The sequence below is a fragment of the Cryptomeria japonica genome, chromosome 1 (assembly GCF_030272615.1).
Source record: "Cryptomeria japonica chromosome 1, Sugi_1.0, whole genome shotgun sequence".
NCBI lineage: Eukaryota > Viridiplantae > Streptophyta > Pinopsida > Cupressales > Cupressaceae > Cryptomeria > Cryptomeria japonica.
This window is the reverse complement of record NC_081405.1, coordinates 623,144,315-623,216,403: the sequence shown is the minus strand read 5'-3', so window position 1 is coordinate 623,216,403 and position 72,089 is coordinate 623,144,315.

Here is a 72,089-nt window from a genome sequence, read left to right as displayed (position 1 = left end):
ATTAAAACTATGTAATCACTTTCAGAAAGCAATGAATAAAGTTATGTTATTTTGATTTGTTAAGAGTTGTTTTCGGGAAGACTGGTATCACTCATCCAAGGGGGCCCACTTGGTGAGTGATCCTATGTGTTCCTTAAAATTAGTTTTCTTTCCTTAGGTGCAATAGAAGTTCTTGCGTCAACTGTTCCTGCAACCACTGGAAATAGATCCATTGACTGTTCCTGTAGCCAAGCCAAAACATAGTAACTTATGTTAATTAGCACTAAATTTATCCAGTATTGCTTTTATGAGTTTATGCAGAAGTCTTCATGTAGCCTTTTCATAGTTTCCAATCTTGTTTATCTTTTCTGCATAATGTTAGTTGTTGTAGTAATGCAGACTAGCTGTTGTAGGAACTTAGTGCATATATAGTGCAAACCTATTTCAAGTATTACGTCCCTGGGTTGACAATCAAATGAACACTAGCTATGGAAATAGTGACTTTACCAAATGAATGTCTAAACTTCGGATTGAGACTTCAATTAGAGTTATTAATCTTATTATTGGGGTGAACATTTTTGGCTCCATTTTCGAGGATGGTGTCAAACTAAGAACTTGTTATGGTTATTATCTTTTCAGTTTTCAATTAATTATTTTTTTTTGGTATACCTGATTGTTCAAAAAATTTCATGAATCTACATGCATAGGTGAAGAAGAGATGTTCTAGGTAGATTTATGCCCAGTCATCCTAATCATGCAGAAAATAATTCCTCAGTTATAAATCCTTTTGTTGAACTTTACCAAACCCTAGAGAATTTGAATCACCCTGAATCTGAATTCCTAGAAGGTAGTCTTCATTTCCTCTTTGGACCTCAAGAAGAATAATTTCATATAGTAACAAGCCCCACAAGTCTAATGCAAGGAAACCCACCTCCTGGTGGAAATAATCTACCACCACAACTAGACCGAACATTTGAGTTCCCCATATCTAATCAAGATGATAATGCTAATCTCAAGAACATTCAAGCTTCTTCCCTCCCTAAATTCTATGGATTGGTGACAAAAGACCCAGACACATTTATGTTTGAGTTTGATGTTCTCTGTTGGAGTTTTGACTATACTATAGATGCCCATAGACTAAAAAATTTTCCTTCCACCTTGAAGGAGTCATTCTTGAGATGGTTTATGAGCTTGAGAAGTAGCACAATCAATACATGGGATGAGATGAAATAGTTGTTTCTTGCAAAATAAAAAGATTATTGTAGAGGCATTGATCATCATGGGGATGGTATCTTTAGAATGACACAGAAAGAAGATGAGAGTCTTGAAGATTATCTAGAGAGGTTTCTATTTAGTGTCAAAAAGTCCAAACATAGTACTCTCAATGAAGATTCCCTCAAGTTGATATTTTTGAGGGGAATCAGTGATGAATGCACCGATTCTTTGGATCTTATGGGAGGAGGTGACATTACACAGTCCACTTGGGTTGAAATAGGACAAATTTGTAAGAAGTATTCTAGATCTTCTTCTAAGAAGAATAGGCATTTCAAGCCCTGAGCACCATCATCAGCATCTGGTACTGGAGTTTCTATATTGGAACTTAGCCACTTATTGAAGGAATTTAAGAGGACATTATAAATAATATGGCTACCCGGTTGGATACACTTGCAACTAAGAAGAAACATGAAGAATCTGATTCATTTCTTGCAGAATTTTGCCCTCATTGTAGATAGTGAAAGAAGGATTGCCGATGCAAAATGGTTGCAAATGTGGAAGTTCCTGACTTCAAGCCAGTACAAGGTGAGGATGAGAAAGTCTTCTATGTTTCTCAAAGAAGGCCAAATTTCTAAAGACAAGGTATGCCTCCGGATCCACTTTCTTTTTCTGGTTATAGTGGAAATTCTTATGTGCCAAATAATCAATGGCAACCACCTTATACTCAAAATCTTGGTAATTATCAAAACAGGTATGGTTCTTAAGCCCAATGGCGGCATTTTGGTAATCAAATACCATAGTGGAAGCAGCCACAAGGGAATTAGTATCCACCTCAAAGCCAACAAAGTCAATTTCAAGGGAATTGACAACCTACTTCTCAATGGAGGGGGAGTCAGCCATGGAATGCCGAATCTTCTCATTATCAACAGCCTATTCAGTAGCCACAACCTCCTGCACTAATGCCTCCTCCTGCAACCACTATTGTCCCACCTAATCCAACGTAGTTGCCTACTCAACCACTGCCAAATCCTAATATTAAGCCTCAGAAACAACAACAAGCTTATTCAACAGATCTTAATCAATACCCAGTCTATTCTCTATCTCTAAGTGATATTCACCTCCGATCTAGGACAAAACTACCTAATCCATCTCCTCCAGTTATCACTGAGGTACAAGAAGAACAAGAAATCTCTGATCCAATAGATGCAATACCTTACAAGTAGATATTACTACCATTTCCCTATAGATTGCAAGAAAAAGAAGTTCCCACAGAACAAGAGTACGACTTTGATATTATAGATCAACTGAAGCATATTTGTGTTAAAATTCCATTGTTGCAAGCAATAAAAGATGTTCCCATATATGGTAAAGCATTGGGAGAAGCATGTCTTAAAAAACCTGGCAGGAAGAAGAAGGATCCACAAAAAATGCATGATATGGGTCAACTGGCAGATATTGTGTTAGGTAAGCTCGCAATTCCAAAATATTCTGATCCAAGTAGTCCTTTGGTAAGTATAGTCATTAATGGCAACCAGATAAGAAATATTTTAATTGATTTATGGGAAGCCATTAATGTGATGATAGGAGAAGTAATGAAACAACTTGAAACCAATGGTCTAAGGCCTACACCCACAGTTCTATAGCTTGCTAATAGCTATACAGTGAGACTAGATGGTATGATTGAAGATGTAGTGGTTATTTTGGATTCATGGAAATACCCTGCAAACTTTATGATTCTATCTCCAAAGGAAACATTGGGAGGATATCCGGTGATTTTGGGAAGACCTTGGCTTGCCACAGCTGATGCATATATTGGGTGTAGATCAAGGGATATGACTATTTCAGATGGGAACTCTACAAAAACATTAGCCTTGTATTCTCATGCACAACCCTATCTTGATCAACAACAAGCCATTTGGCCTATTTTGGGAGAAGAATCTGAGGGAGTTGACTCTATTAATCACCTTATGATGATTAGTCAAGGTCCATTCATGCAATTATATGATAAAGAATCAATTCTTTATCAAATTATGATAAATGAGTTAATAGAAGAACAAAAATTGCAGGAGTTGGTTCTGAATATTGCAGGTTTGGACTTTCCTACAGCCACTGATATATTGCATACTTTGTTGCCATAGGAAGTATCTTCTTCTCATTTTTTTGATATGAACCAAATTGATCTTACTATCAAGATAGAATTTGACTTGAATAAATGTTTAAATATCAGTAGAGATCTTTCAGATACTCAAAAAGTGGCCCTTATGGACTTGCTGAAATATCATAAAAATGCTTTTGCATGGGATTACAAGGATATACATGGGATAGATCCAACAGTTTGCACCCACTGTATCTATATAAAAGAAGAGTGTTGCCCACTTAGACAACCTCAAAGAAGAATCAATCCTACCTTAAAAGAGATAGTTAAAGAAGAATTGTAGAAGTTGTTAAAGGTCGGGTTTATTTATCCTATCTCTGATAGCCAATGGGTATCACCTTTGGTCATAGTCTCTAAGAAAGGAGTAAAATGGAGGGTATGTGTTGACTATAGAGCCCTGAATTTAGCAACAAGAAAATATCATTTTCCATTACCATTTGTGGATCAGGTATTGGATTCCTTGGCTGGTAAAAGATACTTTTCATTCCTTGATGGATTCAGTGGTTACAATCAGATTCAGATAGCCCGAGAGGATCAAGAGAAGACAACATTTACTTGTCCTTGGGGAACATATGCATATTTTGTTCTTCTTTTTGGGTTGTGTAATGCTCCAACCACTTTTCAAAGAGCAGTGATTAGTATCTTTTCTGATATATCTCAAGACATCATGGAAATATATATGGATGACTTCACAACTTATGGTTCTGAATTTGAACAAGCATTAGGGAACCTAAAAAACATTTTGCAGCGATGTGAGGACTATAGTTTGTCATTAAATAGTGAGAAATGATTCATTATGATGTAGGAAGGAATAGTCCTTGGTCATCATATCTCTGTAAAAGGAATACAGGTGGATCCAACAAAGATTGAAGTCATTCAGCATATCAATGCCCCTATGAAGCAAAAATATGTAAGAAGTTTCCTTGGTCATGTTGAATAGTACAGAAGCTTTATCAAAGATTTTAGAAAACTTGCAAGTCCCTTATATTCACTACCTACCAAGGATATGGAATTTAAATGGACCTCTGCATGCAATGAAGCTTTCTTAAAGATTAAGCGTACCTTGACTCAAGCACCATTTCTTAAAGGTCCAAATTGGTCTTTACCATTTCAAATTCATACAAATGCATCTGATTATGCAATAGGGGCAGTGTTAGGATAGAAGATTGACAAATTCTAAAATGCAATATATTATATTAGCAAAAACTTATAGGGACCTGAGTTGAATTGTACAGTTAGTAAAAAGGAAATGTTAGCTGTTATATATGCACTGAACAAATTCATGCACTATATCATAGGATATCCCATATTTGTGCATACAGATCATATTGCGATCAGATATCTCATGAATAAGCCTTCAATTACTGGTAGATTGTCTTGCTGGTTATTGTTGATGCACACATTTGATATCATAGTTGTTGATAAACCGGGGAAGTGTAATGTGGTTGCAAACTATCTTTGAAGAATTCAGTTACAAGAAGATTCTACAGTGATAGATGATTCTTTTCCAAATGAACATTTATTTCTTATCCAAGCTCATACTCCCTGGTATGCTGATATTATCAACTATTTAGCTGCTGCTAAAATGCCAATCCATTTCTCTCCTAAAAAAAGAAGATTGTTAGTTGAAAAAGTTTTAAGCTCTCATGGATTGCTGATTGTTTGTTTTATATTGGGCCTGACCAAGTCATGAGAAGATGTGTGAGAGAAGATGAAACATATGATATCATGCATGCATGTCATGATGAGCCATGTGGAGGACATTTTTCTGTCAAAAGAACAACAATCGAAGTACTAAATACATGATACTATTGGCCTACATTACACAAGGATGCATCACAATATACAAGGAAATGTGACATATGCCAGTGTATGGGAAGACCTACAAAATCTGATGAGATGCCATTATATCAATAAATATCAGTAGCACCATTTGATAAATGGGGTTTAGATTTTGTTGGCCCAATTGATCCACCTTCTAATGGCAAATCCTACATTTTGGTATTTACAGATTATGTAACAAAATGGGTGGAAGCTCATGCCATGACACATGCAAGAGATAATAAGGTGTTTGAATCTCTTTATGAAGAGATATTTACAAGATATGGAGTACCAAGAGAGATTGTCTCAAACCAAGGACCTCAATTTACTTCAACATTGATAGCATCTTTGGTCAATGAATACAATATAAGGCACAAAAAATCTACTCCATATCATCCACAAGCTAATGGACAGGTAGAAGTTACAAATAGGGAGCTTGAGGCTATTCTTACCAAAATAGTATCTGTTCATAAAAAAGATTGGTATCATAAGCTTTCAGAAGCAATTTGGGCATACAGAACAACTTGGAAAACACCAATTGGTTTTACAGATTTTGAGATGGTTTATGGAAAAGCAACAATGATGCATATTGAATTTGAGCATAAAACTCTGAGGATAGCTTAGCAGTTAAATATGACATTATTTGAAGCACAAAAAGAACATATTCAATAATGGAATACTCTAGATGAATGGAGGAAAATGGTTGTCCAACAGACAAAACTGATTCAAAATCAGAGAGCAAAGTGGCATGATAAGTATATCAAAGAGGAGAAGTTCAAAGCAGGTGACTGGGCACTACTGTATGATTCTAGATATAAAGATGCTATGGGGAAGCTGCAAACCAGGTGGTTAGGTCCATATGAGATAGAAGAAGTTTTCAATAATGGAGTTGTTTGTTTGACCACAATTGACCATGTTTGGTTTAAGCTTTTGGTGAATGGTCACCAACTACGTCTGTATCATAAGCTAACCACTAAAGAGGATTTCCTGCAGCAATTTGACCAAAATGATGAAACAAAGGTTCCTGCAGCAACTAACAAGGTTCTTGCAGCAACTGATAAGGATCCTACAGCAACTGATTAGCTTCCTACTGCAATTGGGAAAAGTAATAAAGGTAAGGTTCCTACAGCCACAATAGTGAACATGCTTGCCACTTCATAATTCTTCTCACAACATTTCACAATAAATATTTCTATATCTCATAGGAATATTCTTCACCATAAATAAAATTTCATCCCACTTTCTTGTCTTTCATTTCACTTCATTTTGCCATCAATTTCTTATGACTGGAGGTATGTGCATATTGTGTTTTATTTTAATTATGCATTTATTATTTCATTATGATTAAGCCTTTCTAAATCCACATACACTCCCTGATATCTCATTAGCTTGTGTGGACACGTGATAGGTTAAGTTGGGGGGGTTCTTTATGGTTCAGTTTCCAAAGTTAGTGATTATCCGTCCTTTTTGGTACTTAGAATTGATTGTTTGCCATCATTGTTTAAGAAGTTATTATTTCACACAAGGAAATAATAAATTTTGTCACCAAAATTGAGATATGTATGGAATTTTCAATTTAGCAAGTCTATCAGATATTTTGTTCCTCCATTTCTCAATTGCAGAGTGTTCAATACTAGCAGACTAGCAGACCATGAGCCAACAATTCATGAAGTATTGTTGTAGGATTCTCTTTGTGAGCATTATTTTAGACACCATGGCTGGATTGATTACTTTTTGAAAATCTAAGACTTTAGTGAAGAAAGAGCTGCAAAATTTATGCATTCCTTCAATGAAAGAGAAGCTACGGTTAAAGGCTTAAGGGTTATTGCTACGGAGCATTGAATAGCAGAAGTAACAGGGTTTTTCGTGGGAAGGGGAACTATTTCTAGTATCAAAAGATGCAAGGAGTGCCAGAGTAGAGTTCACGATTCCCACGAATGGACCTCTAACGGTGGACAAGCAAGAAACTAGAAGAGTTTCCCTACCAGCAGAATGGCCTCAGATAGCTTTGTATGTCATGAAATACATTACTTGTGAAAGGAGATATTCAAATCTATATTCACCACACTTAAAATTACTTAGTCATTTATGGCATGGCCAAAGGGTGAATGTCCCTAATTTTCTATACCACCTCATTTCTATAGGTGCCAAGGAGACGCAAAAAAATGGAAATCATTCCGTTAGCCATCATGGTTTGGTGAAATCGCTTGTAGAACATTCTCTTAGAGACATTTCAAAAATAGAATGGGGAGTATTTGAGGATATACTACAGTTTAGGGTTGAAATGCCCCTCTTGAAGATGCTCCTATTGTAGAGGATCCGCCAATTGAAGAAGAAAATGTTGCAGAACCCTCTTCCCCGGTAGTCGCTGTAGAGGATGATTTGCTTATTGCTGAAGGAGCTATAGTTAATGTGGAAGAAGAGATGGGTGAAGAAAATGTGGAGCAACCCTCTACTTCTTTTCAAAGAGAGTCACCAATTGCTAAGAGAAAAGGGAAGGAACCTATGGCCCATCTGCATGTAACTCAAATTTCTCCTGCAACCAAGACACGTTAGACAAAAAGAAAAACTCCTATAGAAACTAAAACCATTCTTGCAGCCACTCCAAAAGTTTATGTGAGAAGAACACGGAGTAGGACACAAAAAGCTCATCCAGCAGGTGATCTGTTAGAGGTTATTGCAGTAGAAACATCAGAAGAAGGAAGCCCTATAGATATTGAAATACAAGAAGCAAGAAGCCTTGTGGATGATGAAATCCAGGAAGAAGTTGATGAAGATAGACTATCCAATCTTGCTTTTGTGGCACAGCAGCTTGAGGAGGTTATTGAATAAATTCCACAACAACTTGAGGAAAATGTTGGAGATATTTCACAGCAGCCTAAAGAAATAATTGTAGAGATTCCAAAGTAGTTTGAAGAGACTCTTGGAGACACTTCACATCAATTTGAGGAAAATGTTGGAGAGATGCCAGCATAGATTGAGGAATTTATTGAAGAAATCCCATGGCCTAAGGTAACACTTGTTAGACGTCCTTCATCCCTAAGAAGTTTATCTATTTCTTTAACATTTTATAGACAATGGGGAATATAGAGGGCTATATTTCAAGTGATTATTGATAAACAACAAAAAGAAATAGAAAAGAGGGATAACAAAATTGAGGAATTAGAGGCTAAGGTGGAAACAATTGCTAGTATGGTCCCCAAATTGATGCAATGCAGGGCACCTCCAAGGGTTTATTTTGTGCATTTTGAAGGAATGGTATTTGAATTTCAAATTGAACTATATTATTAGGGACCTTAGCCCCTCTTTAGAAACCCTTGAAGAATTCTTTTATGCTTACTAGACCTCTCCACTAGCCGTGAAGAATTTCCTATGTTAATTTTATTTACATAACTATGTTGTACCCTCAGACAGTGAGTGTAACCCTTTATTATATATTGGGGATATCCATATCAAAGCTTTAATGTCATGGATCCAAAATGAGATCAGCATGGGGGTACAAGCCAGAGCATATAAAGATTTAGAGTTTGACTGTCCATTGCCATTAAGGAAAGAATCAAAAGAACCAAGAGTTCTTTATTATGAATGTCAAAAATTACTGGTAAGGGATGATGTTAGGAAACTAGTTCTTCCAATGAGAGAAGAGATATACCATGCATATGAGCATTTAGTTTAGACTGACAGTGCAACTACAATAGATGGGTCAAATCAGCACTGGAATAACTTAGCAAATAAATTGAAGCAAGGGGAACCTTATTCACTGCAAAATTTTCAAGCAGTTATGCAAAGATCCCCTGATAGATACAATTAGGTAGAGAGAAGACCAACAACTAGCTACCACTGATCTTTTAGCCTCCTATTCTCATGTGGCCACTATTGGGATGCCAGCCTATGGATCAGCCCTATGATGCAGTCACAAAAGAATCAGCCAGATGGTCCGAGCTAGAAAAAATGAAGGGATTTTATTGGAATTTGGCTTCAGGAGGAACATTTCAAGGAACCATTGGTGATCTGAGAGTTATTGCAAGAGTCAGAAAGTTTCCTTTTGTTGTAGGATCAACAAGCTCTTAAAGTTGGGGGACATAATAAGTTGAGACTTTCTCATATTTTTATCCTCAGAACTCTTGAGTTTTTGACATCTTTTGGTTTGCATAGTAGTAGTGATGTATTAGAAATTGACTATATGTATTCCATATGTTAAGCCTAAACTTAATAAATCATGTTTAATCTTTGCCAGTCTATTCCTACAACCATGCCATTTATTCCTATAGCCATGTGATTTGTTCATGTTGCCATGTAGATTATTTAGGGCAATATCATATGTTAATTAATAGATGTGTTAATTAAATAAAATGTGTATGTATGTCCTTGCATGTTATTTATGTTGTAGTGCAGGTAATAAATGATGTTGCGGTGGATATTCTCCTATTGCACCTGATGAGGTGAATGATACATAAGAGATAACTGAAGATCAAACCATAGAAGAGTTGAGCAAGCGTAAGAGATGGTATAAGTCAAGCAATCAAGTGATACTACCAATGTCTAACTTAAGTGGGCATTGAAGTTTTAAATACTGCCATAGTATGTTACAACTGTAGTTTGGTTTAGATCCACGTTTCCTGCAGCATAGCTCCAGTTATCTCTTCTATCGGTCAATCATCCACCTCTTCTTTTGGGCATGATTTGTGTTGTCTATTGTAGTTAATTTCTTTCTAATAAGAAGCTATTCTTCTTCTCAAAGTCAGCTAGATGGAAGGGAGAAGAATAGAGCAGATGATTTTTGATAATCATTCTTGAGTTTCTTTTCATATTAAAACTATGTAATCACTTTCAGAAAGCAATGAATAAAGCTATGTTATTATGATCTGTTGAGAGTTGTTTTCGGGAAGAGTGGTATCACTCATCTAAGGGGGCCCACTTGGTGAGTGATCCTATGTGATCCTTAAAATTAGTTTTCTTTCCTTAGCTGCAGTAGAAGTTCTTGTGTCAACTATTCTTGCAGCCACTAGAAACAGATCCACTGACTGTTTCTACAGCCAAGCTAGAACATAGTAACTTCTATTTATCAGCATTGAATTTATCTAGTATTGCTTCTATGAGTTTATGCAAAAGTCTTCATGTAGCCTTTTCATAGTTTCCAATCTTGTTTATCTTTTCCGCATAATGTTAGTTGCAGTTACGTAGTAATGTAGAATAGTTGTTGCAGGAACTTAGTGCATATATAGTGCACACCCATTTCAAGTATTCCATACCTGGGCTGACAATCAAATGAACACTAGCTATGGAAATAGTGACTTCACCAAATGAATGTGCAAACTTTGGATTAAACTTCAATTAGAGTTATTATTCTTATTGTTGGGGTGAACACAATTCATGATGAAACATGCAAACAATAATATGTTGGCCCAAACAACCAAGAACACCTCCAATAATGCATAAAACAGCACATAAACCTCCAAGAACATCGGTCAATCCCAGAACAACATCTCTTAATTATCCTCAAGTTACATAAATCATCTAAAACCCAACTCATCTTTGCTTTACTCACTGTAAGACCAATTGGTAAGAACACACCAATACCAGAATCAATATCTCACTAGAATCAAATTCAAATGTTATGAATCATGAATATGTTAAAGACAATGCTATCAAGGTGATAAATCCAAATCGACAATTCAAAATCCAAAAACATGAAGAAATGCAAGGATCTCCAAGAAAATCCATTATTAACTGCTCCAATTGGTTGAACCACTCTGGTGCCTCAACTGGATGAACTACTTCGGTGCTCCTGCATCAGACTCTCAGGGTTAATTGAAAAGTGATTCTGATCACTTGATCTGGTTTGATGATATGTCAGTAGGTACTTACAATTTCCTTAGGGGTTTGGAGGTCTGACTATAGGTTTTGATCGCATCTCCTTAGAGAATCTACCGAACCACCCTGCAGCCTACCTCGGTTTGGCAATTTTTTCAAGTCTCTACCTACCAACTGCCTCAAGCTCAAGATTCTAGGTTTGGCAATCTTCTTGGAAGCCTTGTACTACCTCAATGCTCGATGATTTGAACAAGTTTTCAAGCCTTGTACATTAATTTCAACTTAGAGTTATGGTTTGTAAAGTTAAAAAGAGCAAATTTTGAATCATTTCTCACATTACAAGCAAAGAGTTGAAGCTACAGAGTGAGGTGAGCCTAATTTCAAGGTGATCAGAAGGCTTGAGGTGATCCGAAAAGAAGTTCTTGTGCATATGACAAAAGAAAAATGTATTTACCAAAGCGTGCTGATCCTTTGAACCCTAAATTTATTGAAATGGTTTCTTCTTCTATTGATACACCCTTGGTAGTAGAAATTTCTGAGTGAGCAAGGCCACAATTTAAGAGACGTCTATTAAATCTATTGAGGATGATCCTAATGGTGCTTTTTCATTTGTGCCATACAAATTTCTACATGTTGATGATGTCAGGGCATACATTCATTGCATAATTGAGGAAAATGGAAGTAAGGATATCCTAACATTGTATACTGAGTACATAATGGATCAAGTTGGAAACCCCAAACCGGAATATGCACAGTTGCAAAGGAAGGGTTTTACTCAGTTCGTTCACATTCTGATGTTTGATGAAGATGAATGGGTAAAATATATTTTGAATTATGTCCATGATGAATTCATATGGCTTGATAGACCTTATAAGACAACCAAGCAGGTCATTAATGCAGTCACATGTCTGCACCAAATTGATGGAAAACCTAATTTGAGGAAGGTAAAAAACCCAATCATCACAAAACTAAGCGATGCTTAATTTGATAGAAGGTCAATGACAATTGATGATATCTTAGAGCATGATGTTAAATTTTCAACAATGATTATTCGGTAAAAATTTTATCAGTGTAGTAGGTTGAATTCGGTCTCCGGTATTGTAATATATACAACCTATTAGATGGTGAAAGAGGATATGCAGTATGACTTGTTCATAGTTCTTCTTGAAGAGATTCTATGCAATTTGAAGAAAATAAAATCAGACAAGAAGCATGTTTTCAAATTTTGTTATTTATTGTTTGCCTAGAACTATACTTAATGAATGAAATCCCCCAGATAGGCAGGGTCGAATGGGCATTTGACTTACCAGTAGCCACTCAGATCAAACAAGGTTTATAAATATTGGGAAATATAGAGAATTGAACAGCAGCCTTATGGAGTTTCTTTAAAACTTTCCAAGGCAGAATGAAGAATAGGGAAAGGATCCCTAAGGAAGTAGTGGAAAAATTTGCAGATACTATTTGTTTCATGGTCTACAAGGACCAATACCATGTGGAGGAAGTAGAGCCAAGGACAATATGGATAATGCCAATGGGATAAAAGGTTGATTCTCAAACTCTTGAAGGTTATGCTTAACATCTTTGGAGGAAATCAATTGACACTCGAGAACCAAAATGTGCCACATTCAAAGAAAAAGATATGGAATTGCATAAGAAGTTCAATCAACTCAAAAGGAAGAAAAAGGTAACAAAATTGGTCTGGGTTGTGGCTAAACATATAGGCTTTACTACAGAATCTATCAAGAAAACCAAAGAGAAGAAGGCTCAAATGGAAGAAGAGGAGAAATCAAAGAAGCCTAACACTAAACTACATCCCTCCAAGACAAATCCTAAGGAGACTAAGTCTTCTCCTACTCTAGTGAATCCATCTCCATAATCAACAACTCTAAGTTCATCTGACAAAGGAGTATTGAAGCAGAAGATAAAATTGTGGATATGACTTTCAGCTATAGAGGACTGACGTGAAGATGACACGAAGAGGAAATAGGAATGGTGGAGTGCATGGGAATGCAGACCATGTTGTGATGAAAATTTTGTGAGGAATTGTAGCTCAGTTGGAAGCCTTTGAGACAACCCAGAGAAGAGGTCAACATGTTGAAGATGTGAGTGAAGATGAAGGAGAAGAAGCCCCAATGGAATAAGTGAACCCATCGATGATTGATCCTAGTGAAGAAAGGTTTTTGAGGGTTTTGATTAGGGTGAATACCAAACCTCATTTTAGCCCACCAGAATATGATGGAAAGTTGGTTTTCGATAAATTAATGGATTGGATCTCAAGGATAGAGAAATATTTTGATTTTGAAAACACCATAGAAGAAAGGAAGGTGAAATATGCTTGTACCTAGTTGAAGGGTTATGCATCTCTTTAATGGGAGTATTTGAAGGTTGATAGATAGAGAAGAGGTAAAGAGAATATAAAAATATGGGAGTGGATTGTTGCTAAGTTGAAACTAAAATTTATGCCAGCTAATTATCAAGTGAATTTGTTCCAGAAGTTGTAGAATTTGAGACAGAAGGAATCTAGTGTGAAGGAGTACACCAAAGTATTTTACAAGTTGAATATTAGATCTGGACATGTTGATGATGAAGTTGAGCAAGTTGCAAGATATTTGAATGGATTTTAGGTGTTTATACAAGATGAACTCTCTTTGATCATATTACAAAGTGTCAAAGAAGCCTACTAGTATGCCCTAAAAGCAGAAGAGAAGTTGACAAAAAGACATGAGCAGAGGCAGAGAGGTAGAGGTGGAAGGTTTTTTGGAGGAAAGGGATATATCGAAGATAGAGAAACTTGTACGGATCATATTAAGGACAAGAAAGTGAGAAAAGAAGGTAATTCATACCGAGAAGATGATATAAATTTCTACTGGAGGAGAGAACCAAATGGCTACTAAAATCAGAGTTTTGGATGAGATGATAGAAGACAAGAGAGTGTTTAAAGGAATTTAATATAAGTGTGGAGGAGAAGGACATCATGCTTTCGAGTTTAAGAAGACAAAGAATACTAGAAGAATAGTAGTGATGGAAGAAAACCCCACCGGATCAGATAATAAACTAGAAGATGGAGAATTGTTGATGATGAGAAGAGCTTTGTGTCATACTAGGAGAGATGAAGAGCCCTTGCAGAGGAAGAATTTGTTCAAGACCAAATGTAAGGTATGCAATAAGTGTTGTAAAGTTGTCATTGATAGTGGTAGTTCAGATAATCTTGTTTCATAAGAGATGCTAAATAAGTTGAATTTGGAAATATTGAAACACCCTAAGCCTTATTAGATAGAATGGATTCAGGATGATCATTTATTGTTAGTAAGTTAGAAATGTTTGGTGAAATTGAAAATTGGGAATTATCATGATGAAGTCTTGTGTGATATTATGCCTATGGATATTTGTCACCTTTTGTTAGGTAGACCTTGGTAGTTTGATAGACAAGCAATATATGGTGGGAGGAAGAATACACACACTATTATGGCCAATGGGATGAAGAAAACCCTGTTTCCCTTGGAGGAGCCTTTTAAGAGTGAAGTTTGTATGAAAAATAGAATATATTTGGTGGATGGAAGGAAATTGCTGGATGGAATGAGACATGAGAATGTGTGTTTTTCCTTAGTTCCTAAGAAGATTCAGAACCCAGAGCATGAAGAAGAACAACTAGAAGATATAAAATATTTGTTGATAGAGTATGAAGACATAATTTCATATAATATGCCTGATGGATTACCACCTATGAGAAGTGTCAATTATTGCATGGACCCAATTCCCTGAGATAGTTTTCCTAACAAAGTTGCACACCAGATGATACTAGCAGAGAATGGAGAGTTGAATAGACAAGTGTAGGAGTTGTAAAAGAAATGTTTGATTAGAGAAAGTCTGAGTCATTGTGGAGCACCAGAAGTACTAGCACCTAAGAAGAATGGAGGATGGAGAACGTGTACTGATTCCAGAGCAATAAACAAGATCATTGTGAAATACCAATCTCCATTGCCTAGGATGAAAGACATAATTGACTGTTTAAGTGAAGCCAAATACTTTACAAAGATAGAATTGAAGAGTGGATATCATTAGATCAGGATCAGAGAAGGAGATGAGTGGAAGACAACATTCAAGACAAATGAAGGATTGTATGAATGGTTGGTGATGCATTTTGGGTAAACTAATGCACTGAGTACTTTCATGAGGCTGATGAATGAGGTATTGATGAAATTATTGGTTAAGTTTTTTATTGTATATTTAGATGACATTATGATTTTTATTATGAGAAAAGAGGATCATTTGTTGCATTTGAGACAAGTTTTGTAGAGGTTGAGAGAAGAAAAGTTTTTGATAAATCTTAAGAAATGTACTTTCATGAAGGATGAGTTAGTCTATTTAGGATTTGTGATATTTGAGTATAGTTTAAAGATATGTCCTGAGAAAGTAAAAGCAATTTTTGAATGGCCTACACCAAAAACCATTGGAGAGGTAACATCATTTCACAGATTGGCTAGTTTCTACTGAAAGTTCATCAAAACTTTTAGTTTAGTTTGTAACCCTATGAATGAGACAATGAGGGGAGATAGGAAGGAGTTCAATTGGACCACTGGAGCAAACAAAAGTTTTGAACTATTGAAGTAGAAAGTGACTTAGCAACCTATGTTAGCTTTACCATATTTCAATAAATTATTTCAAGTAGATTGTGATGCAAGTGGAACAACAATAGGAGTAGTCTTGAGTTAGGAAGGGAGAGCAGTAGCTTATTTCAATGAGAAATTCAATGATGCCCGAAGGAGATATTACCTATTGCCTAAGGAGTTTGTGTTGTATATAGATCATCAAGCTTTGTAGAATTTGAACAGTCAGAGTAAGTTGAATCAGAGACATATAAGATGGGTAGAATTTTTTCAGAGTTACACCTTTGTGTTGAAGCATAGAAGTGGAAAATCTAACAAATTTGTTGATGCATTAAGTAGAAGTAAGAATTTGCTAACAGAGATGAGAGTGATAGTATTAGGATTTGAGGAGTTGAAGACCTTGTATGATGATGACCCAAATTTCACAGAACCATGAAGAGAATGTAGAGAATTGGTTACAGTAGACAAAAGTAAGTGGTTGGATTACTTCATTCAAGATGGGATGTTATTCACGGGAGTTCAGTTTTGCATACCTAAGAGTTATATGAGGGATAATTTGATAAAGGAGGAACATATTGGAGGATTAGATCGATAATTTGGTGTTGATAAAATAGTAGCAGTGGTAAGTGAGCATTAATTTTGGCCACAGATTTATAAGGATGTTAGGAAATATGTGCACAGTTCTAGATTTTGTCAAGTTGCAAAGGGTAGTAGTCAGAATGTGGGATTGTATAAACCTTTGATAGTACCAGAGAGACCTTGGGAAGATATAAGCATGGATTTCATACTAGGATTTCCTAAAACATAGAGAGAGAATGGTTCTATATTTGTGGTAGTGGATAGATTCTCGAAGATGGATCATTTCATATCTTGTAAGAAAACATCAAATTTAGTACATATAGCAGACTTATGTTTTAGGGAAGTGGTGAGATTGCATGGATTACTTAAGATCATAGTTTCAGAAACAGACACTAAGTTTGTTGGTTATTTTTGCAGAACATTTTGGAAGAAGATGAAGATAGATTTGAAGTTCAGTTCTACTTTTCACCCACAAAATGATGGATAGACAAAAGTAGTTAACCAGAGCTTGGGAAATCTATTAAGATGCTTAGTTGGAGACAAAAATGGAAGTTGGGATTTGATTCCTGCACAAGAAGAGTTTCCCTACAATAATTTAGTAAACAAGAGTACTAGAAGGACATGTTTTGATATTGTTACCAGAGCACACCCTAGAGGTATATCAGAATTAAGAGATATTAGCAGTGAAGACTGGAGAAGTGCAGAAGCAAAAGAATTTGCAAAATATATGAAGGACTTACATATTCAAGTTAAGCAACATTTAGAGGACCCGAAAACAAAGTATAAGGAGAAATTAGATGAGAAGAGGAGACATAAGGAATTTGAAGCTGGTGATGAAGTGATGGTGTATCTAAAAAGATAAATATTCTCGGTTGGAACTTATAACAAATTGTAGACGAGGAAGTTTGGACCTTGCAAGATTTTGAGAAAGTTCAGTTTTGGAAATGCATATGAAGTGGAGTTACCAGATAGTCTAATTATTTTGCTTGTATTTAAAATTGTAGATCTTCATCAGTATCAAAAACTAGAATTCATTCAGGACAGTACTGTAGACTTGGAGAAACAATTGCCCCAGAAGGAACTGGATCAGATTGAAGATATTTTGGACCGTAGGATTGGGTGTAGTTCCCAGAGCAATCCGTATAAGGATTATCTTGTGAAGTGGAAGGGAAGACTAGTTGAAGATTCATCTTGTATTTCTCAGGTAGAGGTAGACCACCTTGGTTATCTTCTAACACTAGCAAAGTGAGAGACTCACTTTTTCAACAACCCTAGATATTTGACGCAGGAGCATCCTCGGTTCACGACAATTTTGCATCAACCAAAAATATTTATTTTCTGTTTTGCATTTGGATTTTGCTCACTAGATCTCAAGGAGTTGTATTTTTCTTGTGGACTTGATCATCTACCTTATTCCCAAACCATGGAGCATTTGGATCAATTTTTGGCAAGTTATCACTACCAGTTTCTAAGACACTTTTCTGGTACCGGTTGTCTACATGTAATCTATCGGGATCTACCAAACCCCTTCCATAGCTTGTAGAGCCCTAAGAATTTATTCTAATGTTCCTTGGCATGTGGTCAACCTTCCCTTTGATCTACACTTCATCCTTTTGATTTTCCAGAGGAATTTCTTTGGCAGAGGTTGACTTTATTATTTTTACATGTTAGGTCTTGTTATTCAAAATTTGATCCATTTTGGGCTGATCCGATGTCTTTGGATCATATAAATCACTATAATTATGATTTAGAATAAGGAAGTTAAGATATAGAACATAGAAGATAGATTTGAATATTTAAGGTCTCGGTTGTGACATGTTCTGTAATTAAGTATGTTTTAGTAGGTCAGTGAGCTAGTTTTTGTAACCCGATTGCTACCAGTTGATTGTAAATAGATTTCACTATATAATTAATTCACTTCTGCATTGCCTCCATCATATCCTTGTGTTTTTTTTGTGTTTACTCTTTCAAATCATCCTAGATAGATCTCTTTGAGGTATCTCCTAACCAATGACTACACTAGTGCGTATGCAAACTTTCTTGAAGATGAATGAAGATGATAGGGTCATATTGAACAAAAGGACTGTATACGATCTTTGAGGTATTGAGTGAAGGAGGAAACATATATGTCATTCCTCATATTGCTGAAATGCACATCAGATATAGATAAGAAAATTAGTGTTTTCTAGGGCAAGATTCATGGTATATCGCAGTCGTTTGACTCCAATGTATCCCTTACTAGTATTATAGAAGGTCAAGTGATAGCTCTAAGCCCTTACCAGTACCATATAAGGTCAAGTGATGGTTCTAATTGATCAAATCTCAAGCCTAAATTCAAAAAAGGATAGACAACTGAGGCGGATTGGTGAACTTCAGAAGCTTATTGCCCCCCAAATGGACACCATGCTGAGAAACAAAGTAGATTGCATGAAGTCAATGGCATAACTAGTTTCATCAGAATTGAATGATGTGGAGATATATGCCTATGTTTTAAGTGCTTTCATCACAATTTTGGACAACTTTAAGAATGGGTGGGATACCCACCTAGGTTTTTTGAAGACTCTTTTTCTATATATCTTCAAATATGTATAGAATATCCAGTATATACCCTTGCATATAATTTTTTGACCACCATCCAAACTTTGACATTGCTATCAAAGGGCTAGTGTAGAGTGAAAAATGTATAGAGAATGATACAAGTTTTAGGTTGATACAAGTTTTTTATTTTTTGGTCTAAGGGGGAGCCTTCCTTAGAAATTTTGATTTGATATATAGGTTGACTAAACACTTAGTCATTTTTCATGAGTGTTACCGTCAATGCCAAAGGGGGGATGGTTGGCAATTGACACTAATCCAGTGGATAGTAATGCATGAATAATGGTTTAGGGCTGTCATTGATGGTAACTCTTCATGGAACTCCTATCTAGTAGCTATTGATTTTGGTAACCGACAGAGGGAGTGATCTGGTAATCTATCCCCGATATCTCAAGATAGAAAAGCACTCTTGGTCCGGAATATTTGTGATGATGGTGGTGGTCAGATTCATGCATTGGATGATAGGGTTGACATATAGAAATCATTTTGACATCGTTTGGTTGATATGCATATGTTTTAGAGATCTGGTCTAAGCCGACACTTGGGTACATGTTACATTGCATAATATGGATGGCCGACTTGATGAATGTTTTAACTTGTGATTGGGGATATATATTATTGACATTTGCATGAAGATTGCATTAATGATATGTTATGTTGTCATTGATGTCAATAAACTAGTAATGATATTATTGATATTGTTGTTAATATTGTTACTGTAACCAGTAGGAAGAATTTGTGGAGTGAACAAATAACTGGTGTAATCCTTATCTATTGATGTAGCCGGTAAACCCTACCTGTTGTTTTGATAAACCCTAACCGATTAAGTTTGGTGAATTGATTATATTGGTTTATGATCTGATGATGAGAAGTAATGATTATGACATGTATGATTATTGTATAAAGACAATTCCAAGAGATTTTGGCGAGTTGTTGTAATGATTTTTGTCTAGGGAATGAGAAAATGTATTGCATCTAATGCAAAGCACATGATGAGTTACTAAGTTTGATGAAGTGGTGATCAAGGAGTGATCAAGGTCTTCTTGATTGATGTGCAGAGATTACTATGTAAGCCAACGGTCATACTTGAACTGATTGGTTTGTAATCATTATGAGAATTAGGTTTTTGCTATGTTACCAACCTGATTGATTTGTTTATAAGGTCGATGAAGTTGTTTAGTTTAATGAGCTGGCAAAGAGATAGACAAGATCAATTGAGTGTGTGGTTGTTGAACCAGATGATGTATCTACAGTTTGAGTAAAGGCAAATAGGAGCATGAAATGGATCTAATCAAGAAAGTGTAGTGCTATTCACACAGATCAACAAACTCTTGTCGTTTCTAACAATTACAACAAAATTGAAATCCCCTAATCTGGCAAGCTCTAACAAGCTCGGTGTTATTCAAATCCTCTAACAAGGTGATCCATTACCTTGGATTTTCAAATCCTCTACCAAGGTTACTCCTTATAGGGTATTGCTTCTAACAATGCATTTGTAGTGAATCCCTTAATCGGGTGATTCCTAATAGGATCAATTCTTAGAAGGATTTTTTGTAAAGATTTCATATGCTAGTCTCCTAACAAGGTGAACTTCAGAAGAGTTTAGATAGTTATCTTCTGAGTCTCATCTCTCCATGGTTTTTACCTATTTGGGTTTCCATGTCAAAAATATTTGTGTCAAGTGGTGAATTTTTTTGTGGTTATATTTTCATGGTTGAATTACTTAACTAATTTTATTAGTCATGATAACTGAAATCATTGAGAAATTAAGAAGTTGTTTACTATTAATTTGTTGTAACAATCAACTTTTATCTTATGAGTTTTTATCTTGATAGAGGTATTACATTGTTAGTTCTAAATTTACTTTGAGAGATTGATTTTTGAGGTTGGTGAAGTTTGTATCATTTTTTCTATCTACTGATTCACATCCCTCTTAGTTGTTGACTGGATACTTATTCTTTCATCATACGATCATATATGACCAATGTAGAAGATATTTTTGAGGTGTGATATGCTTGAGTAGTGATCAAGAAACCCTTTTGGCATAGTTTCATGTGCACATTTATCTTGATCCAGTAGTTGACTGAGAAGAGGAACATGAAAGATGTATAGAGAAGTTACAATCAGACTCTTTGCACTTAACTGGATCTCATCTAGGCATTTTTTTATGCTATTTTGGAGTTCAATCATAGTAGTTATCATTATAAATGATCTGTAAGTCAGTGAGACTTCCATATTGTAATTAGACCTTTGGTTCTAGGCAATGTGCCTAAATACAAGTGCATTCCCATTTTGTAATATTTATGTATTCATGATCACTATATCTGAATATTGTGGGTTCCAATTCCACTGTGGTTTTTCCCTTTCCGACTTTCCACATAAAAATCCTGGTTTTAAGATTTTTTGGTTGATTATCTTGTGTTCCTGCATTCTACGTTCTTGTACTTTCTTCTAGTGGTCTAAGAATGAGTTTGAAAATGTATTTACTAGTAGAACACTGATTCACCCCCCCACCTTAGTATTCATTGATTCCAACAAACACATCACTCAAACAATCCAAACACACATTTGCACATTATCCCAATAGTATGAAGGTGGAGGTTGAGAGTAAGGAGGTGGAACAATATGATAGATAGGTATAGGAGATGATCGGGTCATAAATAAAAGACTCACAAAAAGAGGTTTGAAACAATTTTTATTATAAATGTTTCCCCCATGACCAATCTAGCCAACTCACACAAGGAAACCTACAATATTAATTATTTCCAATTTGTGAGATGGAAAATATTTAAATATCATTTTTGCTTGGGGTATCCCCTGGCTTTGATGACCACTAACTCATCCATGGCCTAATATATTTCTATGATAACCTCATCCTTTAACTCCCTTAATTTATTAGGTGTCTGTTGTTGTCCTCCATGTGATTCATATCAAGCTTTCATTCTCCTCTTTTGTAGTGGTATCTTTTAATGATTGCATTCAAAAATGTGGTATTCTTTGTGGTGTTATATAGGGAAGCAACCTCTCCACTTCCCAATATATTTTGCTACAATAATTATGGCATTTTAGATAATGTAACATCATTCCTTCCCCTCAATTGCATTTTAGATCTCTCTTAATTGGCATTATCGTGTAGCATGATAAAATTACACCCCTTTGCAATTTTGACCACATTTGGGGCCCTTGCCTTAGTGTTCGCATCCCTATGCCTAATTAAGGTGTGATCATGATTATACCATGCAAATTGTTAGATTTCTACACTCACATGAGAATGGTTGATGTTGTCATTGATGGCAACCAACCAGTAACAGGATTCTATAGGTTCACCGACAACACAGACACCATTCACCGGCATTGGTAGGCACAACAAAGTTCATTCATCGACATCTAGTTCACACCAGCAATGAATCATACCGACACTCAGGATGACATGAAACAAAGTTTTGTTTATGTGAATTGTATTGTAAATGTAATTAATTATTTGTAAGCCAACATGGTGTATTGTAAAGACTCTTATATGAATGAGATCTTATAGGTCATTTTTGATACAGCATAGAATGATATTATGTAGAAGATAGCGAAATGATTTTGTAATAAGGCAAATAGGTTATGTGAGTAAATATCATTCACCGACAAGGTTTTTGGTTATGGTTTCTAATAGAGATTAAACCGGTACTAAATCAAGCATTGCAAATGCTATTTTGAGCAGTACATTGTATTGGATTTAATTATCCATTTTGTAGTCAGTGAGACTCTTTCATTGAGAAGTGGGCTCTAGACTGTTGGCCTTCCTACATTTGTAGGCCCCTATTGTAAGTAATATTTATTCATATTGGCCAGTGAGTAAATATTGTGGGTCACAAATCCCACCAAGATTTTTCCCTTACCGGGTTTCCTCACCAAAATATCTTGTGTTATGGTGTGCATTTATCCTATCTCTGTTATTTTTCTTTCCTGCACTATTGCTTGTTTACTGGTACATTAATTTGAGTTACAAAGTTATAAATAAGTTCAAATATTTCATTAGCCAATTAGACACTGATTTACCCCCCCATCTTAGTATCTTTGGGATTGACATTGCATCAAACAATTAGTATTAGAGCCTGGTCCTCTATTTGCAAAAGCCTAACAACTTGAGGAAGATTCTGAAACCGATACCTATGGAGAGTTTGAGAAAGCAATTGGAAGGAGCTCTTGAAGATTTTGATGTGGAAAAATTGAAGAATTTTAAACTTGAAGATGATCTAAGGACTGCTAAGGAATTCATTAAAGGACTTCAAGAGAACCTAGTTATAACGCAAAACAAGAGGAAGGAACTTCATGAGCAAATGCAGAAACATGATGGTGAAAAGGAAATGTTATCACTATTTTAAAATTAGGTATTCATGTCCCATATTTGGCTAGAAGTCTGAAAATATGTATTTAGCTTGACCTTGTTACCTCTGAGTTTCTTGGGTCAAATGAGGGTTTATAGTTTTTTGAGATTCTAACCCTTCCTATGCTTGGGAAAGCCTTATATTCTATTTTTGTGTTACTTTTGCTAGTTAAAGAAGGGTCAATTTATCGTTAAAAGTGTTCCCCCATAGGTTTTCCCTAGGCGGTCTTTCAAATATTTTCAAAAATTACGCCTTTGCCTATGTCTTGTTCTAATGTTTGTTGGGCTCCTTAAATGGTATGCAACTCATTGTTAATCTTACGGTTGTCATCATTTTGCTAGGCAAAGCTACTAGCAAGTTAATGTTTGTGAAGTAGTGAAAAGGCTAGGCGGGCCCGACCAGATGGATTGACCATCAGATTAAAGGACTGCATCTAGTTTTAAATACAACGGCTCGCGTTGATTCACTAGCCCAAAGTGCACGTGATTTAGTCTTTGCAAAATAGCAAAAGACTTGGCGGGTCTTAGATGTGGGTAAGGTAATTGGTTAAAGGATGATCAGCTCAAAAAATATCAATGGCTCACATTGATTTGTAGCCTAGAGATACCCATTGTTTACCTTTCGCGAAGTTGTGAAAAGGTGGAGGGCCCGATAGAGGTGGTCACAGCAAAGGTAATAGACAAGCAAGTTGCCGAGATCCAATGGTTGTTGCTACTTCGAGAAGATAAGTGGCCTGAGGTTTAAGCTCTACGAAATAGCGAAAGGGTCAGTGGGCCCAAAGGATGGGTAGGTAATAAAGTTTTAAAGGCCGATTAAGTAGGATTTAATTGGATGGTTGTCATGGATTTGCATCCTAAAGTCAAGCGAAGATTAATGTTACCGAAATAGAAAAATGATGTGGCAATCACATGATGGCTAACATGGTAAGATAGATGGGTTGTTCTATGCAATGAATTAGTGACATGTCAGATACATGTGGCTCTAAAGGGCCTTCCTTGGTTCAACCGATAGTTATGTTGAGAATGGTGAAGTAAAACATGTGGCATCTTCAGAATGGGACCAGGTGGAACTTCCTAAGCAAATAGTTGACTGCCATGTGGCATTTGTTAACTAGTGATGCAATAAAGAAAGTCTTCTTTGAGTTAAAGGGCCCACTTGGAAGGTCTAAAGCATGTTAAATGGTGTTCATCTTGTGGTCGATCCAATGGTTGTCATTGTTTCACAACTCAAAGATGCCTGCAATTTAGTCTTTGCGAAATGGTGAAAAGTATTAGCCATTATGGTTAAGCACAGTTAGTTAAGAAGACTGGCGGTCACTGCAGGAGGTAAAGATCGAGCAAGTAAATGATGATCTAGTAGCCGACATTGTTTCATGAGGTAAAAGTGCACATGGTTTAGTGTTCGCAAAATGGCGAAAAGAAGGTAGGGCCCATCACTAACACAGAAAGACTGGAAGGAGTAAAAGTAGTGCGAGTTCCCATGATTTTCCTTGCTACACGAAAGAAAAATGTAGGGGTTTTAAGCTCTATGAAATGGCAAAATGACTAAAACAGAGAAAAACTGAGAGAACTTGTGGTCCGTTGGAGCCTGTTTTGAATTCAATTTTTATGAATTCAATTCTGAGGTGATGGCCGAAGCATGCAAGATTAATTTCTCAATTCAATGCCAACTTGTCATATTAAGGTCCGCATAAATTAAATATTGGTACCATTTTGACAAGTTTGTTGTAGAGGAGCTGGTGGAAAGTGAGTTTCTTTAGGCGAATAACCAAGGTTTTTGTGCTTTTTCTTGCTAATTGCAGTTTGAGAATCGGTGTTGCTATGTGAATTGATTCATTAGAGTTTTTGTGCAAATCTCAACTGATATAGTTGTATTAACAGGATGGTGCCAAGAAGGGAATTAATAGGAAAAGTAAATTACCAGGATAGGAATATTTGTGATAATTTTCTAGAACAGTTAACTATGTCTACCAATGTCGGGGCTGAGGCTAAAGAATTGGTACCAAAGAACCCTCGTTTGAGAATAGGGGATGGCCTATATGACAAAGACAATTGGTTAAGGGACCCAAAAATAGGGATGTTAGGTTTAGGATTATTCAAGGTTGGTTTTGGTCAAAGACATTCGCTTGCCCCTTTAAATAGTATATGGGAATTTGACGTAGGGAAACTTATAGTCCGTGGTGTATTCATGGATATAGATTTGTTGATTTTGATTGCACAAAATTATGACCCTGTAGGTAGATGTATCAGAAATGTCAAAGGATCAGCCCTGATTGAAATTAAAAATGATGAATTCAAAAATGTGTTCAAGCTTAGTGAATCTTCAAATTTGTTAGAGCCTATCGATTTTGAATGACTAGCCCAGGTTTATGATGCATAAAAGGATCACCTTAGGAGTGGCCCATTAAAAGAGTTCTTTGTTAAAATAGGAGGGTTAATAGTTGTAGGCCCCAGTACAATAGAACCTTTCTCCCTTAACCTATTTATTCTAAGAGCTAAGGGTATGTATTGGGCAGTTTGTCAAATTTTTGGAGAAGATGCTGAGAAAAACATGCCAACCCATTACATGCTGATGATTGCACAAATTCTAAACCCCTAAGTTGTTGTATATTGGAAAAAAATTGCCTACTCTTGTCAAAATAAACCTTATTAATTTATTAAAGAAATATAAGCATGTTTTTGCTTGGTCTTATGAAGATCTAAAGGCATATAGACAGGACCTATTTCAGCATGAAGTCCCTTTGCTTCCAGATGCTAAGCCTTTTAGATAGAAACCAAGACCTATCAACCCCCTATTGGAATCTAAAATGCAGCAAGAATTAACCAAGTTAAGGGAAGGGGGAATCATTAAGCCTATAAGGAATTCATCATGGGTATCAGATTTGGTCTTGGTTAGAAAGAAGAATGCGGACATAAGACTTTGTGTTGACTTTAGGAACCTAAATGTTGCTTCCTTGAAAGATAATTACTCTTCTCCTAATATGGAAGCAATGTTGCAGAGAGTAACTAGTTGTGACCTATTGTCTATGATGGATGGGTTCTCAAGGTATAACTAGGTGTTAGTAAAGGAATCTGAACAATTCAAAACTACTTTCACCACCCCTTGGGGAACATACATGTATGTTAGAATGCCTTTTGGTTTGAAAAATGCTAGAGCTACTTTTCAGAGGGCAATGAATGTAGCTTTCAAGGAATTCATGAATATTATCATGGTAGTATATCAAGATGATTTGACATGTTTCTCCAAAAGGGCGGATGACCACTATGGACACTTAGAATTTGGTGTATCCTTAAATCCAAAAAAGTGCCATTTTGTTGTCACTGAAGGGAAGTTGCTCAGGCATATTGTCTCTAAAGAAGGGGTTAGAATAGACCCTGAAAGAATTGAAGCCATAAAAAATGTACTTGAGCTAAAGAGTGTTCAAGGTATCCAATCTTTCTTGGGAAAAGTAAATTTTGTTAGAAGATTTAATGCAAATTTTATAGAGATAGTCAAGCCCATTGTTAAACTACTTAAGAAGGATACAAAGTTCCGTTGGGATGAAGAAGCCTCAAAGGCTTTTGATGAAATCAAAAAGGCTATTTAGGAGGCACTAGTGTTGAAGTCCCTTGACTACAGTAAGCCTTTCTCTCTATTTTCTTTTACTTCATATCACGCAGTGGCTGCAGTTCTTCTACAAAAGGATAATGAAGGATATGAACATCCTATAGCTTTTTATAGCAAATCTTTATAGGCTATAGAGTTAAAGTATGAAATTATGGAGAAGCAAGCATATGCTTTGGTCAAGGTTGTTAAAGCATTTAGGCCATATCTTGTAAATGGATGAGTAATTGCTTATGTCCCACATGCGGCTCTCAGATATTCTATCCTAGTCTGAGGTCACTGGTAAAAGATGCAGATAGATAACAAGAATCCAAGAGTTTGATTTAAAGATCAAGATCACTAAATTGGTGAGAGGTTTAGACCTTGCTAAGCTAATGGTTGTATCAACCCTTCTTGATGTTGAAGTGAATAATGTTGAAATTGAGAACATCCTGGTCACCAGTATTAAGACACAACCCTGGTACTCAAATATAGTACATTTTTTAAGGGATGCAACATTTTTTAGAAGGGATGACCTATAACTAGAAAACAACATTGAAGTTGAAGTCACAAAAATATGTTCTCATTTACGGTGATCTGTTTTGGCTGAATAGAGATGGGGCATTGGTAATGTGTTTGGATAAATCCCAAGATAAAAGAGTGTTAACTGAAATGCATGATGGAGTGTGTGGAGGTCACTACTCTGCCAAGACAACTACTGGTAAGATAGTTAGGGCTGAATATTATTGGCCTACTTTGTTTAAAGATGCCCACGCCATAAGTTTTCATCAAAATTGAAGTATGAGGGAGCTTTACCCCTGAACCCAGTCACAGTGGAAGCACCTTTTGTCCAATGGGGCATTGATTTTATTGGAGAAATCATTGAGAAATCAGGAAGAGGTCATAGGTGGATTATAGTAGCTACTGATTATTTTACCAAGTGGATTGAAGCTATACCCACTAGGAGAGACACAAGTAAGGTTGTTATTGACTTCCTAATGAATAATTTCATAACCAGATTCAGAGTCCCTATTAAACTAGTGATGGATAATGCCATGAGCTTTGTTAGGTCCCAGAGACAACTGAGAGTGGGGGGTAAATCAGTTGTCAAATAAATTCAAACCAAAAACAACTGAACCAACTTAATGCTTAATACCAATGAACCAATCTTTTATGTCGGTAGATAGTTTTATCAGTTAATTGCAATACTGGTAAGGATTAATGCATGAAACAAAAAGACAAAGTTATCCACAGCACATAACACCAATGTTTGTACGTGGAAACCCTATAAGGTGAAAAACCACAGTCAGAAACCTTACCCACAATCAAATGATACTACTGTAGATAGTAAGTGTATACAAATGGGGTCTGCACATGCAAAAAGGTCAAGCACCTAGAGCTCATTGCTCAATCTCAAATGGGAGTCACACTGACTACAATTGGATGGTTAAATCCAATAAGAATGTACTACTTAAATTAGCATCTTTCTATGTTGGATTTAGTACCGGTGTAGTTCTAATTGTCTTCACAAAAACCCTCCTTTAACCTTTAAATGATGTCTGCGTGTATAGCTCTGCTTATTCTTGCATATACCTTCACACAATTCTTTTCCGCATTCCACACTTGATCTTACAAATAAGATCTTACATTTATACCATACCCTAAGACCAGTTTTAGTAGGTCGACTCTAAAGGATAATACAATAAAATCAATTTACAAATAAATTAATGCCCAATGCAATAACCAATTCAACATGTCAGCTTAATGCATTTAGAACAATAATAAGTCATCTCCATAGCATGCCATACTGATCTAGAAAAGATAAACCTACCGGTGTAACCTGGACCTATTTGCTAGTAACAACAAATATGCAAATACAAATATGCCAGTTAACAAAACTTCAATATAAAGTGTCCAAATGATGTCTTTGACATGATCATGTGGTTTCCATATCATTCCAAGTGTTGGTGATCATTATATCCTACCGGTGTACCAGATACCGGTGATTGTTCATAAGTCATTTGCTTGTCGGTGAATGTTGCTGATTCTCCAAATTGCCAGAGTTGATAAGTGTTTAGTAGGTGTTGACATCAATGACAAAACCATACCAAAATACTAACAATCTCCCCCTCTGGCATTGATGGCAACACAAGATGGAAAAACCATCAAAGTGCCAAAATAGAAATGCCAAATACCAAAGTACCAACAATTACCAAGGTATAAGTAAACTCAATCTCAAAGTAACAATCTTTCCCCCTGAGAGTAACATGTGTTTCCTTGTGTTCCATTTTTTTCTATACCAATCTCTCCCCCTTTGACATCAAATGCCAAAGTTATTACAAAACCAAGTTCATATAGAAAATACCAACTACTCCCCCTGAGAAGTAGTTTCCTCATCAAAGCTGGAGTAAAAGATTTCTCTGTTAATTCTATCAGTTGATGACAAATATCAACTCTCTAAGTATCTACCGATGGGGGTATGACCCCAAGCTGATCTTTAAGATATTCAAAAGTTTCCTTAGGTAGAGGTTTAGTGAAAATATCAGCAATCTTCTTTTTAGTATTCACATAAACCAGTTTTATTTCTTTTGCTTCAACATTTTCCTTTAGAAAATTTAGTTTGATGGAAACATGTTTTGTTTTAGAGTATAGTACCAGATTCTTAGATATATCAATTGCTGCAGTGTTATCACAATAGATAGTAATAGGTTCCTTGCATTTTACCTTTATGTCCTTCAACATTTTCTTAAGCCATAATACCTGTGTATAGTTAGTTGTTGCTGCAACATATTCTGATTCTGCTATTGATAAAGATGTACAACTTTGTTTCTTACTCAACAAAGAAACTAGTCTGCTTCCAAGAAAAAATACTCCACCGGTGGTGCTTTTTCTATCATCCACATCTCTTGCCCAATTTGCATCTGTGTATACACATAGTTCAAAGTTTTCATCTCTAGGATACCATAATCCAATATTTGTAGTGCCTTGTAAGTACTAAGAAATCCTTTTTACTACTGATTCATGATTTTCTCTAGGATTACTCTAAAATCTTAAAACAATACATACTGCATTCATAATATCAGGTCTGGTTTGTGTCAAATACAGTAAACCTCCTATCATAGATTTGTACCTTGTTGGATTTACAGGTGTAGATTCATCCCTTAGTGATAGTTTATCATTTATAGTCATAGGTGTGCTTACTGGTTTAGAGTTCTCCTTCCCAAATTTCTTTAATAATTCCTTTAAGTATTTGGATTGACTTAAGAATATACCTTTGTCAGTCTATGAAATCTGCAATCCTAAAAAGAATTTTATTTCACCAATCATAGACATTTCAAATTCTTGCTGCATTTTAATAGAAAAGTCTTTACACAATCCATCTTCTCCTCCAAAGATTATATCATCGACAAAAACTTCTATAGCCAAGATGTCATCATTAGTCACTTTATAGAATAAGTTGTTGTCAACACTACCTTTAGAAAAACCAATCTTCAAAAGATACTTATCTAATCTTGTATACCAAGCTCTTGGAGCTTGCTTTAATCCATACAAAGCTTTCGTTAACCTGCAAACCATATCTTTGTCATCTGTCAAAGAAAATCCATCAGGTTGTTCAATGTAAACTTCCTCTTCAAGATCTCCATTCAGAAATGCACATTTAATATCCATTTGATATACTTTGTAGTTCTTATGTGTTGCAAAAGCCAAAAATAATCTGACTACCTCAATTCTAGCTACCGATGCAAAAGTGTCATTATAATCAATTCCTTCTTTCTGAGAATATCCCTTACGCACTAGTCTTGCTTTATTTCTGATAACTTTTCCATCTTCATTAAGTTTGTTTCTGAATACGCATTTGGTTCCAATTACATTTTTATCTTTAGGTCAGGGAACTAATGTCCAAGTGTTATTCTTCTCAATTTGTGATAATTTTTCTTCCATAGCTTTATTCCAATATTTATCTTCACATGCCTCATTTACTAATGATGGTTCAATTTGAGAAATAAGACATACCTCTTCATTTGCCAATCTTCCTCTTGTCATAACTCCTTTGTACTTTCTTCCAATTATTTGATCTTCAGAAGGATTCAATCTTACATATCGAGGTGTCTTTGTTTACTATTGATACTTAGTCATAGTGGAATTTTGAGACGGTAACAATGTAACTGGATCTTCATTCTGTACCGGTGGGTTCACTGTAGGTTCATTTATTAGAATTTTTGTTGCCGATTTAGAATCTATATACCTTGAAGTTCCTCTGAATTGTTCATCAATTTTCACATTTGTACTCTCAACAATTTTCTGCAATCTTTTGTTAAAACATCTATATGCTTTACTCTTAGATGAATAACCAAGAAATATTCTTTCATCACTTCTAGGATCAAATTTTCCAATATATTCATCTCTTCTAATATAACATTTGCTTCCAAATATTCTAAAATATTTAAGAGTAGGAGTAATACCAAACCATAGTTCATGAGGGGTCTTACCAGTTTCACCTTTGATGTGAACTTTGTTGAATGTATAGACCGTTGTACTTACTGCCTCTCTCCAATATACATGTGGTAGATTTGCTTCTGATAACATACTTCTAGTTGCATCCAAGATAGTTCTATTTTTCCTTTCAATAACTCCATTTTGTTGTGGTGTTCAAGGTGTTGATAGCTGTCTTCTGATTCCATTCACTTCACAGAATGCATTAAATTCCTTAGATGTAAATTCTCCTTCTTGATCTGATCTTAAACATTTAATTTTCTTACCGGTTTTATTTTCAACCATTGCTTTGTCTAGTTTAAACTTTCCAAGTGCTTCTAATTTTTCTCTGAGAAAAGTAACCCAACACATTCTAGAATAGTGATCAATGATTAGCATGAAATATATATCACCTTGCAAGCTTTTAGTTCTAGCTGGACCACATAAATCAATGTGAATTAAATCAAGAGCATTATTGGATTTTTCTGGAATACTTATGAAACTAGCTCTAACTTGTTTTCCAAATTGACATTCCTTACATACTGTATTGTGAGGTTTGACAATTTTAGGTAAATCTCTAATTGCCTTAGTAGTACTGATGTTTACTATGCAATTAAAGTTTACATGACAGAGTCTCTTATGCCATAGCCAACTTTCATCAATATGTGCAATCAAGCATGTCTTTTCACTATTATTCAAATGAAAGATATTACCTCTAGTTTGATTGTCGGTTGCAATTTCTAAACCAGTTCTATTCATGATTTTGCGTTTACCATTTTTGAATTGTAACTAAAATCCTTTCTCAACTAATTGACCAACACTCAAAAGATTATGCTTTAAACCTTCAACATAGTAAACATTGTCAGTATTATGCTTACCATCAAGAGATATTGTACCCTTACCTTTGATTAAACAAGCTTTATCATCTCCAAATCTTACAAGACCTCCATTATACTCCTGAAAAGTTAGGAATTTACTTATATCATTAGTCATATGATGTGAGCAACCTGAGTCAATGATCCATTCATCCTTAACTTCAACTTTAGCTACCAAGGCCTATTCTATTGGTTGAGCAATAGGTGTCGGTTGATGTTTTGTTATAGCAACAAAGACCTATCCATTGTCTATCAGATCTTCATCAGAATCATCAGTCACTCCTTCATTAGCAATGTAAAAAGATTTGTCTTTATTCTTCTTAAATCTGTATCTTTGATATTCATGGTTAGGCTTGTATGTCCTTCTAGCTTCTTCTCTTAGTCTACAATGTCTATCAAGGTGTCTTGAAGCCATGTGACCAATCTTATTACAGTTAAAATATTTAAAGGGTGCTTTACCTTCATACTTACTTCCAATTGGACCTTTAGGAATTTTCCTTGCAAATAGTGCTTCAAGTTCTTCATTTTCTTTCCTGCTTTCCTCAAGTTCTCTTGCATAAAAGGCTTTCCAATTAGATTTGTCAAATGATGATGCAGATGATGTTGATGCTTTAAAGGCTAAATCTATCTTTATAGTAGCAACAAGTCCAAATTCCTCAATTTCAAAGGCTGAAAGTTTTCCAATCAATGTATCCCTAGTTACTGATGTATTCGGCATTGTTTTCAACTCATTTATAGTAGTAACCTTCATTTTATATGCTGGTGGAAATCCTCTTAAAAATTTTGAAATAATTTCATCTTCACTTAAGGTTCCTCCACAACATTTAATACCCAAAACAATTTCAAGAACTCTTTCCATAAAAGCATAAACCCTTTCATCTTCTTCCATTTTTAGATTTTCATACCTGACCCATAAGCTTTCAAGTTTTGCAATTTTGACTGTGGAATCTCCTTCATTCTATGTTTCCAAATGATCCCAAATAGCTTTAGCAATTGATTTGTCTGATAATCCCATGATTTGTTGATCTTTTAATGTGCTCAAAAGTACTTCTCTTGCTTTGCAATCATTTTCCTCATCTTTAGTCAAGTTAGGCGGATTAGGCTGAGTGGAAGTAGGAGTAGTATAACCATTCTTTGTAACTTCCCAAATGTTCTTTCCAATGCAATTTAGATGTGTCTCCATTCTGATCTTCCATATGCCATAGTTGGTTCCATCAAGTTTAGGACTGTCCTTCCTGAAATAGTTAGTAGACATTGGATCTCCTGAAGCTGTTAAACTTCTGTAAAAAGAGGACTAGGCTTTGATACCAATTGTTAGGTCCTGGAGGCAACTGAGAGGGCGGGGTGAATCCATTGTCAAATAAATTCAAACCAAAAACAACTTAACCAACTTAATGCTTAATACCAGTGAACCAGTCTTTTATGTCGGTATACAGTTTAATCAGTTAATTGCAATACCGGTAAGGATTAATGCATGAAACTAAAAGAAACAGTAATCCACAACACATAACACCAATGTTTGTATGTGGAAACCCTATAAGGGGAAAAACCACAGTGGGAAACCTTACCCACAATCAGATGATACTACTGCAGATAGTAAGTGTATACAAATGGGGTCTGAACATGCAAAAAGGCCAAGCACCTGGAGCTCACTGCTCAATCACAAATAGGAGTCACACTGACTACAATTGGATGGTTAAATCCAATAAGAATGTACTGCTTAAATTAGCATTTTTCCATGTTGGATTTAGTACTGGTGTAGTTCTGATTGTCTTCACAAAAACCCTCCTTTAACCTTCAAATGATGTTTGCATGTATATCTTTGTTTATTCAAGCATATACCTTCATAGAATTCTTTTTCACATTCCACACTTGATCTTACAAATAAGATCTTACATTTATACCATACCCTAAGACCAATTTTAGTAGGTTGGCTCTAAAGGATAATACAATAAAATCAATTTACAAATAAATTAATGCCCAATGCAATAACTAATTCAACATGTCGGCTTAATGCATTTACAACAATAATAAGTCATCTCCATAGCGTGTCATGTTGATCTGGAAAAGATAAACCTGTTGGTGTAACCTGGACCTATTTTCCGGTAACAACAAATAGACAAATACGAATATGCCAATTAAGAAACCTTGAATACAAAGTGTCCAAATGATGTCTTTGACATAATCATGTGATTTCCATATCATTCCAAGTACTAGTGGTCATTATATTTTGTCCGTGTACCAGATACCAGTGACTGTTCATAAGTCATTTGCTTGTTGGTGAATGTTGCTAATTCGCTAAAGTGCTAGAGTTGATAAGTGTTTAGTAGGTGTTGACATCAATGACAAAACCATACAAAAATACCAACAAGCTTCAGGTTAGAAGAGTTCATTGAATTTTGCACCAGCAATGGAATAGTTATGTCCTACTCTTCACCCTATCATGCTCAGGGTAATGGGCAAGCTGAATCAAGTAATAAGAGCCTCTTGAGCATTATTAAGAAAATCCTAGAGGAAAATAAAAGGTCTTGGGACCAAAAGTTAAAATTATCTCTATGGACTGACACGGTTACTGTCAAGAGAGAAATTAGGGTTTCACCTTTGGAATTGGTTTATGGCACACAATCTAGGGTGGTAGTCAATAATCTCCATCCAGTGTATAAGTTCCTGCAAGCTGAAGACATTGAGTTATCTGAACCTATGGAAGACCGGATGATTCAAATGGTGGAGGTAGAAGAAATTAGAACTTTGGCTCACAAGAGGAATTTGAAGATCCAATTGCAGTCAAAGTATCTATTTGATAAAAGAACCTTGTTGAGAAAGTTTCAAATTGGTGATGTGGTTCTTCAATGGAATGCCAAAGGACAAGATAAGGGAACACACAAAAAATTTGAGTCACTATGGATAGGCCCCTCTGTGGTTTGTGATCTTAATGGAAAGGATTCATATTTTTTGCAGAATATGAATGGTGAGGTACACGAATTTCCAATGCATGGACAATTCCTGAAATGTTACTTCTCTTAATGTCCATGCATAGTAGGTCTTAGTCTATACATATATAGGTTTTCTTTTGTTGTTGTTTTTTAGGCTTGTGTTTGTTCTGTTCTCTAGAGAGTTTCTGAATTCTTGTATTGATCTTGCAATCAACCATCCCCAGTCAGAGCCATTGTTATCATTGTTTTAAAATTGGGTATTCTTGTCACATATTTGGCTAGAAGTCTACAAAAATGTATTTAGCTTGGCCTTGTTACCTCTAAGTTTCTTGGGTCAAATGAGGGTTTAAGTATTTTGAGATTCTAACCCTTCCTCTACTTGCAAAACCCTTATGTTCTATTTCTACATTACTTTTGCCACTTAAAGAAGTGTCGGTTTATCGTTAAAAGTGTTTCCCCACAGGTTTTCCCTAGGTAGTCTTTCAAATATTTGCAAAAATTATGCCTTTGCCTATGTCTTGTTCTAATATTTGTTGGGCTCCTTAAATGGTATGCAACTCATTTTTAATCTTACGGTTGTCGCTATTTCCCTAGGAAAAGATGCTAGCAAGTTAATGCTCACGAAGTAGTGAAAAAGCTAGGCGGGCCCAACCAAATGGATTAACCGTTAGATTAAAGGACTGCATCTTGTTTTAAATCCAATGGCTCACATTGATTCACTAGCCCAACGTGCACGTGATTTAGTCTTTCTAAAATAACGAAATACTTGATGGGTCCCAGAGGTGGGTAAGGTAATTGGTTAAAGGAAGATCAGCTCAGAAAAGATCAACAGCTCGCATTGATTCATTGCTGAGATCCAATAGCTATCACTGCTTCGTGAAGATAATTGGCCTAAGGTTTAAGCTCTATGAAATAGTGAAAGGGTCAATGGGCCCAAAGGATAGGCAGGTCATAAAGTTTTAAAGGCTGATTAAGTATGATTTAATCAGACGGTTGTCGTGGATTCACAGTGTAAAGTCAAGTGGAGATTAATGTTCGCAAAATAGCAAAATGATGTGGCAATCACATGACGGTTGACATGGTAGGATAGATGGCTTGTTTCATGCAATGAATTAGTGACTTGTTAGATACACGTGGCTCTGAAGGGCCCACCTTGGTTCAACTGGCAGTGATGTTGAGAATGGTAAAGTAAAACACATGGCATCTTCAGAATGGGACCCGATGGAACTTCCTGAGCAAATAGCTGACTACCACGTGGTGATTGTTAATCGGTGATGCAATAAAGAAAGTGGTCTCTGAGTTAAAGTGCCCACTTGGAAGGTCTAAAGCATGTTAAATGGTGTTCATCTTGTGGTCGACCCAATGGTTGTCATTGTTTCACAGCTTGAAGATGCTTGCACTTTAGTCTTTGCGAAATGGCAAAAACTATTAGCCGTCATGGTTAAGCACGATTAGTTCAAAAGACTGATGGTCACTATAGGAGGTAAAGACCGAGCAAGTAAATGATGATTTAGTGGTCGACGTTGTTTCGTGAGGTAAAAGAGCACACAGTTTAGTGTTCGTGAAATAGCAAAAGGAAGGTAGGGCCCATCACTAACATAGAAAGACCAGAAGGAGTAAAAGAAGTGCAAGTACTTGAGATCCAATGATCGTCGTTTCTCTGCAAAAGAAAAATGTGGGGGCTTTAAGCTTTGTGAAATGGCAAAATGACTAAAACAAAGAAAAACTGAGAGAACTTGTGGTCCATTGGAGCCTGTTTTGAATTTGATTTTTATGAATTCAATTCTAAGGTGATGGCCGAAGCATGGGGGATTAATTTCTCAATTCAATGCCAACATGTCATATTAAGGTCTGTATCAATTGAATATTAGTACATTTTGACAAGTTTGTTGCAGAGGAGTTGGTGCAGAGCAAGTTTCTTCAGGCGAATAACCAAGTTTTTTGTGCTTTTTCTCGCTAATTGCAGTCTGAGAATCAGTGTTACTATGTGAATTGTTTCATTAGAGTTTTTGTGCAAATCTCAATTGATATAGTTGTATTAATGGGATGGCACCAAGAAGGGAATTAACAAGAAAAGTAAATTACTAGGATAGGAATATTTGTGATGATTTTTTGGAGTAGTTAACTATGTCTACCAATGCTAGGGCCAAGGATAAAGAATTGGTACCAAAGAACCCTCGTTTGAGAATAGGGGATGCCCTATATGACAAAGGCAATTGGCTAAAGGATCCACAAATAGGGATGTCAGGTTTAGGATTATTCAACATTGGTTTTGGTCAAAGACATTCCCTTGCCCCTTTAAATATTATATGTCAATTGGATGTGGGGAAACTTATAGTCCCTGGTGTACTCATGGATATAGATTTGTTGACTTTGATTGCACAAAATTATGACCCTGTAGCTAGATGTATCAGAAATATCAAAGGATCAACCCTGATTGAAATTAAAGATGATGAATTCAGAAATGTTTTCAATCTTAGTGAAGATTCAAATTTGTTAGAGCCTATTGATTTTGAATCATTGGCCGAGGTTTATGATGCACAAAGGGATCACCTTAGGAGTGGCCCATTAGAAGAGTTATTTGTTAAAATAGGAGGGTTAACAGTTGTAGGCTCCAATACAATGGAACCTTTCTCCTTCAACCTTTTTACTCTAAGAGCTAAGGGTATGTATTGGGCACTTTGTCAAATTTTTGGAGAAGTTCCTCAGAAAAACATCCAACCCATTACATGCTGATGATTGCACAAATTCTAAACCCCTCCCTAGCAATAACATTTGATTATGCGCCATACCTTACTGATGTAATTCATGCAAGGCTATTAGGGATAAAAAATGGTAAGGTGGACAGACTGTTTGGATGGTATTCTCTTCTAATGCACATGTTTTTGTTCAAGGGTGTTGATTATTTTGCAATAGAAATGAATTTGGTCAAGGTGAAAGATAAGGAAGAGATGCCTATTCAACGTTGCAGTACTATTTTGTCCTAGGACAAAGAGGATTCTAGCTATCTAAAGTTTGACAGATGCTTTGCATCTAAGATTAGATTTCTTTTGTGCATAGAAAACCCTAGGATTCCTAAGGCTCTTTTGGAATTCCTCAGGCCCAAGGAGTTTGCAGAGGGTACCAAGGTTGTTCATAATTGGGGAGATATGTATTTGTACCCTGTTTCTATAGTTTTCAGACTATATGGTTTTAGAGGCACTCCATATTTATTGCCTTATCAAGTCCCACTGAAGATAGGAATTGCTGAAGTCTTAAGGCAAATTGGAGGTGTACAAGAGGCAAAGCTGACAAATAGGGGTAAAGGGACCATTTTCCCAACTATTACCATGGCACATCATTTTGTGATCACTAAAGGTGGCTGGAAGTATTTTGAAGAATTCCTTAAACTATATAGATTGTCAACTACCGTTTCAAGATGTGCAGATCTGAAGACTTTTTCAAGAGCATGTTTAGGAAGAGAGCAGTTTGTAAAGGTAGGCCTCACCAATTTCATTTCCCAGAAGATCTAATTAGGAATGAATTCAGTTTGGATGAGCAAGAGTTGAGGAAAGAGAAGTGGGTTGCATATAAAAGGGCTCTTGACTTCATTCATCAATTTGATAGTAGTTATGACCCTCTTTCTAGTTTCAGTCCCTTTGAGGAGAAAATTAAATTCTTGATTCTTTATTTTGAAGACCTCATGGAAACTTTGAAAGAAAAGAGGGAGGCTATAATGAGAAATGATCCTGACAGGGTTAAATTGGTTCTAGCTAATCCTACCTTTGCTAAGGCTATCCCACCTGGTGATTATGTAATGCACAAGAAATCAAGATACAATATGATGATGCCAATGATAGGTAAGCCTTCCACTTCAAGAGGGAAAAGAGCAATTGAGGATGTCATTGACATCTAAGACTCCCCTAAAAGGCAAAGGGTAAGGAAGGAAGTGTAGACAAATGAGCCTCAGTATTCTCCATCTCAGTCCCCTATCCACATAGGAGATGAGGAGGCGGTTGCCAAATATTTGTTACAGTTAGGGAGTCTTAGGGAGATTGCCTACACATATGAGGAGACACAAGAGGGGATGCTAGAAGAGCCACCCAGTGCTGAAATGAACTTGACTGATGGTGAGCTCAAAGGTAAAGAATTAGACCTGACTGTCAAACAAGTCACTGAGGAGTTCCTGGGTGATAGTAACTTTGTTACAATAGGGGCCTTCATGCAGTTTGTATGGAAGCAAAACATGGAACAATTCAAAGCCGACTGTAAATAAAGGAAGAGTGAGCAGCCTCATAGAGATGTAACTTAGGTAGAGGAAGAGGTGAAACAAGAGATGATTGAAGAGTTCAAGACTATTACCCCTAAAAAGGGAAGAGAGATGGTATTAAAGGTTGGTGTTTTGATCCTCCCTGAGTGGGATATAGCTAATGCTCTGGTACTTGAAGCAGTCAGAAATGAAACTAAACCCATGGAAGGAATGACCTTCCGTAGAGATAATGCTTCTTTAATCATGGGGTCACTAAAGAAGGATGAAAATTAAAAAAGGAAAGATGTACCAGATTCTAGTCTCCTAGGAGGCATGATTGTAAAAAGAGCCCAAGATACAGGAGTGGTGGAAGTTGCAAGCATAGTCTTGGAAACTGAAAAGTTCAATGTAGGATTTGTAGAAAAAGAGGTGAAAGAAAAGGCTAATCTCCAATTGAAATTGGAAACAATCTTAAAGGCTTACAATGAAGCCAAAGAAGGAGTAGCTAACAGAGACAATATTATTGCTAGACTTTAGAGTCAATTGGTAGGTCAGCACCATCAAGGTGAATCCTCCACTCTTATGATAGCTTCTTCTCCAACAAGACCTCCACCTAAAAATCCTATCATAAAATATCCCCCTTCTCCTATGGCTTCTGGTTTCTAGTCAGCTAAAACTGTTCAACATGAGTTGGAAAAGTTGAAACAGGCTCAAGCCCTGTTTGCAAGCAAATATGAGGAAAAGATAAAAGCCACAATTTTGAACTTTTCTGATTCAGTTAGGCCCTCTGTTGTTCAAATTTCTATGAGAGGATTCTGAATATTTTGATCGAATTAAGAGAGGATGAAGCCACCTTGGAACCAATTCTTAATAAGTGGATGCCTAGAGGTAAGGAGTTAGAGCTCATGTGTTCATCCCATGCAGATGTAGAGGCAAATGACAATCTCAGGTCCACTAATGAATTCATAAAAGAAATGAATATACTCTCAGAAGAAAGGGCAGGTGTAAAAAGAAAAGCCCAACTATATAGAAAGGAATATTCTGATCACAAGTATGAGATGTTTCTAGGAGGTTTTGCTGGTCCTACCCAGTTAAAAGAGGAGAAGGCATGGTTAGAAGAGATAGACAAAAAATTGTCCCAAAGGGTTAATGAAATCATTAACACTAATGACACATCCTTATTTGTCAAGATAATTGAAGAGATTGAAAAGGTGAAATCACATTATAGTTTCATAGAAACAGAAATAAGGCAATTAAGGGTTACTTGGAAAAGGCTGGAAGGAATGAAGAAAAAGATTGTTAGCTTTTCTTGGCCGAATGATGATGTGTTCTAGGAATGGAAGGACAATTATGCCAGACAAAGAGAAGAAGTTCCCAAATAGTTAGAAGATGTTGCAGTGGAACAACAAGTTAAAGAGGTCATTGATACCGAAAAGGACTTGTAACTATTTCTTGGAGAACATTGCGATTTGTAACAAACTTTTCTTTGGTTTGTCTGAAACTTGTATGTATCCATGATATTATAAATGGATACTAGGTGTAGATAGGAATTTGGGAAAACATCAAAGCAATAGACATTAAACTAGCTCAATCACAAAAACTAGATTGCAATGATAATAAAACCTTAAAAAACATTCAATAGAGATATGAGAACAAGACATTCAAATGAAATGCAAACCATTACAAAGGCGAATGTCTCCTCCATAATTATCCATTGTCCTTCTTTCTCCTTCAAATTTCTTTGTTTGTGGATCTCACCTACAAATGCAAAGGCATAGCAAGATTGAAAAGATGAAATGGCAGCGTAAGGATACTAGAAGCGTGATTGATTTCTCTAAAAATGTGGTTAGATTCGATAATGTGATTAATTGATCCTTTGATTGAAGAAAGTCATCCAATTTATAGACAAATTGGAGAGATGACAAGATTAGCATGAAGAGATTTGAAAGGAAATTTCAAATCAAGAATGACAAATGTGACAAATTATGACAAGATTGCTATGCAAAATTGATTGATTGACAAATTATGACCAAATTGACAAGATTGCTATACAAAATTGATTGATTGACAAATTATGACAAATTATAACAAGATTGAAGTGTCATTTCCATGAAATTAGGGGAAATATTAGAAAAATAGGAGAAAATAGAAAAATTAGGTTAGAAATGATGAATTGGAAATTAGGAAATTAGAAATTAGAAAATTAGGTAAATTAATTAATAATTTTTCATTCATTAATTAATTCACAAAAATTGGGGGAATTAATTAGCCAATTAAATAAATATTTAATTGTGACAAGAAAACTTAGGATAAATAAATAAATAATTTAACCTAGAGGGAAAATGACAAACAAGATTAAATGAATAAATCATAAAACCCTAGAAGATGAATTAGAAATGCAAGGATGACAATTAGGTCTTGACAAAAGATATTTGATGTATGGTCGATTTGATCATGATTTTGATTGACAAAGGACCAATGTTGATAAATGATTTGATTGATAAATTGACCAAGATTGATAAAGAGATCAAAATGATAGGCAACAATTGACGAGGAACAATGACAGACACGATTGAAAAGGACAACGATCGATGACAAATCGCTCACAAAATGACAAGATTGACAAGAGGACAAGGATCGATGATGAATCGATCGCAAGATGACAAGATTGACAAGAATGAGGATCGATGACGAATCGATCGCAAAATGACAAGATTGACAAGAGGACAAAACCCTAATTTGAAAGCAATAAAAATGAGGAATGCAGAAGAAGGACTCGATGCTCGCAAATGATAAAGACCAAGTGCGCAACATGGAAGAAATGTTAATGCGATGCAAGAACCCTAAAATAAGGCAATGCGCAAATGTTAAAGTATGACTCCGCAAGCGGTGACCATTTTTAGATGTCTACATTTGGCCCCTCTTTGTGACAATGCGATTCTAAGCATTGTTTCAAAGAACAATAATGAAAATGCCCCAGACAATAACAATGACATATGCATGCCCCCTCAAGGAATTGGCCGAAAACATCCAGAAAAGAGGCCAATTGATCGATAAGAATAATAGAAAATGATAGGTTCGAATAGATCAAGAATTGAAGGTCGGATGCACGAATTACAAGCAATAGAAGGTGCAAAATTCTGTGACTAGCATAAGATGAAGAGCATGCACGTCCATCTAGGCACTGACAAATAGCTATATAGGAGACAAAGAGAATGAAAAGAGTTCATTTGCACTGGCTAAACTGGAGGAATTGTTGCTCTGGAAAAGGACCCTTGCACAGAGATGGCGAACATTCCAATGGTAGATCAACTTGAGGAATGTGTACGTACCTATAGATGACCGAACGATGCAGGAGCAATGATATGTAGCTCAAAAACCCATATTGTCAATTTCATGAATTTTGTTGGATTGTGGGACATTGCGGGGCCCACAGGGAATGGAAAAAGGGACATTTGCGCCTATGTGGGTGCATTCTACTCTTGTGTGAGGATGTTCTATGCTTGTGTAGGGTACACAGGTGTAGCTTGATGCCACACAGGCGTAGGACAGGGTACACAGGCGCAGTTGTGTACTTAGGACCCTAATTTGACCAAAAATAGCACGTGGATGATCCCGAAAAGGGGGATAAGGGTAGGATAGGTCAAAATGGATAAGAAAAACCTTGATTTGTGCATGAAACAAGGAAATGCAGCCCTTAGGAGAAAACCCTAAAATTGACAAAGTGTGCCCCAATTGTGATGCAGAGTCGATAGTATCCATTGATTATGTGGGAGAATAGACCCGACTGCTTCATGTTGCGACATAGACTCAGGAGCACGGACAAAGATACAATAGCAGGACTTGGATTATACTATATTACATTCATGCCCAAGATTAGGAAAAACACAGGACTGCTTACCGCATTGGCCGAGCGATGGCATTCAGAGACTTCCTCATTCCATCTACCGACTGGAGAGGTGACAGTGACACTAGAGGACGTGTGGCATATCCTTCGCATTCTGATTCATGGGGAGATGATAGAATATGACCCAGCGACAGGGAGAGACGCTTTGTGTAGATTATTCAAGTGTGATGTAGATGATCTAGATATTGTAGAGAGCGAGATTGGCTGGGAAACCATGGCATTAGAGTATGATCAGCGTTATGTGGTGATAGAAGTGGTTATAACATGCCTATTAGCAGGTGATAGATGAGGACATGGATTCCCTATTGGATGGGGAAGAGTGCTAGAGTGGATGGCGATAGAGAGGACTGTATACACATGGGGACCATGTGTGCTTGCTATGCTATATTTTCAGCTACATCAGATAGCATATCAGAGGGTGCAGACTTTGAGCTGTGGGGTCAAACTGTTACAGGTATGGACCGATTGCAGAGAGACAGGTAGTACCACATCAACCATATGTGTACTGCTATAAGGGAGCACTGAGATAGGGTCCATTTGGATACATACTGTATTGGCAACATGAGCTAGATAGATTGAGAGAGTTCACATGGAGGCCATATCTTGATTGTCCTGGATGGTTAGATGATAGTGAGGAGCTACCGTATTGCAGACAGGAGAGAATCCTGATTGGGTGACCAGTGAATTGCTAGAGAGTGATTGAGATGTACCTACCAGAGAGAGTCAGATGATAGTTTGGAGAGAGGCAAGATGTACTGAGAGGGACTGCACACTTTGCCCGATCTCACAAAGAGACGAGTCAGTGGGGGAGGATGATTCAGCCACACATAGCATATGCCGACTTCACACAACTACAATAGAGATAGTGGGATTGGAGATCAAATGTTGTGGATGCTGGGATGATAGAGGAGTATGAGCGATGGTTTGCATGATGATGGCCTATGCCATTGACAGATCCTGATATTCCGGTACCTAGGAGATAGGAGGACTTCCCACTCACTAGAGAGGAGGAGGGAGATGATGAGGATGAGGAGTATGATGAGGATGGAGGTGATGAGGATGAGGGAGATGATGAGGATGAGGAGGATGACAAGGATGGAGGGGATGATGAGGATGGAGGGGATGATGAGGATGAGGAGGATGGGCCAAATCTAGTCAATCAGGAGTCATTGGAGGATATACCCATAGAGCTGGAGACAGCTAGCATAGAGGAGATGGAGATATCTAGGGCCACCATAGCGAGTCAGCATGATCACATTGCCACATTAGAGAGACAGAATGCTATCTTGAGGATAGAGCAAGATCAGTTTAGAGCAGAGATAGCTAGAATTACAGTGGTTCGAGATACAACAATAGTGCAGGCACAACAAGCAGAGCAGAGAGTGACCAAGTATAATGGGTCGAATAGGGATGCCAGTGCACGTGAGATGGCATAGATGTTGGTAGAGATTGGAGATGAGATACGCTAGTTGAGGACACTATATGAGAGTGCAGTTCCACCAGAGCAGAGAGCAATGACATATCAGTCACGGTCAAGGATAGAGACCAGGCCATGCTCTTGGAGGTCAGTGAGCAGCATGGTGGTGAGTGGACCTAGGAGACCACCACAGCTAGGACCAGGGATAGGAGGGACATCATCCATGAGACATGGTAGGAATGAGGAGGATGGAGGGAGCACCCAGTGATAGAGGCACGTGCTCCTTATGACAGAGACATATGTAGTGTGACATTATGTATTCAGCCTGCAGGCCATACTTAGGATAGACAGTCCAATTTTGTACTCTGATATTGTTTTGATATATAATATGATATGCAACTATATGATGGGATGCAATGGGTTATGGCTTATGTTTACTTTCCATGTATGGATGGCTTATGCACTGTTTATGTACCATTGTGGAACATGTATGGATATATTTTTATGTGTTTTTGATGCATTTATAATATGAAATGGATAAAATGCTTGATATAATGCAAATGTACTAACCAATGAATGTAGGATGCTGCTTATGTTTTTGGAGATTGGAGCACTAGACCGAACTGACTACCCAAACTGACGAAAGAAATGTTAGTAAGAAGAAATTAGATAGAGGATAGTTAGAGATGAAGAAAAACTTGCTTTCACCAATGCACAGAAGTAGGTGAGAACCTTTATTTAATGTAGCAAAGCAAATGCAGAGCATCATGGCATGGAAGGTCAGAGCTGAAATGCAACCCCTTTTGCGAAAGACAGACACATCACACACAAGGAATGAGTGAAGCATCCTAGGGTGCATACATCAAGGGTCGAGGTATGTGTGGCATTCACAAAGTGAATGTACTTATCACAGACACCCAATGATATAGTTGCCCCAGTTTGTGACAAACATTCCACAAACAGCAAACAAAACAAAAAACAAAAGGGACCATGAACCATCCCAGTTACTCTAAATCACTTAGTGCCATCATCGAGCAACATAGGAACATGATCAAAGCCAAAGATAAACCAATAAAAAGATTGGATGCACAAATTTGACCAAGTCAAACAAACAGTCTGATTGCCATTGTCAAAGGTGGAAAATAGGAATGAAGATGTTGTCTGGTTTCAAGGAATGCGGTACCCCATCTAAGATAGGACACAGTCTAGTTTCGAGTATACCACACCCTGTATAAGACCCATGATAATAGTGACAAGGACAAATGATATTGATGTTGATTGATTGATATGACAATTTTGATTAGTTTGAATGTCTAGTTTGATCGAAAAGTTCATCTGTTAATGCATGATTTCATTAAAGCACAATGTGTGATTGAGTGTCGTTGGATGTATGCTTAGCGATTTGTCTATGCACAAAGGGGATATTTTTGTTTTGTTTTTTCAGGACTTTATTTGACTTTTTAGGGATTATTTCAGGACATTATTTGATTTTTAGGGATTTTTTTTAAAGACTTTATTTTTTTTTTTTGGATTATTTCAGGACATTATTTGATTTTTTTGGATTATTTCAAGACTTTTTTTTTTTTTTTTTGGATTATTTCAGGACATTATTTGATTTTTATGATTTTTCCCCTAGTGTCTAGCAAGGCAAGGAATATGACAGGTGAATAAATAGGCTTTCTAAAGTGTTGGTGGATAGAGGGAAGACAAAGGCCTTTTATCATGGAGATAATACGGATGCAATTTTCAAGGGCTATTGCATGATGGGACAAGAGACTGGATATGACAATGTAAAGCAAGAACATGGCATGAGGGACATGTCAAGAGGTTTCTGAAAGTATGTTTAAATTTTGCATCCTTATGTTAGATCAAGATCGAGGAATGAAAAAGAGTGTAGGGATAGTGATAAGATATGGATAGGATAAGCAAGACCAAGAATGGATAAGGGACATGGACTGAAAGTCAAGATTGGCTAAGGGATAGTGGCAGAAAGTTGCAATAAGCTAGGGAATATGGATGAAAGGTTGTAATAAGAAAATGGATAAAGACCAAAAGCTATGATGGACTAAAAGCTGCAAACAAGATGCATGATGCTCATGACGATCCTCAGCCTTGTCAAGATCAAATGTGGAAAAGGGGATATGTGCATGAGGGACCATAGGATATGAAGGGTAATAGGACATGATAGGATAATGAAGTGTAATAGGATATGATAGGATAATGAAGGGTAATAGGATATGATAGGATAATGAAGGGTAATAGGATATGACAGGATAATGAAGGGTAATAGGACAAAAGGCTATGATAGGATAAAACCTGTCCCCAAGTGTGGTGTGCAAGAAGTTCATAGATTACGCATGATGCATGTTTGCTAGGTTTTCATCATGGTACTTGCCTAAGGCACCTGTTTGCCAGGTTTTCACCAGTGGATGAATTATTTTTGCTTTACTTTTTTTTTTCTTTTTCTTGTTTTTTCTTTTTTTTTTTTTTTTTTGATTTTGACATTTTAGTCGAAAATGGACACATGATAGGGGATGGAAGAAGGACTCAAACATCTTTTTGTTTGGATAGTAGCCTTGAAAAAATGGACCATGACCTTTAAAAGTATGCTCAAAGATGTTGGTAGGATAAGGACATGGAAAATAAGATGAAACTAAGGCAAGGATTTATGCAAAGGATGGAAAATATGCATTGGATAATGGATAGGGTATTGGAAGAATTGGGCTTCGGTGGATGGAAATGAGGGCAAGATCAACATTGGAAGACACCTTGATGGGTGGTGGATTGATGGAGGAAAAATGGATATCAGATTGTGAGATTTGGATGGAGGAATAGCTTGGGATTTTGAGACATAAGGGCCCAAAATGGATGAAGAAGGTGATGGAGGAACAAATTTGAGATGGTTGGATGGAGGAATATCAATTTTGGATGCCAAGTTGGATTTTTCTTTTTGTGCATCAAGAAGCTTCTTAGGGATCTCCATTGTTTTTGATTTTTCATGCTTTTGTGGTTCCTTGGAGTGCATTGCTAACACAAGGGATTTAGGAACCCATATATATTTTAACTTTTCTTTATTTTTCTCAGTGGGCCTTTGTGACCTTTTGGATATTTCTTTTTCTTTATAGATCATACTGTTCTCTGTTTTGACATGTCAACTATATTGGACATGTTGATCCTTGAATACATGTGGATTTTTAGACTTATGACTTTTATACTTGGCATCCAAATTGCTTGGAGGGGGAAAGGAATGCATGGATGGATATGAATGAAATGGACTTCTTTTGGATTGATGAAATTTACTCAAGGATGTGTGCCTTTGCTGACCTTTCATAGAGGACAAAGGGATATAAGGACCTAAGATGGATGGAAAGTATGATGGGGAAGGTGTATGTTTTGATTTTGATGGAGGGATACCAACGTCTTGAGAGTGAGTTGTGTAGACATGACCCTTAAGATCTTCTTTGATATGAAGGGATTCTTTCTTATGAAGGTCTACTCCTTTGCCTTTATGAATATCTTGACTTGTAGGATACTCTTTTCTTTGGGAAGAAAACACGAGTCCATTATGAGGTGGATATGATATGAGAGAAATAATGAGATCTTGAAGTGGATCAGATTGCACCAAAGTGGAAGAACCCATTATGCATGTTGAGGGTTCATGAACATCTTGCACTGACATGTTAGAATCATGAGGGGGATTAGGATCATGAGGGGGACTAGGATTGTGTAGTGGAAATGGTTCAATGATAGGCTCTTCAAGAGATGGAATGGGAGAAATAATGGGATCATCAAAAGAAATGCGATCTTGGAGTGTATATGGAGCATTAAGACAAGGAGATGGAGGAACAAAAGGATCTTGTGGAGGATTTAAAGGAATAATTTGATCTTGACAAGGAGGAAAATCATTGGAATCCTCTTTAAAGGTGCTTTTCTCTTGACTTTAAATGGGATCATCAGAAAGGATGGAAGGGATATCTGGATCTTTCTTAGGAAGTGGAATGTTAATGGGATTTGAAAGGACATTGTGTTCTTGGATAGAATTGACAAGAATAAGTGAATCATCATGAGTGTCTGGGGAAATGGGATCTTGGTCAACAATTGGATGGGATGATAAGGTTTCAAGATCTTGATCTTGATCTATTTCAAGACACGTTTCCTCGTGCTCTAAATTATCCTCTTGACATGATGTTGGACTTTGGATATGCATGGAGGATTTTGACAAGGGCTCAATGTTTTGGGATGAAGGAAATGCACTTTGAACATTTGTGATGGATTCTGACAAGGAATCAATTCTTGAACATGAGGAAGAGGGACTTCGAATGGGGTCCTCTAAAATAGGTAATGGCAAAAAAGTGCATGGTGGCATTGGGTCTTGTATTTCTGAAACATGACAAGGATGTGCATCATGAATTGGATTATATTCGCAATCAATTATGGATAGCCCTTGGATAATTTCATCTTTGGGTGTATTGTTTAATGAGGACAATATGGAAGGTTCTTGTGAAACTTCTAAAGGTGTAGGGATAAATGCCACTGGAGAGTCAATTTGTTTGTGGGGGGATGAGGAATTGCTAGACATAACTGTATTATCTTGATCTTCCTCAAAGAACTCACTTGGTAATTTCCTTAAGATCCTTGCAATAAAGCCACCTTTCTTTCGAGGTTTTGACATAGGTGTATCTGGAATTTGAACTTGTTTGGAAAGGAGTTGGTTCTAGGCTTGGCTTGATGTCATGTTTTGATATTGGACTTGGTGTTGATCAAATTGGTTTGACATGTTCAAAATTTGGCTTGGCGTGGGCTGCAACCTTTGTTTTTGAATGTTTGGTTGTGGTTGTTGACATTGATATGTTGATTGAACTTGTTTATATTCCACCATTGGTTGAACTATTTGTGGAAATTGTATAGTTGGTTAGACATATTTTTGAAATCGTACCATTGGTTGTGTCTGTTGGAAATGTTGGAACTGTTGAACAATTCGTTGTGATGGTTGAAAATTTGATTGATAGTAAACACCTTCTTGTGCTTGATGTGGAGGCACATAATGTTGTTGTCTCTTTTCTTGAAATTATTTCATCATCTCTATTTGTGAGAGGAGAGCTGGTATGTCTGATCGTTCAATAAGAGATCTTACATCAATTGGCTCAATTTTTGGATTTCAACCTGGAAATTTTCAAAACATTTTGGACATTTGTGATCTATTCTTCTCAATGTTTTTCACTTTTTGTTCCAATATCTCCTTTTCTTGAGCTAGTTTCTCCTCTAGTTTTTGTATTTGGACATTTACATCATTATGATAAGTTTGATCCAAGTTCTGAGACATGTAGAGATTGGATTGACATGATTGATTTCTCAATTGTTATGACATGGCTTCGTAAGAAGGTTGAGACCTCATTTCAACAAGCATGTCACTATGCAATGCAACTAATGGTATTGACAAATGCAACCTAAAAGGATGACAATGCAACTTAATGTTTTTGTTGTTTTTTCAAGATTTTGACAAACTTTTTGGAATGCAAACCTAAAGACTCAACCTTGGGAAGTTGAAATGAAGGCAAGACCTTAAAGGACAAGGACCAAATGACAATAGGAAAAATTGATAATGTCTCACCTATATGCTTGGATACTAAGCTAGGTTTGACAAAATGATATTAATGAAAGGACAAATTTTAGACAAGGTCAAGACTCCCTAACAACAACTTAGGGTATCATCCAAAGTTTTGATTTTTTAAGTTTGACAAACCAAATTTTAAGACTAAATGCAAGAAGGAAATGATTATGACAATGACTTAGGATATGACATGAAAATGATCTAAGGATATGATATGACAAGATGAAGCCAAGACAAGATGACAATACAATGATAGGGATATGTGAAGACCAATGACTTGGAATATGTAAAATGCAACCTAGGCAAGACCTAATTTTAGCATGACAAGGATAATGCACGAATGTGACCTAAATGGAAATCTAGCTTGGATATGACAATGAAATGAAAACTTAGGGAAAATGATTTTGGACCTAAGTGCAAAATGAGGACGCTTGTAATGAAAAGGACTAAAATGAAGGGAGATGACAATATGCCTTAGGACCTAAGTTGGACTATGCAAAACCTAGCCTAAAGTGACATGAATGTTGAGACAAAGTTTTTTTTTCATTTCAATGTGTTTGAAAGCCATGTTTTGAAAATGTTTTGAACTTTGTTGGATGAATGTTCTCTTTTTACAACCTTGTTTGGATAATGTTTAGACTTGTTTGACACATGATGTTTTGTGACAATTGTATAATTCAACTTTTGACAATCACAAAAGACAAGATGTTTGGACTTAGACCCAAGACAATCAAGCACATTCACAACAAATCCTATGGCTGGCAAGGGCAATATCTGTTGAATCCTCTAACCATAAAATACAACACTTAGCCAGATAGCTAGACACTTTGTAGCACTGGCTCCCCCTTACAGTGCACTCACTTCTCGAGCATACCAAGCTTTGAGTTCAAGGGGCATCACTTCCCAAGAACTTGCTATCTCTAACTAAGGAGTACATGAGAGGTGTCTTCAGCATGGGCATATCACAACACCTGAGCCAATAGATAGAAGGTTTTTTGTCTCTACAAACAAAAGGTTCTAGTTAAGGCATCCATTCGGGTGGGTATTGATCCGGCGAATAAATCATCGCAATACCATTCTAGCACCCATTGTCTACAACTTTCATTGCATCCATAGTTATTTAGAGTGGTTCGCAAGAGCTTGGCTTCAGCCCGTCACCACTTAGGGTCGTTCCCTCTCACCAATGCCTATGCGAAGTGCCAAGCAAATCGAGAGGCAGGCCCAATTCTAATGGTTAAAACATGTAATCAAACTAAAAGAAAACAAAGCATGCATGGTGTTCATTAACCTTTAAGAAACTAAATGTGCAACTACTCTAAAAATCACAGGCAAGATGTTTTAATAAAAGTCTTTGATCGCGTCCTGCATAAGATTTGTTAGTAGTTTCATTTTTTTTTGTCTTCATCACACGTAATGCCAAGGTGTTGCACAGAGAATCAGTACCAAAGAAAAGCCGAATATAAGAACAAAATGAAAACAAAGTAATTTGCAAGTAAAAACACTAATTTTCACCTCTGTTTCTGGCCTTACACAGGCGCAGAATGTCCCAACACAGGCACAGAATGTCTTGACACAGGCACAAAATGCCTTGACAAAGGCACAAAATGTCTTGACACAAGTGTAGAATGCCTTGACATAGGTGCAAAATGCCTTGACACAGGCGTAGGTCTCCTTAACACAGGTGCATAAGTGTCTAGAAAGCTCTGGGTCGCCCTGTTTCTTGAGTTTTTCACCTGTAAATCAGCTCAAAAGGCACTCAAAACATAGTTAAATGGTTAGTTCATGTCGGGTTCACCAATTAATGTAGATATGAATTTGGGAAAACATCAAAGCAATAGACATTAAACTAGCTCAATCACAAAAACTAGATTGCAATGATAAGAAATCCTAAAAAACATTCAATAGAGATATGAAAACAAGACATTCAAATGAAATGCAAACCATTACAAACGCGAATGTCTCCTCCATAATTCTCCATTGTCCTTCTTTCTCCTTCAAATTTCTTTGTTTGTGGATCTCACCTACAAATGCAAAGGCATAGCAAGATTGACAAGATGAAATGGCAGGGTAAGGATACTAGAAGAGTGATTGATTTATCTGAAAATGTGGTTAGATTTGATAATGTGATTAATTGATCCTTTGATTGAAGAAACTCATCCAATTTATAGACAAATTGGAGAGATGACAAGATTAGCATGAAGAGATTTGAAAGGAAATTTCAAATCAAGAATGACAAATATGACAAATTATGACAAGATTGCTATGCAAAATTGATTGATTGACAAATTATGACAAATTATGAAAAGATTGAAATGTCATTCCCATGAAATTAGGGGAAATATTAGAAAAATAGGAGAAAATAGAAAAATTAGGTTAGAAATGATGGATTGGAAATTAGGAAATTAGAAATTAGAAAATTCGGTAAATTAATTAATAATTTTTCATTCATCAATTAATTCACAAAAAGAGGGGGAATTAATTAGCCAGTTAAATAAATATTTAATTGTGACAAGAAGACTTAGGATAAATAAATAAATTATTTAACCTAGAGGGAAAATGACAAACAAGATTAAATGAATAAATCATAAAACCCTAGAAGATGAATTAGAAATGCAAGGATGACAATTAGGTCTTGACAAAAGATAATTGATGTATGGTCGATTTGATCATGATTTTGATTGACAAAGGACCAATGCTGATAAATGATTTGATTGATAAATTGACCAAGATTGATAAAGTGATCAAATTGATAGGTGCCAATTGATGAGGAACAATGACTGACACGATTGAAAAGGACAATGATCGATGACAAATCGATCACAAAATGATAAGATAGACAAGAGGACAAGGATCGATGACGAATCAATTGCAAGATGACAAGATTGACAAGAATGAGGATCGATGATGAATCGATCGCAAAATGACAAGATTGACAAGAGGACAAAACCCTAATTCGAAAGCGATAAAAATGAGGAATGCAGAAGAAGGACTCGATGCTCGCAAATGATAAAGACCAAGTGCGCAACATGGAAGAAATGTTAATGCGACACAAGAACCCTAAAATAAGGCAATGCACAAATGTTAAAGTATGACTCCGCAAGCAGTGACCATTTTTAGATGTCTACACCAGGACTAATAGAAAAGGGGATCACAAGAATTTTATAAGGAACCTCTGGCAAAATATATCTAGGTTTTTGGTTCTCTCAGAGATTACTTTGAATTATGTAACATTTTCAAAATGAATATGAAAATACACATCAATAATTTTTAGGCCTAAATCTGTGTTGTCTTCTGGTGTACATTCGTTAATTTGTTGGTTTCATTTTGAGTAATCTAGGGTTATTCAAATGAGCATGGATTGTAAGGCAATCTTATAGACATATTTATGGCTTTTCTCTTTAAGAGAGGGATTAAATGTGCATGAAATATTTCTATCAGTAGATCAACTATTTGCTGCTTTGATTTTGATGAACTATTTTAGTTAAGTGGGAAAGGACCTATGTATATGTTAGGCATGTATGGGGTTCATGAAAGCTGAAGTGATGAAATGTATAAGAATGTTAAGTTTTGAAAATTCTTGCTTGATTTAGGTGACTCTATGGCCCAGATACGACACTGGTATCAGATTGTAGGATTTCTTTCTATCTTTCTTGAAAATCAATACTGAAATGAATACAAGTTTTTCTCTTAGTGTTTAAGTTTCATTGAGGTGATGAAATCCATAGGTTTTTTAGCACTGGTTTACTATGGATCTCAATTTTAAAGTGTGAAAGTATTCACAGAAGGTATACCCACCTGAACTTTGGATAAGTTCAAAGTGTAGAAGGTCTCAAAACCTTGTTATATGTTACTCTTGAGTTCCTTTTCCCTTAAATTTTCATATGCAGACAGAGTTGATTTATTTCTTATAGAAAGGATAGAAGGGAAATCAAAATTTGAGACTAATAGGAAATTCTTAGGGATATTGCAGAGAAGCTAAGACAAGTGAACAGTAACATGAGGAATGAAATGCAAGATTTAACCATGAGGCTATGTAAGGATATTGAAGACAGGAAGAAGAATGAAAAAGACTTGACTAGAAGACTTAATGATGGAGGTAATGAAAATATGAGACTTCGTCATGAAATTGATATGCTAAAGACAAATCTTGATTCACATGCAACATGATAAAGAGGAGTTTAGGAGACAAGTTGGGATTGTGGAAAATGAGTTGATCACAACAAATGAACATAAAAGCAAATTCAAGAAAAGTTTAGAAAGACTTGATGCCATGTTGAAAAGACAAAAACTTGATGGAGATACAATTGGACTTGGATTTGAGCATGGAGAAAGTATCAGGGCTTCAAATAATCAAGATCACAACAAATTGGTAAGACAACCTAATGCTTATAAATTTCATGGGAAATGTTTTAATTACAACAAATTTGGTCATAGAGAAAATCAGTGCAGATTTAGAATAATCAGAATACAAATTTACCCACCGGTTAATGCTCCAAATGTAATAAAGTTGGTCATAACTCAGAAAACTATAGAATGAATGTGAAATGCTATGTTTGTGGTATATTTGGACACTTATCTAATCAATGAAGAATACAAACTAGTCAAGGATATGGAAAATCTATTCAGAGGAATAATGTAACTTGTTATGCATGTAACAAGATTGGGCATATTGCAAAATTTTGTAGAAGAAAGACTATACCAGAGAACAATAAAGGATCTAATGAGAAGGGAAGAGAAAAAGTAAATGAAATAAAGCAAGAATTTTCAAAATAGTGGATTAAGAAGAGAGATTAGAGAGTTGATGAATCTATCTCTGCACTGATAGAAAAGAGTAACCCTTCACCAGTAGGAGATTCTTCATCTAACTAAGGAATAATCCTTACAGGGTATGGCGAAAATATGAAAATCATGAATTCTACCCTCAGTTGATGGTAAGAAGTTATATTTCTTCTTTATTGGCAGATATGTTAGGATTTCACTTAACTGACAAGCATTTAATGCGGTTGTTGGAGAACATTTTGGTTATAAAGCACTGGAAAACCCTCATTTCAATTCACCAAGCATCGAAGCATTCAAAGAGTGCAAAGAGAGAGAAAAGGCATTCAAAGAAGAAGAAGAATGTTGTAAGGGACCCTAAGAAGAAAATAACTCCAAAGGAGAAACAAACTAAGGCACCAGATACCCTTGCATTGGAGGAATTGATCAATGAAATAACACAAGAAGGTAATCTTAGTAATGTAAATAAATTTTATCATTCTTTCAAGGATTCAGACAAGGAGGCAATAGAGGAAAAATTTATTTTACACCTTGACATCTACAAGAAAGTTTTTCTTGAGGTTGTAGATGATCTGTCTAATGATTTGTACATAAGATTAGAGGCTAAAATAATGTCCGTGATGGAATTGGATAAAAAGCGAAAGGTTGAAGCATTGCTGGTGGTTCACCCTATTAATTCCAGGGAGGAGATTGATGAACTAATTGTTGAAGCCAACTAGTTAGTGTTTGTAAGTGGTTACCGGTAGGTTAGTCTAATGGCACGGAGAGTGAAAGAGATAGCAGATGAGACTGTAGACAAATGGGACATATTTTTTGTTGAAAAAGAAAAGAAAGAAGAAAGAGAGAGACAAAAAATGGATGTATTTTACTAAGGTATATCAAAAGGATAAAGGTAAAGGCAAAATTGGTAGTGTACCTGGTATAAAGGTCATCGATAACCTCTCCCCACCAGCACAGGACACCCCACCAATAACTTCAGAGATACCGGTACATACAGACACTCAACCAGATAAGGAGGCTGAAGAAACAACTCATGATGATATTAATTTGAAATCAGAAATTTTTCTTACTATGAATGTAGATACATAAGATATTAATATTGTTGTGGATAACGAGACTACAAAGGTAAAGATAGCTGATGCTAAGAATGTTGAAATCTCTAAGTCACCAGTTAACATTGCTAACTCTCAGAATATTGAAATACCAACAGAACCTAAGAAATCGAAGACTGAGAAACAGGAAGATACAAAGGTACTTACACAGGCTGAAAAACCAGTAGAAGCAAAGGTAATAACATAAAGTGAGAAACTGGTAGAAACTGTAAATAAAGAGGAGACAAATGATGGAAACAAGGAAGAAATTGTTAAGATAATTGGTCAAGTGTCTGATGATAAGAAACTCATTGTAGAACCAAGCACATCCACTGCAGACTTCATACCTACAAATGTAACAGATGTTCTTTTGGATTCAATCAAGAGGATCACATAGTGCAACACCTTAGCATTAAAGGATATTGATGATACATTGTCTATTTTAAAAATGATTGCACTGACATGTAAGATAGATCATATTGATGGTTCTTTGAGTAAATTAGACACATTGTCCAAATTTATTTCTTCAAATGTTCTAATTGTAGATAAGGTCAATGAAGAAACCATTAAGGAAAATGTGAATAAAGAAAAAGGAGAATTCTTTGAGAAGACTATCAAGGAATGTACTAAGCACATTGATTCCTTATTATCAATACTTAATTAAACAATTTTAGAATATAAGGACTTGTATAAAGAAGCTTGCAAGCCTCACCACCTGAATGAAGACATTCATGAGGAGATTAAGAAAACACAAAAGGAAATAGATGACATAGAAGACAATATGAGAGGTTCTTTGGAACTTAACTCAGTGTTTGATCAAGAGATGGCAGTTTTTGAGGAAAACATAGAGAAACTAGACCAAGAAAAAGCAAGGTTAAGGTTGAAGGCTTGGGAACTAAAAAACAAACTTGGTCCAAGATTGGATAGTCTTATAACCCAGCGGGTTGGGATATCTAAAGCATTAATTCAAGGAGAATGATTACTGGAACAATAGATGCATTATCTGACTGGCATGATCCAATAGACTGAAACCATTATTTCTGACAGTAATAAATTCATGCAGAGCCTGAATCTAATTTTGGTGGATATCTTTCAAATTGTCCATAACCGGTTACAGGCTATGAGATAGAATTTTTGTATTCTTTGATTCTTTTTGACATCCTTTGTCATTGATGTCAAAGGGGGAGTAGTATGGAGAAAAATATATGGAGGTGTAAAGCGGAAAATCGAACCCTAGGTGTTCCCCCACTCCAAGGAGAGAGAAAGGAGGTCACTAGGATTGACGGTTTTCACTTAGGAGAGACTTTACATTCAAAAGAGGGGTTGAAACTCACAAGATCCAATCCCACACAATGCAAGATTGAATTCTAAATGAGTTTCAAGGGTTGAGACAACAAGGATACCCTCTTTTGTAAAGAATGTAGATAGAAGGATTGAACTAGGAGTGTATGTAAAAGTAAGAAAGAATCACTTGTAGACGGAGATAGGGACACGGGATGAAGCTACGGACCTGAAATTAGTAGTAAAATGTCAAGATGATGTTGTCCTGCAAGTTTGAGCGAAAGTTGATGGGACGATGGCACCCGGAGTGCACACGGTCCTCCGAAAAATCCGCGAAACGAAGGGGGATCTGTTGGTCTCTGCACAAGGATTCTAGATCTTCAATTATAGCTGTGTACCTGCAACCTACACACAAAAAAGAGAGGATGATTGGGGGGTTAGGGATTAGGGGTTTGCCTTCAGGTCAAACCCCAATTTTGGAATTAACCAAGAAATGAGAATGCTATAAATGTAAATGTTTTTAATGTAATCAAGTACTGATACCTTGTTGTAAGAATGTTTGTATTCTTACATGCGAAGGTGTAATGATGTTGTATGTTGTATGTTGTAGGTGATCTCCTCTTCAATGGTTGAATCCTTGTCTTGAATGCAACACCTAGCCTTGAATGGAGACCTAGAATGCTCAATTGCTTGAAGGAATGCTTGAATGCTTGAATGTTTGAATGTTTGCCTATCGCTTCCACCTCTTGCATACATATGTTTCACCCCCCTTTTCTGGGAGGGGAAATGTAGTTTATATACTTGTCAATTAGGGTTAGGAGACTAATTTTTCCAACCTTAGGCCAACCTAGGAGCATTATTTTCCAAATTGCAAACTTGAAGACCCGATGCCCAACAAGAGACCGGGCCCAAAATAGGGCCAGGGACCAGGGCGCTGGGTGCCATGGTCCTGAGGGACCAGGGCACTAGGTGCCATGGTCCTGAAGGACCAGAGCACTGGGCGCCATGGTCCCACCTCCCAGGATAGCAGGGTGCAAGGAGGATCAGGCCAAGGTGCAGAAAGATGTAGTTTTTGATGTCGTAAACAGGTTTTGGGGTCTCCATTCAGGTTCAACATTGCACCACCATCGTGAAGACCCAAATGCAGTCGAAATTGCAAGTGTCACAATTTTACGATGCTACAAGAGGAAAATGCACAAAAGAAATTAATTGCTCAAGGGGAGCACACCTTTTTTGGGATTAGTTTTGGACTTCATTTTTGGACAATAGTTTTTGGATTTTTCTCATGAGTGTTGCCATCAATGCCAAAGGGGGAGGTTGTTGGCATTCTACACTCACATGAGAATGGTTGATGTTGTCATTGATGGTAACCAATTGGTAATATGATTCTACAAGTTCATCGACAATGCCAACATCATTCACCAACACCAGGAGGCACAACAAAGTTCATTCATCGACATCCATTTCACACTGACAACGAAGCATATTGACACTCAGGCCGACATGAAAAAAAGTTTTGTTAATGTGAATTTTATTATAAATGTAATTAATTATTTGTAAACCGACATGGTGTATTGTAAAGACTCATATATGTATCAGATCTTATAGGCAATTTTTGATATAGCATAGAATGATATTATGTAGAAGATACCAAAAGGATTTTGTAATAAGGTAGATAGGTTATGTGAGTAAACATAATTCAATAGAAAGGTTTTTTGGTTATGGTTTCTGATAGAGATTAAACCGGTACTGAATCAAGCATTGCAGGTGCTATTTTGAGCAATACATTGTCTTGGATTTAGTTATCCATTTTGTAGTCAATGAGACTGTTTCATTGAGAAGTGAGCTCTAGGTTGTTGACCTTCCTGCATGTGCAAGCCCCTATTGTAAGTAATATTTATTAATATTGGCTAGTAAGTAAATATTATGGGTCACAAATCCCACTGGGTTTCCTCACCAAAATATCTTGTGTTATGGTGTACATTTATGTTGTCTCTGTTATTTCTCTTTGCTACACTATTGCTTGTTTACCAGTACATTAATTTGAGTTACACAGTTATAAATAAGTTCAAATATTTCATTAACCAGTTAGACACTGATTCACCCCCTCTCTCAGTGTCCTTGGGACTCGCATTACATCTAACACAAATTTGGCCTTGTTTTCACTTTATCTATTGCATATCACCTTAGTTTGGCCCTTAAAGGGATAGGACCAGGTTGTGGGGCTTTGTTCTTGATTGGGACTAGGGTGCCATGCATTGATTCCTCTTAAGTGGTCCCTTCCTCTTGGTCCCCTCTTGCCTCTTTAAAAATGAGTGAGAAATCTCTCATCGTGTCAGTCTAGACTGTTAGAAAATTAATGCATTTTTCATCGAGAAACTACATAAGGAGGTTTTCCCCTTTCATTTGCATAATAAAAATATCATGAGATCATAAGAGAAAGGTGAAATTATAGTCATCAAGAATTCAAGCATTGAACCATTCATCAATCATATCTACAGGTCTTCAGGGCTGCATTGTTCCTTTACCAATTGTGGAGCAATATTACATATTTCATTTTGAGGAATGTGTGAATGATTAAGGTTTTGTCATGCTCATGGTATTTCATACAACATATGAGATTACATTCGAAAAGCAAAGCATCATTATCAATCATTGTAAATTTGAGGTATATCCTTCCATCATTTATTTGAGCAATTACAATATTTCAATCAAGGTTAATTCATAAACTAGGGTTGACTTAGACAAGCCCCTATTCCCAACCTATTTCCCTTCCCTTCTATGTGGATGAAATATGTATGAAGTTGTACTCTTCATAATAATCTTTATATGCAGAGACAAATCAACCCTCTTTGGCATACAAAAAAGTAGGAGAACCAAGGCAATGGGCACACCGGTCCCAACATATTTGGAGCTTTTTTGGGATAAAATCCAAGTCTACATAGACTGTTCAGATCAAGGTGCATACAAAATCCCTGCATCTATCACTCATTGTTTCTACAATTTTACCTCCACTTTTCAGCACTTTATCTTAATTTATCATTTCAACTCACAAAAGAGGGCAAGACAATTTTCTCTCCCTAAATCCAATTAGTATTTGGTCTTTATCATTTTTGATTTGTGTCTGAATCTATTGGTTTCTCCCTCTTTTGAATGTAATGGAAAATTAGTGGTTTTAATCCCTTTAATGGTGGAAACCCTAATTTTTCATCATTACATTTTGGTGAACTCAACTCACACCTTTAATTCAGATTTATATTTCTAGATCTGAGTGTTTATGTAATTTAAAATTCAAATTTTTTATTTACAAGTTTGATTTCAAAGTGAATTTTAAAAATTTAGAGGTTAAATTCCAAAAAAACGTAATTTTTAAATTTGAAATTGAGCTTGTGAAGTATTTAATTGGGATTAATTATTTTAGTTCTGAGTTTTTTTCAATTTCAAAATTCAAATTTTTAGCTACAATTCAAATTCCATTACAAATTTTAAAATTAAGTGGTTAATTTCAAAAACCCTAATTTAAAAAATAATTTAATTGATCTTTTGGGTTGTCTAAATTTTGAATTAATTATTTAAGATCTAATTCAAATTCAAATTAAAAATTGGAATCTGGGATTAAATTTCAAATTTAAATTCTAAAATTAAGAGGTTATTTTCACAAAGCCCTAATGTTAAATTTAAATTTCTATTGGGTAATTTTAATGATTTAAATTCAAATCTACTAGTGGGTAATTTTAAATTTAAATTAAGGGATAATTTTATAAAACCCCTAATTTTTTATTTAAATTTCCTATGTGGTTGCATTAATTTTCCTAGATCTAAGTTTAAATATTCATCATGGTAATTAATGGATTTCATGTATTTTTTATTTCACATATGACTATATTTAGTTTTACCCCTACATTTATTATAATCATGTGTCGGATAATCGTTACTTTTACTTCATGGTACTTCTTTCCATTCACAACACTTGGACATATTGAATTTTTAGGGTTTTCAAGTTGCTTCCTTTACATCAATTAGATCTTAGAGCTTTCATTTATCATGTATGTTGTATATATTATGGTGATGTTTTTGGCAAAATGGATTTCTTACATATATCACCTAAAAGATTTTGTAGATCCCAATCCTAGAGATGATAATGGAAAACCTAATACTTGTACCTCTCATGAGGTATCTAATGGGAATGAAGAAAAATCTAATACTGCTATCAATGATCTCTCTAAGGGAGAGCAAGCATTAGAGAACAACATGGTCCCATCCTCTTCTCATATACATACTCTAGCGCAAGGGGGAAAAGTGAAGATATTAGTGTTTCTATCTCTGTAGATCCTCCTTATTCTACTAGAGCCTATCCTAGTCATCAAAACATTTGTAGATAAGATAATGTTATGCATTTTATTCATGATCTTCCTCCCTACGTTAAGAATAGATGAGGCCTTAGATGATAAGGATATTCCTTCCCAATCTACCTAAGAGGATTTCATGATGAAAGAAAGGAAAATTCTCCTCCAGAAGATATTCCTTCTTCATCTACTAATACTTTCATTCCTTTTAAACATCCTTACACTACAAAATTTAAAGAAATTTATTATAATTCTCCTCCGCCTTATCAATTAGAGGATTTTTATAGGAGTGGCTTTAGCTTAATATCAAAACGAGGTTTTAGAGGACAAGGACTTGGAAGATATGACCAAGGAATTTGAGTCCTTTAAACCCTCCTACACAACTCACCACAGAAGGCCTAGGAAATGATAATAAATATCCGATGGATTACCTCCTTAGGATTCAATACTTCAAAGATCATCTTGTAAGACAACAAGACATTTGTTCACATAAATGTGCTTCTTCTTTATGTTGGAATTGTCTTGTCATTGATGTCAACTTGTATGGGATCATAACCGGTAAGTAAGTGTTGGAAACTAGTATGAAATGTCAATAAGTAGGTATGTTCCTGGTATGCCGACGCAAGCAAGGTGAGACTGTTGGAATGGTAAAGTCATGAAGATTACTGGTCTGCAAACAATAAGGAGATCCACCGGATAGCATGTATGAACATGGAGAAGACAAACCAACAGAGTGAATAGTTGTTGGATCACATGAAGTATGGACACAAAAGAAGAACCATTCCAAGTCAATATGATCTACTAGTAGGTTATATGAACCAATAAGGTCCTTAACACCAATCGTGTGTCTTGGTCGATGAATGAACTCAAACCAACATAACAGACTGGGTTGATTTGGAAGGTGTATGAGGATGACACGTAGATTCCATGTGGTAAGCATGTAGTGGCAGGAAAACTATCCATTGACGTGATAGGTGATGAGAAGGTCAACTTTAAATAAGGAACCTGTGAATCAAAGGTCAATGACAGAAGAAGTGTGGCTTGAGATAGATCAAGATGCAGAAGCATTTTGGTGAGTTAAATCAAGTAGGATAATTCAACATTTGTGCTTGTTGATCGAGCTGAGGCATTAATGGTAAATGATAGAGTAAGGCCAAATAACAAGTTGCAGGTTGCTAAATATAGAAAGCGCGTATAGATGTCATCAGAAATAGTGGTGATGTTTCATCTACTATATATCATCAATCAAGGAGAGGAGATCCAATTATATTTTATATGGATTTACCCAATGGAGAAAAACCCTAACATGCCCAATTTGAATGTAGGTTTTTGCGGCAACATTCAAGTATAAATATGTAGACTGAAGAATTAAGTTGATGATGCTTGATGCTGGTAAAAAAGAGTAATTGAGAGATCAAAGAGTGGTCAAAGAGAATATCAAAAGCATCTGAGTGTTGAAGTTGTCTAAGACAAAATTTGAACTAGTAGAAGCTTTGTTAGAGGTTTTACCAGTAGGGTTAGAGCAACTGACAAGTGTTGTTCACCAAAAGTGATAACCCAAGAACACCTGCAATTGATCTATGAAGTAGCCAATTCAATCTATGAAGAACCTCAGGGCCTGGACAACATGAATCCTTCTACTCTTCAAGCTTTACAAAACCTAGGTGGGTATACCTTTGATGCTTAGAATTATACCTATTACACACCTATGATAGCATCAACATAAATAGATAGATCTCACCAGGGCTCTAAAACAAGTAGTTTATTATAGATGGGCTAAATCTACACATAAAACTCAACTATGCTTGAGCATGAGATAGATGAAAAATTTCAAAACATAACATAAACTAAAGATATTTTGATTGGATTTTAAATTGGTTTGAGAACCCCCTTACTTGCAAGATTAGTGCCTTATCTAAGGGCAATAGAGTCATACATCAAACTATAAATGGAAGATTCGATTGCAAATCCATCTTCATTATTAAATATTCATGCATTAATACCTTGTATAAATGCATTACTAAGATCATTCACAAAATCATCAGATCTTGAAACTATATTCCATTATTCATGATTTATTACAAAATTTAAATCCTTCCTTGAAGAATCCCTGCAAACAATCACAACTATCTCCTTCAGATAACTAATTTCATCCTCCTTGAGAATCTGATTTGATAAAATGGAAATACAAATATAGAGACAATCTTGTGTGAATTTATGTATGCCTTACATACACAAGAACGTACAACTAAGAACACCTAGAGCATGAATCAAACTCTATTCTATGGAAAAGGACATTGCCTTGTACAATTTTGAAAAGAACTCAGAATTGGAAGCCATGAAAATATGGAGCCATTCTCCAAATTTTTGGAACCCTTAAAAATGAGAAGAATTGAGAATAAGAAGAGGAGGGAAAGATCAGATCTGCAATCGAAATTGCCAAGTGTCTCTTTTCTCTAACTGGAACTCTTTACCTTCTTCTTTCCTATGGATACTAATCTCAAAATATCCCATATTTGTTAAAATTAACAACCTAATCAGATTCCTCACTCCAAGAGCTTTCTGGAAACATATAATACTTCATATTTTGGCCAAAAATACAGCCCTGGGCAAATTAATCATTTATGTGTGCACATCATTTAAATTTTTCATTTTCAATATAGTCTGAACTATAAAATTACCATGCATTTAACTTTGATTTTTTCTCTCATTGTGTCCTGACATCTTGCCATGTGTCGGTCTCTGATTGGTTCATAGGGTCTACTAGGTGCCACCTGGGATGACACCTCATCACTACCATGTGTATGCCACATCACCGCCACTTGTCTGTCCACCTGTCGCCTTTTGTGCGCCACATCATCGCCACCTAGGCACCATTGGGATGGGACCCGCCTACTAGATATCTGACTGTACCTACCATTTGAGTGCGACCTAGCTTTCGCCATTTCGCAGACGATATGTTCCGTGCATCTTCAAGCTCCGAAATCGCGTAGACTTGCTCGATCTTTACCACTTCATTTTTGCTTCATTTTCAGTCTGAGCCTTTTGCCATTTCACAGACCTTAACCTTCATGCATCTCACCTCCATGAAGCAGCGTAGATCATCGATCCATCTCGAACATGCTCGCTAGTTAAGTCGGCCTTACTCTATAAAATTTGGCCTCTTGCCTTGGGAAGTGTACCTACGTGGGGTGCACCTGGTTGTCGCTCAGTCGCCATGTCTGGTTGCCTTGGGATCCATGCCCACACACGTGGGTCCACCTTGGGCACCATCGAGCACTATTCGTCAAAAGCCTTAATGGCTTTGACATATTAGATGTGTGGACATTTAGTTATAAATATCAAAAATATACACCTCCCAGTGAATGTGGGACTAAGGCTTTAAACCTGGGACTACATTTTGGAGCCTTGCCTACAACTTTAATGGTGATTTTTCTGCATTTGATCAAAATTTTGATGCCCAAACACCACGTAAGGGAGGGAAAATGCTGGCAAGGTCATGGACATTGGCTTTATACTTGCCAAATGCATTTTATTGTTTCAAATTACCCCTTTTACGAGTCACATGGGAGGGGGAGCTGATTGCAAATGGAAACATTTATATTATTAAACCATGCCACGCTACCTGGAAGGATTGCTATTGTTTGCTAAAGTTTTATATGCACTTTCATTTTAGAGACCAACTACAATATACTTGAAAGCTTCTGTAACTTTTTTCACATCCATGTTCCATGCTGGGTTGCCATTTATACTTGGCAATGAAGCTGCTACTATTTTTTTACAAACCACTCATAGCAAGGAGAATTCGGGAGACCACACCAATGTGCATTTGTTTTGAAACTGAAAACCCCTCCTTCCCCACATCACATAGGAGGTTTGGCCTCTCCTTCCTCCACACTCTACTCACCACGCAGAACCTGGCAATTTCATTTGCTATGGAAAGTTTTCAAAATGATCCCCCAACCACAGCACGTGAGGAAAATTACTAGCAAGGAGCTCCATGCCAAACTCACCATGCAAAGAATTTGATATTTGCATTAGTTCGGAGTTTTGATGGTCTCTTTCACTATGCCATGCACAACAAGGAGGATAAAAAGCCACGTGAGGGGGGTTTGACTAGCATTCATTTGCCAAATCTGCATTTGAACTTTATTTTAAAAAAAAACATTGCCTTCTAATGACCACATAGGGAGGATGATCCTTCAGACTTGCCAATGCATTTGCTTGATGGTTTCTATGGCCTTTACAATGCCACACTACTCACACCACAACTATGCTGCATCTGGCATTACAACGCCCTTTCCCACTCTCATAAAGTCAGGATCCATAATGGCTGCAAAAGCATGTTGTAATTGCTTTCATGCTCATGCCAGATAACTAAAATTTCACTTGCATCAGGCCATTTCTAGTGCTATAGCCCATGTTCCTCCATAACTTCAATAAATTTTCATTGTCACCTAAGAAACTATTAATTTCCCCACACTAAATGCCTCTCATACACTAAGTTGCAATACATCTGATACCAATCATTTTAGAGTAATAGCCATCTAATTCTCAACTGATAGTGCCTTACATTCAACATTTACCAAGCTTGATGATGTCCTAGATAGAAAACTTTCCTTAGCTAGAGAGCAGATATAATCAAATGTTTTCTTTGACACTCCAAAAAATGACTTGAACTTCTCTGCTTCATTATCCATACCCTCATCTAATTCAGGTTCAACTATTTATTGCAAAATTTGACCTCATGATTCATTTATGTCATTCCTTCAGTAAGCTTCTCCCATCCTAATAATGAATTGCAGTCAGGCTGACATTGATATACAAGCATGCACTTGAGACCATTTCGCCACAAAATTTAATGCACAGGCATGAGCTAGGTAGGGCCCCAAAGTGGGTCCGACTAAAAAAAAATTTGTTTTCATGCAACTGAACTTTGAAATGCTTCAAGAACCTTACCTATACCTCTGGAAATGATAGGCCACATTTTTAGATCATCAGACTGAGTTTTGCAACTTTCAGGCACTTGCGCTGCATTTTCGCATTTAATCGCAAAGATGTAATTTTCAAACCTGTCAAAACACCTTTCTGGATCTCACCATCTGATAGGCATGTACTCTGATTTACAAGGATGAACTCTACCACTTGGTTTCTCAAGATGAGTCCCGAGCGAAGAGATATTAATTGGTGAAAATGGCAAACTGGCTTTGTCGACACTACGGACCTGATGAAGTCAATGTTCTGGCAACACATGATGCCTTCCTCAAAAAATATCAAATGACCTCTGTAGGCCCTCAAATTTGAAACATAGGTACCTTTAAGTACATACTAAAACTTAGAATTCTTAGTTTGACCAAAATCCTCACTAGATTCAAATGGCGTGCTCATAAATACAGCTACTTTAACTGATATAGCACTGAAAGTACGGATAACTGAAAATGATGGCTAAATGAACCCTTTTGAAAATCGATCAAATGGATTGGTAGGAGCCTGAAACTAGAAACATAGATTTTCATTTATACCAACATTGACCCAAAAGAAACATTCTATCATGATACTTGCTAGAGCAACTTTTACACTTGTGCGAAATAGGGCTCTAACTAGTTGTTGAAACAGGGACTTGCCAAAACATAAAAACTGCAAACGGATTGATTTTCGAAAACTGAGTAGATGGATTCATTAAGACTTGAAAATTTGTAGGCTGACTCACATTTATGCATAAAATTGAATCCATGTTGAATTTATTCATGAAAATAAATAGGGCAAAAGATGTAATTACTCAAAGTAGGCTACTCAATAAAATCTGCATTTGTGCCTAAAATGCACTTTCAGCTCATCCCTCGAAATGGGTACCTAGTAAACTTATCCAAACTGAATTCTAAAAGTTTCACATCACTTCATAGGCCAAATGAAAGGTGTAGGACATGATTCAAAGCTTTACCCTCATAAAATCAACCGGTTCCATTTTAACCTCTCGCAAACTAGGCCATTCAAATTGACTTATTTAGGATACCTTTCTGACATGCAAAACAAAAATTTGAATTGGGCCTCTAAACTTGACTCAATTTTAAATAGTCCCAATAGTGGCTCTGATTGGGGATGGTTGATTTCAAGATCAACACAAGAATCATAGAATCAATGGTTGAGCAGACCACCCAAAAATGGATCACTTCTCTTCTCTTCTAAAAAAAAAGGGGCTTCCTTATTCTACCCAAATAGCAAGGAAATTTATTGAAAACCGCACAACTAAAGCAAAGAAACTATACAAAAGATACAAACATCCAGACAACTGATTACAAACTGCTCAATCAATCTTAGCATTTACCTCTATCAAAAATATGATTCTCATCACTTGATACCATGATCCAAACAAAGGCACCTATCAATAACAACTGAGCATAACTTTTAAAGTCCACCTCTTTTGTCTCATCACTATAACAACTGGTGTGCTTACCTTTGGTCTGATTCTCAACTTTGTAATCACATGCTATTTCAACACAAGTAAAATCATGAGACAAATCACAATAGAGGCCTTCCCACAAGTTGCCATACCTTTCACTATCCCACTCAACTCTATCATTTTCAAGGACATCATCATGCTTAACTTCAAAAGTAAAACATTCATTTTCAACATTGCAATTCCTATCAGCACTCACCTTGTTATCATTTAAATTCATAGAATGAGGGGCATTACTAATCAACTAATGCAAACAAGGAACATAAATGTTTTGGTTCAGATGTGATACTTCCCTATGCTAATTACACTCTATACTCTCCTTGTTTATCAAACTCAAAACTTCCACATTCTCAATATCCCAGTCATGGAAAAGAATGCATACCTCTAGCTGAAGCAAATCCTCAGCTAAATCTTTCTCATTCAGGCTTACATCCACCTAAAACACTTCCACTTGTGGTCTGAAATAATCATCACACAACCCATGCCTCTTATCTTCATCATGAAGTAATTTTTTACAACTCATGCTACTGCTGTTCAGAACTTTATTAGCATTACAAACTTGTTCACCACAAGGGGGAAATCTCAACATTTTCATCAATGAAATCAGCACCATGAACATTAGTATCAAAAGGAAAGAACTCCATATCCGGTTCAATCATATTATCAACATTCACATCCTCTTCATGATACTTCAAATTTTGAAAGCATTCAAATATGGGTTCATTTAAATCTGAAAATAAAACATTATTAGCACTTTCACTCATGTTTTTATCTTCACAAATGCCTTCATTTTCAGATTCATAGCTGAGGTACATAACTTGGTTTCCTCCCATATCATCTTCACAAGATGAATAATAAGAATTTTCATAACCACTTTCAGCTGTATGACTTGCATTCATTTGCTGATCATAAGAAAGTAAAACACTTGTGCCAAGATCATTCTCATTCTGAAATTGATCTTCATTGTTCATTTGCATACCTTCAAGGTGCTGGGAATAGAACTCATTATCCTCATAATCAGCAACACCACTCCATTGTGAAACACATTCATCGCTAGGTATACTTGCATTGAACACATCATCAACATCATTCACATTTTCATTTTCAGATTTATCAGACTTAACAAAAATCTAATTTTCATCATATTGCACATCTTCATTTACATAATCAGCAACGTTCGGTGATCCTTCAGTATTTGGTATTTGAACATCAAATACATCAACATCATGTAAAGATTGATGGTCATCATTACCATAATTTTCATTATTGTTAACCTTATGAGATGCATGATTAACTTGATAATTTGGAGTCACATTGTCAGCATAATCGACATACAAATCAAATGGCACATATCCCTTATATATATCTATCTCTATATCAACATTTTCACAACACTTCCCATTAATCATTCCATCATTACTGTGAGAGGCAACTGGCATTAATAGCAGAGGATCTTGACTCTCATTCAAATTTGAAGCACATGCATCAACAAAACCATTTAGAACTACAGAGCTTGATGCACCTAGACACAAAATGATTTGCTCAACTTCACTTGGTATTTCACCATTGAAGGTGCTTTGAGAAGAAACCACAACAGACACAAATCTCTTGGCTATCCCAAATTTCAAATTATTTTCGATGTCCCTAGCTGTGTTAAAAGCTTCATACAAAGTCCTAGGTTCTTTGTTTCTCAATAGGAAACCCATCTTCTTACCAAAAGAACTCATATACATATCCAAACATACCGTATCATCAAACTTATACTTTCTAGAATTAGACAAAGCTTTTGAAAATATGATATTAAATGTTGGTACCAATTCATCTTCCTTGATTTGCATATAAGTGAACTCTTTCATCATATCATAATCACTCATTTTTTCATCAAATTGGTCTATGAAATCTAAAACTAATTCTTCCCATGAGGAAATACAATCTACTGGCAAAAAGGAAAACCAATCCTTGCATCCTCTTTCAATGACGGAACAAACAATTTCATGCATATATCTTCCTGAAAAATTTCAAACTCTTCTATCAAATCTGAAAATCTTTTCACATGTTGACATGCTGATTCTGATTTCTTCCCACTGAATATGGGCAAATACTTTATGATTTATGTGGGTATGGGATTTGGGTAACCCGAAATACCTTCAAATTTTAGAGAAACATAATACTTCATACTAAAACTTTTCCTATTACATGGTTGTTTTGGTTTACTAGGCATGGTCATATGTGGATAAGATTGGGGTTGAAAAAATTCACAACTCATTTCTTCCTACTCCCACAAATGATTATACAATCTTGGATTAAAAACTTCAAGCACATATCCTTATTCAAATCTATTCATTAACATTGCTTGACATAAGGTTTTCCAAATTTGCATACTACATAAGATCATATACACTAGATACTTTAGCGTCACATATATGCAAATTAATTTTGTGATTCCTCTTTCCCTCTAGACTAGTGTTGTTCACTAAATGGGAAAACAACATCACACATTCAAATTTTTAGAAGAGATGTCTTGCATTTAGAACCTCTTAAAATACCTAGAGATTTGCAGCTATACAAAACTTGTAGATCTGAAGATTAACTTCCACTTTCAGCACGGTCTTTTATCATAGAGTTGCCACCTCTTGCACAGAGGATATTTTGAACAGCAGGATACCATTCAACACAAGTTTAAATCTCTATTTCTCTTTCAATCTCGCTGCAATAAACACTCTTCCAGGCCACAAACACATAGATTTGGGAATAATCAACACCACATCTATGTATATCTTTCTACACTTTATACCAAACTTTTATGATGAAGAATTCATGTGTAGATCTGCATTAACAGTGATAACCCATATCTCTGCACTTATATAAAAACCATAAAAACCTTATGCAATACTAATTGCACAAACATTCAACACTGATATGAACCATAGAGTCGCCACCCAAATAAGGAATTGGGGAAAAGTTTGCATATAGCTGCAAGGACTTGCTCACAACACAACAACATGAATTTACTATTACTCATTCATAATATATGACATGAGAAAACATATGATTTTGCAGATCTAGAATACTAAACACTCTCTTCACCATAAAATCAATTTACACTCTGTGCATACACAATGGACTGACTAACTGGATGAAATTAGGCAATTTCTATTCAGCTTCCCTAGCAGATTTGCCATTTTTGTTGTTCACCAAAAGTGATAATGCAAGAACACCTACAATTGATCTATGAAGTAGCCAATTCAATCTATGAAGAACCTCAGGGCTTGGACAACATGACAAGGATATGAATCTTTCTACTCTTCAGGCTCTGCAAAACCTAGGTGGGTATACCTTTGATGCTTAGAATTATACCTATTACACACCTATGACAGCATCAACATAAACAGATAGATCTCACCAGGGCTCTAAAACAAGTAGTTTATTGTAGATGGACTAAATCTACACATAAAAATCAATTATGCTTGAGCATGAGATAGATGAAACATTTCAAAACATAACATAAACTAAAGATATTCTGATTGGATTTTAAATTGGTTTGAGAACCCCCTTAATTGCAAGATCAGTGCCTTGTCCAAGGGCAATAGAGTCATACATCAAACTATAAATGGAAGCTTTGATTGCAAATCCATCTTCATTATTAAATATTCATACATTAATACCTTGCATAAATGCATTACTAAGATCATTCACAAAATCATCAGATCTTGAAACTATATTCCATTAGTTATGATTTATTACAAAATTTAAATCCTTCCTTGAAGAATCCCTGCAAACAATCACAACTATCTCCTTGAGATAACAAATTTCATCCTCCTTGAGGATCTGATTTGATAAAATGGAAATACAAATCTAAAGACAATCTTGTGTGAATTTATGTATGCCTTACATACACAAGAACCTGCAACTATGAACACCTATAACATGAATCAAACTCTATTCTATGGAAAAGGATATTGCCCTGTATA